Raw genomic sequence first — 61,316 nt, 5'->3', positions numbered from 1 at the left:
GGATTTTTGCTGTGGCAGCCCATTAACACAAGACAGGAAAACAAACCATGGAGGCAGCATGGCATCACAATATCTCTGCATCATTGTAGATTTGTGTTGCTTTGCTTGTTGTTCTGTTTTTCCTTTTTCGTGATTGAAGCCTTAGCTACACTTCAGATTAGTTATTTATTCTCTGTATGACTGCCAGTGGGCACATTGTGGGCAGTGGGAGCTAGGTAGTACTGGGCATAAGCAAGCAGTGAAGGCAGGCCAGAAAGTGCAGCATAACAGGCTGTATTGTGAAGCCTGTCTGTGACAGTGAAATAGTGCAGACAGAGCAGACAGGATGACATTCACTGTTTGCCTGGCAGAAGGCAAAGTGTGTGCAGTGGGCACTAGGCAGTGGGCATTATAATACCACGGAAAAATGTTAAATCGTTGTAGTAATCTTAACATCCCCGGTGACATATATCAATGATGTGAGGGAGAGGGAAAGGCAGAGCAGATGAAGTAACCTTAAATGTGTCCAAAATTGCGCACGAATGTGAATCGTGTCCCCTATTGTCTTAACGATTGAGATCGTCTGGCAGGAGAAGAAAATCGTGTTTGGCACGATTGTTTCGTTAAAAAATAGTTAAAAAATCGTTTTTTCCGATTAGTGTACACTAACCGGGAGTTAGTGCGCACTAACAGAAAATGATACAATTTGACACTTTTCAGGTCAGTTAAGGTCAGTTTAGGAATGAATATGTATTCCTATTGGCTGCCCTCTTATTTATTCATGTTACCAAGGTTCCCACTTACAATATATGGGGGATGGGAAATGGAAACAGTTGGTAGCTTGACAAAAAAAGTAATGTGATCAGTCAATGTGACTAGAACTTGTGCCCTAACCCTGATACCAGGGGTGTTGTGATCTTCCTGAATACAGTGACCTAACCCTGACACCAGGGGTGTTGTGATCTTCCTGTACACAGTGCCCTATCCCTATTAATACCAGGAGTATTGTGATCTTCCTGCACACAGTGCCCTAACCCTGATACCAGGGGTGTTGTGATCTTCCTGCACACAGTGCCCTATCCCTATTAATACCAGGAGTGTTGTGATCTTCCTGCACACAGTGCCCTATCCCTATTAATACCAGGAGTGTTGTGATCTTCCTGCATACAGTGCCCTAACCCTGACACCAGGGGTGTTGTGATCTTCCTGCATGCAGTGCCTTCTCCCGCCTGCATTACTAGTGAGAAGCTGGCTTCACAGACAGGGGGAAGCTTCCTGACCCTCACTCCTCCCCTCCCCATGTCCCAGCCAGTGAATGGTGTGTGGGTGAGGCTGAAACAGCTCCTTCCCTGCATTACTAGTGAGAGGCTGGCTTCACAGACAGGGGGGAGCTGCCTGACCCTCACTCCTCCCCTCCCCCATGTCCCAGCCAGTGAATGGTGTGTGGGTGAGTGGGGGGTGGGAGGATGATGAAGGCGGAGACAGCTCCCTTCCTGCATTATTAGTGAGAGGCTGGCCTCACAGATAGGGGGGAGCTGCCTGTCCCTCACTCCTCCCTTCCCACAAGTCCCAGCAAGTGAATGGTGTGTGGGTGAGGGGGGGGGGAGGAGGATGGTGAAGGGTGAGACAGCTCCCTCCCTGCATTACTAGTGAGAGGCTGGCTTCACAGACAGGGGGGAGCTTCCTGACCCTCACTCCTCCCCTCCCCCATGTCCCAGCTAGTGAATGGTGTGTGGGTGAGGGGGGGGAGGATGGTGAGGCTGAGACAGCTCCCTCCCTGCATTACTAGTGAGAGGCTGGCTTCACAGACAGGGGGGAGCTGCCTGACCCTCACTTCTCCGGGGTGTTGTGATCTTCCTGCACACAGTGCCCTATCCCTGATACCAGGGGTGTTGTGATCTTCCTGCACACAGTGCCTTATCCCTAATACCAGGGGTGTTGTGATCTTTCTGCACACAGTGCCCTATGCTTGATACCAGGAGTGTTGTGATCTTCCTGCACACAGTGCCCTATTCCTGATACCGGGGGTGTTGTGATCTTCCGGCATGCAGTGCCCTATCCCGGTTACCGCAGGTGTTGTCATCTTCTTGCACACATCCCGGTATCAGGAATAGGGCACTGTGTGCAGGAATATCACAACATCCCTGGTATTAGGGATAGGGCACTGTGTGCAGGAAGATCACAACACTCCTGGTATTAATAGAGATAGGGCACTGCATGCAGGAAGATCACAACACCCCTGGTATCAGGGATAGGGCACTGTGTGCAAGAAGATCACAACACCCCGGAGGAGTGAGGGTCAGGCAGCTCCCCCCTGTCTGTGAAGCCAGCCTCTCACTAGTAATGCAGGGAAGGAGCTGTCTCAGCCTTCACCATCCTCCCCCCCCCCCCCTCACCCACACACCATTCAATGGCTGGGACATGGGGGAGGGGAGGAGTGAGGGTCAGGCAGCTCCCCCCTGTCTGTGAAGCCAGCCTCTCACTAGTAATGCAGGGAAGGAGCTGTTTCAGCCTCACCATCCTCCCCCCCCCCCTCACCCACACACCATTCAATGCCTGGGACATGGGGGAGGGGAGGAGTGAGGGTCAGGAAACTCCCCCCTGTCTGTGAAGCCAGCCTCTCACTAGTAATGCAGGGAGGGAGCTGTCTCAGACTTCACCATCCTCCCACCCCCCACTCACCCACACACCATTCACTGGCTGGGACATGGGGGAGGGGAGGAGTGAGGGTCAGGCAGCTCCCCCCTGTCTGTGAAGCCAGCCTCTCACTAGTAATGCAGGCGGGATAGGGCACTGCATGCAGGAAGATCACAACACCCTTGGTATCAGGGTTAGGGCACTGTGTGCAGGAAGATCACAACACTCCTGGTATTAATAAGGATAGGGCACTGTGTGCAGGAAGATCACAACACCCATGGTGTCAGGGTTAGGGCACTGTGTGCAGGAAGATCACAACACCCCTGGTATCAGGGTTAGGGCACGGTGTGCAGGAAGATCACAACGCTCCTGGTTTTAATAGGGATAGGGCACTGTGTGCAGGAAGATCACAACACCCCTGGTATCAGGGTTAGGGCACTGTGTGCAGGAAGTTCACAACACTCCTGGTATTAATAGGGATAGGGCACGGTGTGCAGGAAGATCACAACACCCTTGGTGTCAGGGTTAGGGCACTGAGTGCAGGAAGATCACAACACCCCTGGTATCAGGGATAGGGCAATGAGTGCAGGAAGATCACAACACCCCTGGTGTCAGGGTTAGGGCACTGTGTGCAGGAAGATCACAACACCCCTGGTATCAGGGATAGGGCACTGAGTGCAGGAAGATCACAACACCCCTGGTATCAGGAATAGGGCACAAGTTCTAGTCATATTGACTGATCACATTACTTTTTTTGTCAACTACCAACAGTTTCCATTTCCCATCCCCCCAACCATCACCTCAGTTGGAACCTTGGTAACATCAATAGATAGACCTTTACTGACCTGGAAAGTGTCAATAATTTGTATCATTTTCTGTTAGTGTTCCTGAGTTTCCATTTCCATTTCCCATCCCCCCAACCATCACCTCAGTGGGAACCTTGGTAACATCAATAGATAAGAGGGCAGCCAGCCAATAGGAATACATATTCATTCCTAACTGACCTTTACTGACCTGGAAAGTGTCAATTTGTATCATTTTCTGTTAGTGCGCACTAACACGATTTAACGATTTAAGACGATATTAAAATTATCGGACGATAATTTTAATCGTTGAAAAACGATTCACATCCCTACTCCTCTTCTTGTGGCAGGGAGCCGCCCTCAATCATCTTCCTTCTTTGCGGCAGGGAGCCACTGACGTCAGGGCCTGCTCCTTCCCTTGCAGCATGGACGCCGCTCTCCAAGGTCCTGCCTCCTAGGTGCGCGGCTGTGCCTCTCTTCTTCATTTAAAGGGCCAGCGGAGGGCAGTCCTTTCTGGCCCCACCTGATGACGTTCCGGAGGCGTCTCCTCTTCAGCCCTATAAAGAGGGCCTTCCTTCAGTCTGTCTTCACCTTTGCAAGGAGCTGCCTGCTCCTGGATTCTCCGCTGTTCCAGCTCTTCGTCCAGGAGTCTCCGACGTCCATCCTCGCTTCTTCGAGGCACTCTGTTTCTTCATGGGAATTCCCTTGTCTACCTCTGTGGTTCCTGATCCTTTGTCTTTACCTTCGTTCCATGTCCTGGTCTCTCGTCGGTTCCTGTGTCCTTGTCTATCCTATCTTCAGTATTTTCCTGTCATCAGATGTCCTTGCCTTCGGTTGTTCCTAGTCCTGATGTCCCCAGTCCAGAAGTACTTGATGTTCCATGATTCGTGTTCCAGACATCCCTGATGTCCTCATCTCCAGAGGTTCCTGATGTCCAGATCTCCTAGATGTCCAGACGCCCTGGTGTCCAGAGGTACCCGGTGTCTTGTCGTACCCATTGTCCTATGTTCTAGTCCTGGTCCTGATGGTTCCGAGTTCCAAGTTCTGAGTTCTGATCCTGATGTTGTTCTCGTCGGCAGCAAAGCCTCCAGAAGATCCTTGCTTTTAATGTTCCGAGTTCCAAGTTCCGAGTCTTGAATCCTGAGTCTTTTATCCTGTTCCTGGTCTTCGGAGTACCTTGTGCCTGCTTCTGTCCTTGACCTAGATCCTGAGCCTTTGTCTTCGTCTAAGTATCTGGAGTCCTCATCTGAGTATCCGGAGTCCTCGTCTGAGCATCCTGTATCTCCATCTACATCTGAGCATCCTGCATCCTGCATCCTCATCCGAGTTCCAAATTCCTGCATCCTCGACCGAGTTCCAAATTCCAAGCATCCTCGTCTTGTCAGTTCCAGGTGTCCTCGTCTCATCCAACTGTCCTTGTCTCATTCAAGTTCCAAGTGTCCTCGTCTCGTCCAAGTATCCTCGTCTTGTTCAAGTCTTCAAGTCTTGTCCAAGTCTCTGAGTTCCTGTCTTGTTCCAAGTTCCAGTACCATCGCCTGTCCTTGACCGTCCTGTCGCATCTTCCGTTCCCAAGTGGCAGTTCCGAAAGGGCTATTGAGTGACCGGAGGGCTACCCCAAAGCCCAGCATTGTGTTGCTGGGTCTTCCAGTGCCTGCAGGTTCAGCAGAGGTCAGGACTCCAGTGGTCAGCCTGTCCGCCCATGCTTGGATGCGTCTTGCCTGCCTTGGCGCTTCCACGGAGCTCCTCTGCAGTCACGTCGTGGTCCAAGGGCACACCAATCTCCTTGGAATCAGGACCGCTCCCCAGCGCTCCCGCAACAGTTCCCAAAAAGCATCTATGCTCATCGGGGATCCCACACCTTGATATTCTTTGAAGAAAAAGAAACTGGAGGAGGTTAAGTCCACCATGCAGAGAGCATTGCATACAATCTTACTCAGACCAACTCTGGATGTCCCCTCAAAGACCACTTTCTGTGAGTTCCTCGACCTCTCCTCAGAGTGACATGAGGGTTTACTCTGATCTTTCAAGGGAGTCCCTCAGAAGACACAGTCAATTTCCTCTTCAAGAAGAACTGGTTCCCTGTGATAAATCTTACTGGGAACCACCTGCACCTTCTCACATTCGTCATCCTCCAGCCTCAGATATTGTTTGAGCAGCTATCCCAATCCAGATTCATAGACATTCGTTATCCATTATGCCTGCACAGCTACTCGTGGATAAGACACGGCCTCCCTTATCTCCAGGGTCCTAATCATCTCAGGCCATGCAGCAAATTACATCCATCACCACCAACCTATTTGCCTCATTGTATCTGAGCATATCCTCTCTGTCATTCCATTCTTACCCGTTGGAGCAGGACAAAACAGGGACATCTCCGCCAGCTTCAATTGGAAGTGTCAGTCCTATGTACTTTTCACCTCTGAGCCATCACAGCCCTTCTGCTCCAACAGCATATCACACTCTCCCCAGCTTCTCCTTGATCAGAAGGATCAGACCCCCATCCCTGGGTCAACCCTCAGACCCCCCAGAGCCCACATCTCCTCTGGAGGATCTCACTTACTACGGATTTGTTGAGAAGATGGGCAACATTTTGAAGGTTGAGGTGTGGAAAATTCCAAACCCCTGCACAGAGGTTTTTGGTATCCTTGAGATTTTAAGTATAACCTCTGAACCATTGGTGTTGCCATCTCATGAACTCCTGGACTCCATTTTACTGAAGTCTTGGGAGTCCCCACATTCCAATGTGCCAGTGTCCAGGAAACTAGACCTAAAGTTTCATCTACAAAAATCCAAGGGGTACAATGTGGTCTTATTTACCCCACACTTCCGTCATTGTGGAATCTGTAATGAAAAAGGTGAAGAAGTCAAAACTTCACTCAAACACGCTGCCTGGGAAGAATAATAAGGTTTTAGATGACTTCAGTTTTAAAGTCTTTCAAAGCTCCATGCTCATCTCCCGTATAGATCAGCATCAATATTTATATGAATGCCTCCAACAACTTAAATCACTTGTACACTCAGAAACTGGAGAACAGATTGCCCCTCAGCTTCTTCAAGATCTAGAAGAGGGCATCAGGCATGTCTTACGCTCAGTGTATAAGGCATTTGAAATAACATCTTGTATGTCAGGGACCTCAATCGCAGCTCGTCAGATAGCTTGGTTGAGAACAAGCACCATATGAGAGGATGTCCATGATAAGCTCGTGGACCTTCCATGCCTGGGAGACAACCTGTTTGAGGATAAGTTGAGAGAAACAGTTGTGCAAATAAAGTAAACAAAATATAGCGGTTCAATCACTGGTATTGTCAAATGTCCAGAAACCCCACTACAAATGGTACTTCTCAGTTTAAGAAAACATACTTTCAAAGAAAACCCTACAAGCAGTACTCTCAGTTCTAGCTATTGTGGTACCAAAAGCGTCATCCACCAGTGCAACCAAGAGGCCGTCAATGCGAACATAGGCCAACAGCAGCAACAGTTGACATCAAAGCCGTAACAGGGTTTATGAACCAAACCAATTCACAGTCCACCATTCCAGTTGGGGGCAGACTGACCTACGTTTATTCAGCATGGTGCCACATAAAATCGGACTGATGATTCCTTCAGATCATAAAGAAAGGTTATCTAGATTTTACCAAAAATTCTACCGTTCCTTATCTCACTCAATTGATGAGAGACTGCTCTCAGTTCTATTTTACAAGCGGAAGCAGTCTATTATGACAGAAAGCAATTTGATACTGCTGAAGCACCTCATCAATACAGGGGTAGATTTTCAGACCGCGCGAATAGGCGTACTTTTGCTGGCGCATCAGGCACAAGCAAAAGTACGCGGGATTTTAGTAGATACGCGCGGAGCCGCGCGTATCCGCTAAAATCCGGGATCGGCGCGCGCAAGGCTATGGATTCTGTATAGCCAGCGTGCGCCGAGCCGCGCAGCCTACCTCCGTTCCCTCCGAGGCCGCTCCGAAATCGGAGCGGCCTCGGAGGGAACTTTCTTTTGCCCTCCCCTCACCTTCCCCTCCCTTCCCCTACCTAACCCACCCGCCCGGCCCTGTCTAAACCCCATCCTTACCTTTGTCGGGCGCGCCAGCAGGCCGCTAGCGCGCCGGGACGCGACCTGGGGGCGGGTCCAGAGGGCGCGGCCAATCCCCCGGACCGCCCCGGGCCGTAACCATGCCCCCGGATCCGCCCCCGAAACGCTCCCGACACGCCCCCAAAACGGCGCTGCGCTCGGTCCTGCCCCCGACACGCCCCCCTCCGAAAACCCCGGGACTTACGCGAGTCCCGGGGCTCTGCGCGCGCCGGTAGGCCTATGTAAAATAGGCTCACCGGCGCGCAGGGCCCTGCTCGCCTAAATCCGCCCGGATTTGGGCGGATTTAGGCGAGCAGGGCTCTTAAAATCCGCCCCACAGGGTTTTACTCCCAATACTTCCTCATTCAGGGGGGCTTTGTCCCATCTTAGATCTCTGACCTCTCAACAGAGCTGTTTGAAGAGAAAAATTCAAATGACAACTCTAAAATCAATCTTGCCCTTCCTTCATCCAAATGATTGGATGTGCTCTCTAGATCTGAAGGACACATATGCACACATTCTCATCCATCTGGCATGGGGCCAAGACTTATGCACATAACCCCCACATTTTGCAAGGCTGACCATAGCAAGGCATCCCATGTTACCTGCATAACTTTACTACTGGTCCTGATAAGGCACAAATGGAGATTTTGAGCCAGAGGAATCTTGAACATTGAGGGAGGTGGGGAATATATAGAGAGAGACAGAGAGAAAGACAGTCTGACACTCTATATATCTCCCACTGTAAGAGGGGCACTTGCAACTCAGGGTGGGTTTGGGGGAGGGGGACGGTGTTACATTGGTCTGCCTAGGGCGCAAGGATCTGTAGACCCTTCTAATATTGTCTCCCCCCAAAACCCCACCCTGAGTTGAAAGTGACCCTCTTACAGTGGGGGATATATAGCGTGTCAGATTCTAAATCTCTCCCCCCACCTCCCAGTCACTTGTGAGTATGCGCGTAAAGGCTCCACACATACAGGCAGTAGGAATATTTTAAATGTGTGTACTTGCACACACAATATAAAATTGAGTGTATTTTTGCTCGCATGCCCAATACACGCATTTATGGGTGCATATGCACGCCTTTTAAAATTTACTTGAAAGTATTTAGTGGTGGCTGTGGCTCACCTCCAACAAACAGGTGTATGTGTATGAAAAATATGGCTTTAAAATATCTGGGACATTTTCTATGACAATGTATTTCTGAGAACCCAGTTCTGGCTAGTTTAACTGACTTTCCTGTTTACGCGCGAAAAAGGAGCCAACACCCCAGAGACTGTATTTAATTGGACTAAAAGTAACGAATCTTATTGGTAACCGGAAGAAGAAAATACACCCAGGAAGCTTGTCAAGGCATTCTTATTGGACACAATGTAAGGTTTAAAAAGCAGTGCACAGTGCAGTAACGCTGAGTAGGTTAGGATCTTACAAATTTGCTTGTACTGCTGCTACTCCGGAACAAATTACTTCCTCTTTTTTGCTCCTGTTTTGTCTTTTCATTAATAAAACTTGCTTTTTAGATTATCAACTGGCTGAAGCCTCATTAATCAGGTCTACATTTCTGGTGCCGTGACTCGGATTCTTCTGCAGCAACTTCAGATCCTCCTGACTAAACAGACTGGATGACAAACTCCAAGGGAACCCACAGCTCGGATAGGTAGTCAGCGGGGCACTGTCGCGAGCACTCAGATTCGAACGTCTAAGGGATGTCATCGCGAGGGGTTGCCCAGAACTCGGATAGACAGTCCACGGGGCGTCATCGCGAAGGGTAAGCTGCCTAATACCCTTGCACCAGCCATGCGTCCTGGGGGGGGGGGCATGGTGTCAGTTTTTAAAGTTTGTATACCTGAAGGGAGCTGGGTGTATTTTGAGTGGGCCCAGGACAGAGAATGAATGAACGGCGGGGGAGGGCAGCAAAAAAGCTAGCACCGGCCCTGGATTGATTGATAGTATCTTTGGACTGCGAAGCTCTACAAGTGCACCTGCGAAACACAATAGAATGCCTGGAAACACTAGGGTTTCTTATAAATTACGAACAATCAATTTTGAATCCAATGCAGGTCTTGCAGTTCATAGGAACAAGAATAGACACCAACCAATTCAGGATATTCCTCCCAAGAGACAGAGGGACATGCGTTCACAACCTTGTCTCACAGCAGTCTGCCGGAAAATATTAATCATTCTAGGCCATATGGCTGCAGTCATTCTGAAGGTTCCCCAACTCGTCTACATATGCGTTGACTACAGTGGAGCCTAAAAGCTCAGTGGTCACAGCTCTGACTGCCGTTTTCAGCAGGGAAATTTCTTGGTGGATGAACCTAGAAAGCATACATATCGGGTTGCCTCTTTGTCCACCCCCACCACCCATGGCTGGTGCAAGGGTATAAGGTGCCCTAGGTAAACCTTATCGCTTTGCATAATGCCCCCCTGCCCCATTCCACACACACAGTTAAGAGTTATGTGTTTATATTTTACATGAAAAATATCAAAGTACAATATTCTGAGGTAAATATCACTTACATTATATTTACATGCACTACTGTGATGCCAACCAGATGTGCGTCGGCTTAGACTCCATATGCGTCAACTTCGATACATGTGTCGGCTTCGGCGCCGACTGCGCCGTCATCAATGCTGAGTGCTCCGGCTTCTGTTGTAGATGCGCCGGCTTCGGTTGTAGATGTGCCGGCTTCAGTTGTTTGTACGTCGGCGTCGGTTTGTGCATCGACGCCGGATGCGTCGGTTTCAGCTGACGATGTGTCAGTTTTGGTGTTGGCGCTGGTACCTTCGGCGCGAAACTGGAGCATTTCGATGTGGAAGGCCTTGGCATCAACGAAAGAGTTGACTCCTTTCCGCCCTGCGCCAAGGGTACTGGGTGTGACTCTCGCCCCGTTATTGATCTCTTCTCATGGGGCTTTTTTAAATTACCCGAGGATCTCACCTCCTCTCCAGGCCTGGAGAGTCTGGTTTCTACGGAGGCCACGCTCTTCGTCGGTGGGGCTTGCTTCTTGACAGGCCCCGGCGATGAGTGTGCCTCTGATGGGACCTATGAGCCTCCTTCTCCCGATTTCAGGCTTTCGATTTTTTGGGCCCGTTGCTTTTGGGCCCTCGGCAACATGCATCCACAATGTGTGCATTCACCTTGGTTGTGGTCCAGACCCAGACAACGATAGCATAAATCATGTTCATCAGTAATGGACATGATTTTTCCACAATTACAGGGTTTGAAACCTGATTATCTGATCTGTTTTTTAGACATTTTCCTTTTTCAAGAAAAAACGCTGAGGAGAAAGGAAGCTCCACATGCGATCCCGCGCGCAGAAAAAACAGACTGAGGAGAATCTGTTACTTTCCTGCGTGGGAACTCACGCGCAGTCACAGAGGACAAAACTCTGTTTGGGGAATCTCCACCTCCTGGGACCTGAAGGACAGCTCCCTTGACAGCATGGCTAATTCAGCCCTGCTATCAACGGGAAAAAAATCTGACACATTGGAACCATAAAGCCATTGTTTGAGGCCTCATTTGTTGGATCCTAGGATCATGTGTTAGATGAAGATGAGGCATCCAAAAGAAATGTCTGATGAGAAAGCCAAGAGTTTCACTGCAGGAAGGGAAAGGGGCAAATAGATGATCACAAAGGGGAAGAGGGTTGTTTTTCCTTTTTTCCCACTGTCCAGCCAGAGATCTCCACTCCTTAGACTGCTGAACCTGGTCCAAGCTAACATCTTACCTGATCACATATGAACCCACAGACTTGGTGCCAGCATGGAAACCCCATGGTGCTAGTACCTTTTTTTTTGTAACCGTAGTTGGGTTATAAATGCTTCCACCTGTCTTTTCTCACCAATCCATCTCTCAACCTCTTGCCCATCCTAATCCTCCATCTTCCCTACCTCTCTCTTGCTATCTCCACCAAGCCTCCATCTTGCACCCTTTTAGACCACATCCCTTCCAAACACACATCCTTCCTTCTCTTATGATCTCATCCCCATCATCCACCTTCCCCATCCTCCCCAGCTTCCATATCAGGCCTCTTTCTGTCATATCCTTTTCTTCCCTTCCTCTTTTTAGAATGGCAGTCTGAGCAGCAGGGACACAGTGAGAAGATGCATGCTCACTATCCCCATAGCTTATGTTCATTCTACCTCTTCATCAGTAATGTTAATGTTGTGCCCGTCGGTCGCAGAAGACTGCGACCTTTGATGCTTACCTCTTTTTTTTCCCTGCACCAGCAATTCTGGGAAAGATGGCGACTTCTGCCTGCAGACGCCACCTTCCCCGGTGTCCCCGGGACGGCGTGGGCAATCCCTGAATTGGGGATTACCTAGGGTGCGTGCGCGCGCACGCCAGGCCCTTTCTTAAACACATCATGGCAGGAACCTCGTGGGTGACCCCTCCGCATGACGTCACCCACCAGTGTATTTAAGCCATCCAACCTATGCTTCCTACGAGTTAGCAAGGACTTCCTTCCTGCTGAATTCCACTACTTCGGAGACGCTTCGCCTCTCGCTACTTTGAACCTTGTTCCTGTGTTCCTGGACTTGAACACTATAGGTACCCGCTCCTCGGGGGCCATGTCGCGTTCCAGCTATCCGTGCCTCAGAGGGCCTATCTGCCTGGAGAACCCATCTCCTCCCGTTTGGAACACAGCTTCATTCAGCCTTGTGAGTACATTCTCTACTACCACCATCTTACTGACGGCACCTCTGGTGTATCCTGTGCTCTGGGCCACTACCGTGACTGCCGCAGCAAACCTCCTTCTACACTTCAGAATGAGTACTTGTATCTACCCAGCTCTACTGACCTCCTACACCTCTCCTATCATTGACCATGTAGATTCTCAGTGTACCCCGCACTGCGGGTCACTACCAGATCTACCCTACAAGGTGTGTCATCTGGAGGAGAAATTCCCTGGTGTACCCACTCCGCAGGCCACTACCAGGGATACTATCGCTTGGCAACATCACTACTCTGGACTGTGTTGTACTTCCCACTCTGTGGGCATTTCATCTACGTTGCAGTATAATAAAACCTCACTGCTCTCTGTGTCCTTCTGTGCTGAGGCCACGCCTATCGTAGTGATTCCCCACAGGGCTCCTCCCTGTGGGTGGAGTCGGCTCTCACTGCGATCCAGGGTTCACAACCATACCAAAATATAACAGATGGCTAACTCCATGGACCCGGCTCAGGTCTCAGCCCTGCAGGCCATCCCTGGCCTGGCCCAATGTATTGTTGAACAACAGAGGACCTTAGAGACATTGGCTAACACTTTTAATCAGTTGAATTCCCGACTGAACATTTTTGCTACATCTGACAAAGATGCTTCACTTCAAGTGGTTGCTGTACAAACTGCAATGCCTTTACCAGCCCCCACTCGCTTCTCAGGAGATTCCCTGTTGTGTAGGGGTTTTCTAAACCAGTGGTTCTCAACCTTTTTTCTATTGGGACACAGATGCCAGATAATGCTTATAGGCGGGACACACTGAACACTTGACCATCATGGGCTAAGTGTGAACATATACTTTGCATCCACAGGAACCTGCCCCTGCCCCCCCCACCCCCCATCCACAAACAATGAATGCAGAGCAGAACTAGGATATTTCAAATATAACTCGTTATATCAAAAAGATATTCTGATTCTGGTGCTATCTCAGTAGCAGAAACATAAACTCCCTTACAGCCAGGTGCATTCTAAAATACAAAACCCTGGGGGGGGGGGAAACACTCAGCACATGTGTAGCAAACCTTCCATACCACTGCAACATTAATTACAAGAACTCAAACAGCGTTAGCCCTTCCTATATAAAGGCAGCAGTGCAGCACCAATGCGTATTCTGTTGAGAATGATTGATACAAATCCCTACCTACTAGTAAAATACCTCAGTCACACATACAGATCTGACCTTCACCAAATACAGCATAAAAGACCACAAATTACAAATGTGGAGACAAAAACTGGAATGGAAACCTCCAGAAAGACACGCTGCATGCAGTGCAAAACTGGAGAGCATTCCTGAAACCCCCCCCCCCCCCCCCAATCCTCTTCCCTGTGCTCCCTCTCTTCCTTGCTTGACTCTCCCTCTCTGCCCAGCTACCCTGACCCCCTGTTTCCTATCCCTTCCTGCTCAGCAGCCCCCACCCTCCTTCTCTGTTCCACCTTCATCTTCCCAGCATCACCAATCTCCTTTCCCCCACCCTCACAGGGTGAAGAGATCATCTGCAGCATCACTCCCAGACTCAGGAAGAGATAAAGTTTGCATCCCATGAGGCCCAGAACAGCAGGAGCTGGCAATGTCTCACTCTGATCTGGGTGAAGGAGGAAACAGTCTCCCATTGGGCCAGAAAGAGAAGGAAGTGAGAGAAGCCTCCCATCAGGCCCAATGTAAGAAGACAACCAATTCCCACCCGGGCTGATAAGGAGGCAGCCATCTGCTGGCCCTGCGACACACCTCCCAGGACCTCGCAACACACCAGTATGTCCTGACACACCTGTTGAGAACCACTGTTCTAAACCAATGCTATATGCACTTCTCACTACAGCCATCTTACTTTCCTAATGCAGTAGCCAAGACTACGTATATCCTGCCTCTTTTAGATGGGAAAGCCCTGGCCTGGGCTTCACCTCTCTGGGAATGCAACGACCCAGTCTTCAGCTACTTGCCTGGTTTTCTTGCTCTCTTCAAATCAGTATTTGATGACCCTACTCGCAAGACATTCGTTGAATCATTGGAAAATAAAAAGTACAATAACCAGTATACAAAAGTCTCTCATTAAAACAGCAAAAAGGAACTATTGTAAGTTCATGAACCGAACATGAGAACTCTCTGAATAATGTATCAGTAATTCTAACTTAGTGAGACATTATACACTGGTACAAGGACTACAATAATTTGGCTTATGTCTGCTTCTTTGCTCTTCTGGTTGTAATCATCAGGTCAATCAGTCAAAACTTCAGGACATGCATAAAAAAGTTTTTTTAAGGAAAGTTAAAAGCCACAACTGGTCCCATGTTGTGTATTCATAGCAAGCAAAATGAAAAGGACAATCAATAGAAAACTCCAAAGCGTTTTTCTCACATCTGCTTTTTCTCATGTTTCAATATATGAATCTAAGGCACACTTATCTTGACAACTATGATTTTCCTAAGTTGAGGTGAAAAGCATGGAACATGATCCAGCCAAGTGGGATAAATAGCGTCCCCATAGAATCATACAGGACCACTTAAGCTCTCCTTCCAATGGCAATACTCTTTCCAGGTGTCCCGGAATCGCCCAAGACTTACAGATAAAGTTTACCAAAGTATTAGAATTATCTTTACCCTGAAAAAGAGGTAAACCTAAAAGGGCCTGCTGTGGGAGAACTCGCGCCTTATTCTTGCATAGTTGATGTATCCAGTCCTCAATCGAGGTCCAGAGCATTCAAATCACGGGACAATCCCACCACATGTGGAGAAAGCTACCAACGGCATGGCAACCTCTCCAGCACTGAGCCGAGACATTCACTGACATGCGATGTAAACGCAATGGATAATAATGCCATCTCAGCAGTAATTTCTATGAGTTCTCAATCATATGAGTCGCTATCAGAACCTTGCCAGTGTGTGAAAAAATCTTTTCCCATTGCTGCTGAGAAAAGGAGACATTCAGATCCGCTTCCCAGGCTACCACATAATTAGGCTTCATGAACTTCTCCTCCTTCCCCATCAGAGCATATATAATCGAAAGTAGTTTAGATGTTTGATTCGCATTTTGACATAGAAGCTCAAATTCAGATTTCCCCTGTTGAAAATGCCATTGAAGCTGATTAGTCTGAGCAAAATGACGTAATTGTAAAAACAAAAAAATATCTGAGCTCTGTAAAGCATATTTAATTTGTAAATCGGGGAATGAAAGGAGTCCCTGTGGTCCCCAAATATGGCGCCAGAATCTAATCCCATGCGTGTCCCATTTTCAAAAAACAGGATTCTCATACCCCGGTGTGAAATTACTATTAGCATATAGATAAGTGCTATATTGATACTCTTGGGTACCCAAAAATACATATTTCCTGGCTTCCCAGAGCTTTAAAGGTAATAGCATGGTCGGCGGTAATATAGCACCAGGCTGAGTAAGCCAAGTCTTCTTGGGCTGCCAGAGGAGACTAGACAGCGGGATATGGTTCATGAGCTGCTGGCTGAAAATAACCCATAGTTTCTGTGGATTGTTCCTATGCCAGTCCACTAGCATTTTGAATCTGGCTGCCAGGAAATATCTCTCCAAGTTATGAACTCCCAATCTCCCTTTTGGCTTAGATTTAATAGAGGATTTTGCGCACTATTCTAGGTCTCTTACCACCCCAAATACATAGCAATAGCCTCGTTTGCCATTTCATTAAGTGCTGTTTGGGAATATCAATCAGAAGTGTTTGAAATAGACAGATCAGTTTGGGTAGTTCTGTCATTTTCACCACAGCAATTCTGCCAAACCAGGATATTCTATACCGATTCCATTCCTCTAAGTCCCTAGTAATTTTAGCCCACAGCGTATCAGTTTAATAGAAATAGGTCCTGAGTTGCATTGATATGCACTCCTAAATATTTTAATTTGTTGTTAGCCCAGTGAAATCGGAATCTCGCCTTCAGTGCAGTCTCCATAGCGGGGGGAATATTGACATTAAGAAGCTCCGATTTCTCCCAGTTAATGCGGAAGCCTGATACCTTGCTAAAGGCTTCAAGGGCCTGTGATAACAGCATAAGGGAGGTCTCAGGTTCAGTGACCACAATCAAAATATCGTCGGCAAATAGCAACAACTTCGAGGAAAGATTTCCCACTTCTATACCTCGTATCTCAGGGTGCTGCCATAATATGGTTTGCGAAGGGTTCCAACAAAATTGCAAAGAGGAGAGGTGATAATGGGCAGCCTTGCCTTGTTCCTCTCCGTACTGAGAAAGTGGGTGAGTATCCCTCGTTTATCTTAATGCAAGCTAAGGGGTTAGTATATAGCTGTTGTAGCCATTGAATGAAATTATCCCCAAACTGTAACAGTTTCAAACCTAGCATGCTCATCGAGCAGGCAGTCCTGCTCGACTCTAATCCACTATCCTACCTACTCAAGTTAAACGGCATTTATCCTGTAACTCAGCAGATATCATTTCACAGCCCAATGCTCTCCCTTAACTAGCTCCTCAAGCTGTGAGCCCTCTACCTAAAACCCAACAGCTCCTTAATCTTCCGTGTTCATTACTTGATGGCAATTTAATAATAATTTTTAACTGCTCTGAAGTTATTTATTTCTATACTGAAATTATTTATCTACTCGATTTAATTGTTAATTTAATTTGTACTGAAGTTATTTTTTTATCTACTTGATTTAATTGTTCCTTGTTTTAAATTGTAAATCGTAAATGTTCTTTGTATCGCCACCAAGCGACTGTTCTGTTTTCAATGTAAACCGGTGTGATCTGTATTCCATACAGGAACGTCGGTATAGAAGAAATCAAAATAAATAAATAATGCAAACAGGTAGGGCCAGTGCACCATGTTGAAGGCTTTCTCGGCATCAACCGAGAGAGCCAACATTGGTATCTTGTGGTTTTTAACCCACCAGATCATATCCAAGATTTTATGGACATTATCACGAGCCTGACGCCCCGGAATGAAACCCGCCTGATCTGGGTGAATAATTTGAGCAATAAAACTATTCAGGCGATTCACTAAAATTTTGGCTAGGATTTTTAGATCTATGTTAATTAGGGAGATTGGCCGGTAAGATCCACACACTGTGGGATCCCTGCCCGGTTTAGCAATAATTGTTATTCTTGCTGTATTAACAGAAGTGGAAAGTGGAGTCCCCTCTTTCAATGATTGAAAAAATTTTCCCAGTATCGGAGCAAGATGTGTAACGAATTGTTGATAAAATCACCCTGTGTAGCCATCTAGTTCCGGTGATTTTCCAGGTTTTAGTGCTTTTTGTTAACATGGTGCCCACAGAATTTTTGATCTTCACTATAGTGGACTGATCTTGTCTTTGCTTTAACACTTGGGCTAGGACTTTCCCGGCCTTAATACCCACCTCAAAATATTTTTGTTGTGATCTTTCAAGCTGGTACGCGATAGCCACAGTGTCCAAAGAATCTATACGCGTACAAATAGCGTCTAGATCAGCAGTGGATCCCTGAGGGGACACTGCCATTTTATGTATTCTCTCTAAGGTTTTAAGTTGAAGCAATAACTGGGCTTGTTCTGCCACTCCTTGTTTTTTTAGGAATGATGCTTATGCTATAAACTTAGCCCTTAGGATAGCCTTCAAACAATCCCATACCATCACTGGGTTAACCTCCCCATTATCATTTATTGCAAAGTAGTCCTGAATGTCATTCTCGACCTGGGATACAAAACTCGGGTCCTCCAAAAGCGAATCATTGAGCGTCCCAAATCTAGTTCCCTTATCAAAATCTTGGATCTGTAAGTTAAACTATATGGGGGCGTGGTCTGACCACAAAATAGCTTCTATATCAACCTCCTGAACCCTTGACAATAATCCCCCACTACCCATGAACATGTCGATCCTTGAATAACTGCCATGTGGGGGAGAAAAAAAAAAGTATAATTCCTGGACTTTGGGAAGCACGATCTCCATTTATCGAGAACTCCTAGATCGCGCATTAAGAGTTTGAGTTCCTTTCTAGCCACTTTAGGGTCTGAGCTAGCGCCTGTGGAGGTGTCTATTCTAGGGTTGAGTGTTAGGTTAAAATCCCCTCCCATGAGCAGGCTACCTTCTATTCTGGAAGAAAGAGTTTGATTTAAATATATATATATATATATATAACTCAGCTTCGTGAGAAGTAGGCCCATAGATAGATATCAGAGAAAAAAGTCCCGTCCCCCCCACACACACAGATATTTTAAGCAATAGCAGCCATCCAGTGGGGTCTGCATAAAGATCCTTGAACTCAAAGTGGAGATCTTTATGTATCATAATCCCTACCCCAGAGAATTTGGATGTGACAGTGGCCGCTGCCCAGTATTGTGGGGAAATTTAGGATGGCTCATCAGGCCCAGGTAACATTTCCTCAGATAGGTATCTTGTAAGAATTCCACATCTACCTGCGAGCGATCTAACTCTTTAAACAGCAGCCTCCGTTTTCTCAGGATGTTAAGCCCCTTTGCATTAAGAAAAAAATTTTTTAACGTAGCCATTAGCAAAAATCCGCCCTTGGCCCTTCCAGCTAAATACTGGACTTCTCACCATAGGCATACAGCTCCCCATAGTATGCAAAATCACCTTCAACAGATCAGTGTTCCCTTACCCTCCTCCCCCCCTCCCAACATAACCAGAAGCATGAACTTCATGCTCCAAAAAGACATGGAGGAAGTCTCTTGTCTCTCCTCATGGCACCACTCACAGGCACTAACTTTCAAACATCAAAGACCTGCCATTCTTGCAACCAACAAGAACAAGCGATCCAGAGATAGTAACTTTGTAACACAGAGGAAGTTCAGACTGTTCTGTTAGTGGTCTAGTTTTCCTTGTAAAGGAGCTAAGCTTCATTTAAAATACTGTACAGAAGAACAAACATCATTCAGTCACTCCAGAGCCTCACTCTGATCACCGCCATCAGGATTCCTCTGAAGCCTCCAACAGCCCTTGGGAACGTGTTGCCAGCAGGGTTGCTGGATGATTGCATTCACTATGTTGTTTCATTCCCTATTCACTGATGGAGGGACATCAATGCTGATTCCTGCCTACTTTAATATCCTGATAGCCTCCATCACAGTCTTAGCTCAGTGGGTATTTCCCTGTATCATAAAAGATATTCCCCCAGGAAAAAGCCACCGATAGCGTATGTTAGCCTCTGTTAGCTTAACAGTAACACAGTGAAAATCCTGTCGTCTTCTCAGGATGGCTGAAGAAAGATCCGCAAATATGGCAATTTCGTGGCCTTCCCAAAGCCCTGTACGCTGATGGCATGCTATGTTGTAGATTCTCTCTTTAAGGGCATATGAGTGATAACACACTACTATGTCACGCGGCTTGTTTGCTATCCTAGGCCCCAGAGTTCCGTGTGCCCGATCAATTGTAATAATAGGAGTAGCTGTCTCAGCTGCAGCATCCTTATGTTTAAAGGAAAAAAGAGGAAGTTTTTTCCACCAAAGCAGCACAGTCAGTAAAATCCTCGGACTCAGGCACCCCATGAATTCTAATGTTGCTTCGCCTACTACGATTTTCAATGTCCTCTATTTTATCTGTTAGCGTGCAGCAGGTTTCTTGCAGTTCGTGGCAGTTTTTCTGCAGGCTAGTCCATCCCTCACCCTGGGTGTCAAGCCGGAGTTCAGCTTCATCCACCCACAGTCCTAGTTCCGCTGTTTCTTCCCACATTTCTGCTATTAGATCAGTTACTTCTGACTTATAGGTTTTAATGTCCTGTCTTAATTCTATGAACCACCCTCTCATCTCCGTTCGGGTGGGGTATTCGCTGCTCAAAGTAGCTTGATCGCCATTACCTTCGTCACTCTCTGCAATCAGGTCCTCCGGCGCCATATTGGATTTCCTGGAGTCAGAGTAGTTGCCACCTCAGGTAAAGGAGAACTTTCATAGGTCAGAAGCTTTGCGCTTAGTCATCCCCTGTTCATCTGGGCACTAAAGAAGTGACTTTGGATCCATAAAACATTTCTAAAGATGATAGAAGGCACGGTACAGCCCGGGGTGCTCGAGGTGCAGTAAAATCAAGCTGCTCGCATGAGGAATGACATCACTTCCTCCCTTGTGTCACAGGTTTTAACTGGAAAATCCAGAAGTGTTTGCATTTATTGAGAGGTGCCTTGATACCACCTCGCCATGGTGATTGGACTATTTTGGAAAAGATCTTACAATCAGCGGTCAGTAAACGTATGCTGAAAAAAAAAAATCAATGCAATGAGCACCTATTGGTGTGTGAATATCTTTATTGTACATCTGCCACCATGTTCCCGTAGCGGGACTTTAACTGGTCTTACTGTAGGGCTGATATAGTGCTCTTGTGATAAAATCTATCATGTACAATACATTGAAGGAATTAAGTCTGTGTGTTGACGACAGCAAACAATATATCCCATGGTGGGATGTTGCCAATTGAGACCATTACTTATAAGTTCACATATATTACATGGGGAACATGGAGAATGGCCCAGAGCAAGGATCTGTGATTCTGGAATGGTAGAGAAAAGCAACTTTTACTACTCAATCACGGATATTACGGGGCCGATGCAATAATGTTTGCGGAAAGCGGGCACTGTCAGCGCCCACTTTAATACATGCATGGCACCCGCAAGGGGGGCACCATGCAATATGTAAATTAAGGGGTCACACTAGGAAGGAGGCGCTAAGCGTTTACACAACCTTAGCGCCTCCTTGCTAACGTGAGCCGTCGTGGCTGCCAGTTGTGAAAACCGACACCAGTAAACTCGGCCTCTGTTTTCATAACCTGCCTGTCTGCCAGTAATGAAAATGGCCACCGAGTTTCAGATTTAGTGTGATCTGTGACCTTGTTAAAAGGTTTGTGGCATTGTGTGTCTTCTGTCATGGGCTGGTAATAAGGGCATCTGTGCCTGGGCCCGTAAACTCTCCAAAAAAAAACAAACCAAAAACCCACATACGACATGGAAGGTGACAGGTAGCTCTGGCCTAATTTACTAGAGGCAGTGGCAGCACTGGAAGACTCGCCCGATGCAAATGTGACCTTCGTGCAAGCCTGTGCTTCCGCTGAGTGGCCATCCCGATTTAGCTAAGGGTAAATGTGATTTTTGAGAGTCTTATTGGTCACAGTGGAATTTTGAGTCCTTGACCACCTTAATTTCCCCCTTAAATTTATTTATGATTTCTTGTAATTCATGTAGTGAAAACTCAAATGGCTCCTATACCATATGCTGTTTTCTTTCAGTGTATCTCCTCTATGGTGGTCGTTGTGTACTCAATAACAAGGATCATTAAATACAGCTTACAAATGTTTTTTCACGTTTGCATTTTCATATGAGCCAATGATCAGAGGTGAATTTTAAAAGCCCAATGCAGCATTAATTAGGGGATGTGGGAAGACATTGGGCTCACACTCACAGAATGAATTTTAAAAGGCACAGAGATATGTGCATCTCTCCTGCAGCACACACATCTTGAAGTTTTTGTTTTTTTTTAAAGGGGCAGGGCATAAGTGGTTCAGGGTATGAAATGTGTGCATAAATACTTACACAACATGGTGCACACTGTGGTCCCCTGCCGCATAAAACTTTTAATGTTTTTAGTTTACACAGCAGTAGTAAAGAAAATAAGGCAGATCTACAGCATTTTAAGGGGTAGGGCTAACTGGAGGAACTAAGGCTATCAACTTGGAGGGGGGGGGTGGAGGACTTCTTACAAATGGGTGAACTGGGGTCAAACTGATAAAAAAAAAAAAACTTGGCATGGTGGCACCGTGCACCCCTTTTAAAATCCCCCAATTTATATGGTAGAAGTGGGATTTGTGACACACCCACTTAAAATTTGGGGCACGTGCAGCAGCCAGGCTATTTTATAACATGCGCGCATACGTTATAAAGTGGCCAAGTCCCTTGGCATAGGCTGACATATGCATACCAATGTGCGCTCATGCACTGGGTTAAGAGATATGGTCCCTGTATCAAGAAATTTGCTCTGTCCGTTATTAAGCCAGCATACTTGCATTTTGAAGTGCATTTTCTAACATTGGAGAAATTACTTACCTGATAATTTTGTTTTCCTTAGTGTAGACAGATGGACTCGGGACCAATAGGGTATAGTGTACTCCTGATAGCAGTTGGAGACTGATAGAATTCAATCTGACATCAGCCCTAGTACATATACCCCTGCAGGAAGTGCAGCTCTTCAGTATTCTCCGCGAAAAGCATTGTGGATATATGTGTGACTGACAAATTTGAATAACTTGATTAACTTCATAACTTGAAGAACTTGATTAACTTGAGTTGGTTGAATTGGCTGTAGCTGGAAACCACAAGTGTCCTCAACTGGAAAAGGTCAACACCTGGTAGGATGGGTGTCCTAGATGGCTTAACCTTGAGTCACTCGAGGATTCCATGAGTAACAGCAGCCATGGATAGGATGCTGAGTCCATCTGTCTACACTAAAGGAAAATGAAATTATCAGGTATGTAATTTCTCCATTTCCAAGCATGTAGCAAATGGACTCAGGACCAATAGGATGTACAAAAGCTACTCCTGAACTGGGTGTGAGGCTGTCTGTGACCCACTTACTAGTGCCCTTGCAAATGCTGTGTCCTCCTGAGCCTGAACATACAGGCAGTAAAACCTAGAGAAGATATGGATGGAGGACCATGTCGCCACCCTGCAAAATGTCGGCGGGTGACAACATCTTGGTTTTTGCCCAGGACACTGCCTGGGCTCTAGCAGAATGGGCCTTGATTTGTAGAGGCAGCAGTTTGCCTGCTTCCACGTAGGCCGCCTTGATGACTAGTTTGATCCAGCGGGCGACGGTTGCTCACGAGGCCACTTCCCCTTGCCTCTTTCCACTGTGAAGGACGAATAGGTGGTCCGTTTTTCGTATGGGATCAGACCTTTCCAGGTATCTGGATAGGAGTCTGCCGATGTTGAGGTGGCGTAGACTTCGAGCCTCTTCCGAATTCTTATGTTCATCTGGCGATGGTAGCGAGATGATTTGGTTGATATGGAAGTGGGACACCACTTTCGGTAGAAACGACGGAACTGTGTGTAACTGGATGGTTGCTGGGGTGAGTTAGGAACGGCTCCCGGCAGGACAGTGCTTGTAGCTGGGATATATGACGGGCTGAACAAACTGCCACCAGGAAGGCTGTCTTCAATGTTAGTAGTCTAGAGACAGGCCGTTGAGAGGCTTGAAAGAGACTCCTGCTAAGAAATCCAGGACCAGGTTGAGATTCCAAAGAGGTACCGGCCACTTTAAAGGTGGTCGCATGTGCTTGACTCCTTTCAGGAAGCGTGAAACATCCAGGTGAGAGGCTATATTATTGCCCTCACGCTTGGATCCTTAGCATGACAATGTGGCCACCTGTAGCTTGATGGAGTTGAGGGACAATCCCTTCTGTAGGCAGTTCTCGTGGGTCCTTGCCCCAGGCTTCAAATATTCTCCAAATCCTTATGTATGTTAGAGATACAGAGAACTTGTGCGCTGGGAGTAGGATGTCAATTACAGCTGCCACGTATCTGCTCTCTCAGGCAAGCCCTCTCAATGGCCAGACCTTAAGAAAGAACCGAGCTGGATCCTTGTGAAGGATTGGCCTTTGCTGGAGCAGGTCAGCCCCTGCCAGTAATCTTTACATGTCTGCATACCATGGTCTTCTTGGCCAGTCCGGGGCCACAAGAAGTACTGGTCCCCTGTGTAGCCTAATCTTGTGAATGATTGCACCTATTAGAGGTCATGGCGGGAAGGCGTACAACAGAGTCTCCTGTGGCCAGGTCTGCACCAGCGTGTCGATCCCCGAGGACTGAAGTTCCCGCCTGCGACTGAAGTAACTGGATACTTGGGCATTGGACCGGTTTGCCAGAAGGTCCATGGTTGGTGTTCCAACGGTTCAGTATCATTTCGAACACTGCAGTCGACAGCTTCCATTCTCCTGGGTCTAGACTTTCTCTGCTAGCTAGTCTGTCATGATGTCTTACCCGGCGATGTGGACGGCCGAGATCTCCTGGAGGTTACCTTCCCCCACGGCATTAGGGGGTCTATTTCCAGAGCCACCTGTTGGCTTCTGGTTCCTCCCTGACGGTTGATGTAGGCCACTGTTGTGGCATTGTCCGACATGACTGACCGCTTTGTTTCGGAGTCTGTGACCAAACCATTAGCAGGCTAGTCTGACTGCCCAGGCTTCTAGGCTATTGACATTCCATCCCGACTCTTCTGCGTTCCACTGCCCTTGGGCAGTTAGTTCTTCGCAGTGTGCACCCCATCCTCATAGACTGGCATCTGTGGTGAGCAGGATCCAGGCTGGTGAGGATAGTCTTGTTCCCTGGCTCAGGTGGTCGTCTTGTAGCCACCATCGTAGTTGGGTCCGAACTCTGCCCAGGAGTTGTAGACGTACGGAGTAGTTCTGAGACAGTGGATTCTATCGCGATAGGAGAAAGCGCTGTAGGGATCTCATGTGAGCTCATGTCCATGGTACTACCGCCAGAGTGGATGCCATGAGCCCGAGGACTCATAGGTAATCCCACACTGTAGGGCGAGGTTCGCTCAGCAGGGTTTGCAACTGGTTTCTCAGTTTTGATCTCCTTGTCAGTGTTAGGATGGCCTTGTCTTTGGAGTCGAAGTGGACACCTAAGTATTCTAGAGACTGTGAGGGTTTGTTTGTGTTGACCACCCATCCGAGGCTCTCCAGTAGAGTTTTGACTCTGTTGGTTGCCTGGTGGCTTTCCTCTGGGGATTTCGCCCTGATCAGCCAATCGTCTAGGTAAGGGTGTACGAGGATCCCTTCCTATCTCAGCATTGCTGCCACCACGACTTCGATCTTGGTGAACGTCCGGGGTGCTGTGGCTAGGCCGAAGGGTAGCACCTGGAACTGGTAGTGACTGTCCAGGATTTTGAAGCATAGGAAGCGCTGATGATCTTGATGGATCGGAATGTGGAGGCATGCTTCCGACAGATCCAGGGATGTGAGAAACTCTCCCAGTTGTATCGCCCTTATTACAGAGCATAGGGTTTCCATGCGGAAGCGGGGAATCCACAGGTGGCGGTTGACAGACTTGAGGTCCAGGATGGGCCTGAACGTACCCCTCTTTCATGGAGACGATAAAATAAATGGAATAATGTCCAGTATTTATTTGGTGTGGGGGCACTGGGGTTATGGCCTCTAGGGCCAGTAGTCTGCTCAGAGTAGCCTCCACTGCCACCCTCTTGTAGGGGTCATGGCAGGGGGATTCCACAAACTTGTCTGGAGGGGTTCGGAGGAAATCAAGGTAGTACCCCTCTCGAATGATGTTTAGGACCCATTTGTCCAAAGTTCTCGACCCATCTTTGGTAGAATAGGGCAAGTCTGCCCCTTATGGTTCTTCCTTTGGACAGGTCGGCTGATTCTCATTGTGGGGTGTGGCTGGGACCTGGACTCGAGCTGGTTCCCCTTTTGTTGTGCCTGTTCCAAAAGGACTGGTTCCTGCCTGTAGGACGAGGTGCTTGATAAGTGTTTCTGTATGGATTGAAGCGCTGTGAACCTCTGCCCCGGGAGGATTGGGGGAAGGGTCGCTGGTTTCTCTTATTCCTGTCCTCTGGTAGCCACAGCAGTGGGGACTCGTCCCATTTGTCAGCCAGTTTCTCTAGTTTGCTGCCAAACAGGAAGGATCCCTTGAAGGGCATCCTTGTGAGTCTTGTTTTGGAGGACGCGTCAGCCGACCAGCTTCGGAGCCAGAGTTGCCTCCTGGTTGCCACAGCTGATGACACTCCTTCTAGCTGCGGTGTGCACCAGGTTGGAAGCAGCATCCGCGAGGAATGATACTGCTGGTCCATGGCTTCCCCAGGGGTGTTGCTCCTGGTCTGTGATAGGCAGGCATGTGTTACTACAGTGCAGCAGGAGGCTATCTGTAGGGACATTGCGGCGACGTCAAAGGACTGTTTAAGGATGGATTCCAGACGTCTGTCTTGAGCATCTTTGAGTGTCGCGCCTCCTTCCACTGGGATAGTAGTACGCTTCGGGACCGCGCAGACCATGGCATCCACCTTTGGGCATGTCAGAAGTTCTTTGGCTACCGGGTCCAGAGGGTACATGGCTGTCATAGCCCATCCCCCTTTGAACGAAGACTCTGGAGCAATCCATTCCAGGTCAATTAGCTGTTGGACGGCTTGTAACAGAGGGAAATGGTGGGAGGTCTGACGGAGTCCCTCTAGCAGGGGATTTGTCTTAGGCTCCCCGAGGCACTTGTGCTCGGGCTAACAAGCTCCTTCAGGCTGCGGGTGACCAGGTCTAGAAGCTCGTCCTTGGTAAAGAAGTGTCTCATGTTCCCGTGAGGCTCTGTCCCCGGTGGGGGGAGTTCCCCCTCCTCCAGGGGCTCTGATTCCTCCTCCGAGATGTCCTTGTCCCCGTATGTGGGGCTTCCAGGTGGTGGATTCACTTCCCTGGGCCTAGAGGGGCCCGGAGCATAGGAGGTCCTCTGGTGAAGGCTGTGGCCGTGATATCGGAGGCTCCGTCTGCATGTGAACAAAGGTGTGCAGGCCTTTGAAAAATTCCACCCAGGAGATGGATGCTGGGTCCAAGCTAAGGGGTGCTGTGTCCCTGGGGGGCCCCATTTGAGGGGGTGTCCTGCTGTGAATTGCTAGGTCCGGAGTACTTAATGAGGAGCTAGCACTCAGGCCTGGATGGGACTGGCCCTGGGCTTGATCGCCCAGGGCCTCCTCGCACTGGATACACAGGGCATCTGCCTCTTTGTATTGTGCGGCTCTGATGTGGCATGCTGGGCAGAGGCCCTGAACCTTGAGCTCCTTTTCCGGCGGTGCCATGGATATAGGTGCGTAAAATCTATTTTGCACTCCGGTGCGTCGAATATATGCACGTGGAATGATGTGCGCACAAGTCACAGTTATGCACCCAGCCCAGTAAGTGCGATTTGCGCGCGTAACCTGTGCGTATGGTACTTGAGCGTGTAACGTTGTGTGCACAAGGAGTGTTGAGCACACAGCTCGCCTTATGCGCACTGATTGAGACAGCGGACAGGGCAGCGAACAGGGCCAAAATGGCGACTGTGATCATGTGGGCAATATGATGACCACCTCGGAGGGTCTCTACGTGGGAGAGCTCTTGGATCTAACTGGGGTCTAGCCCTGCTAGGGCGGATGAACCCAGTGGCACTGGTCCCGGCTGGCAACCTGTGCGACTCCTCGAGCTTTGGAAACCGAAGATTTCTACCTTACCTTCCGGGTTTCGTTCCGGGCGGTCTCCGGCTGCAGGGGGAGAGGGCAAATACCTTCACCGCCGCACTCGAGGTTGCACCTGCTACCTCTCAGCCACGCCTGAAATCGGGGGCTAGATTCCCGAAGGTCAGCCACTGGACCGAGGCTCACCTCCAAGGGACCATGGAAATCACCTCGGGAATTCTCAACTGGAGAGGGACCCGAGGGTGTCACTGCAGGAGAGCAAGGCTTGCTGTTGAGGTAAGTTTTCTTCTTATTTTGGGTTTTTCTCAGTTAAATTTTGCTCTAACACTGTGAGAGTGTACAGGTAGTCCCTAACTGCTATGGAGACGGAAAATACCGAAGAGCTGCACTTCCTGCAGGGGTATATGTACTAGGGCTGTCAGATTGAAATCTGATCTGTCTCCAACTGCTATCAGGAGTACACTATACCCCATTGGTTCTGAGTCCATCTGCTACACGCTAGGAAATTGAATGTTTTTCACTACGTCTGCATACACAAGATATTCAGGTGGGAGCATAAGAAATTGCCATGCTGGGTCAGACTAAGGGTCCATCAAGCCCAGCATCCTGTTTCCAACAGAGGCCAAAACCAGACCACAAGAACCTGGCAATTACCCAAACACTAAGAAGATCCCATGCTACTGATGCAAATTAATAGCAGAGGCTATTCCCTAAGTAAACCTGATTAATAGCCATTAATGGACTTCTCCTCCAAGAACTTATCCAAACCTTTTTTGAACCCAGCTACACTAACCACATATTCTGGCAACAAATTCCAGAGCTTTATTGTGGTTGAGTGAAAAAGAATTTTCTCTGATTAGTCTTAAATGTGTTACTTGCTAACTTCATGGAATGCCCCCTAGTCCTTCTATTATTCGAAAGTGTAAATAACCGAGCCACATCTACTCGATCAAGACCTCTCATGATCTTAAAGACCTCTATCATATCCCCCCTCAGCCATCTCTTCTCCAAGCTGAACAGCCCTAACTTTTCAGCCTTTTCTCATAGGGGAGCTGTTCCATCCCCTTTATCATTTTGGTTGCCCTTCTCTGTACCTTCTCCATCGCAACTATATCTTTTTTGAGATAAGGCGACCAGAATTGTACACAGTATTCAAGGTGCGGTCTCACCATGGAGCGATACAGAGGCATTTTGACATTTTCTGTTCTATTAACCATTCCCTTCCTAATAATTCTTAACTTTCTATTTGCTTTTTTGACTGCTGCAGCACACTGAGCCGACGATTTTAAAGTATTATCCACTATGATGCCTAGATCTTTTTCCTGGGTGGTAGTTCCTAATATGGAACCTAACATTGTCTAACTACAGCAAGGGTTATTTTTCCCCATATGCAACACCTTGCACTTGTCCACATTAAATTTCAACTGCCATTTGGATGCCCAATCTTCCAGTCTTGCAAGGTCCTCCTATAATGTTTCACAGTCTGCTTGTGATTTAACTACTCTGAATAATTTTGTATCATCCGCAAATGTGATAACCTCACTCATATTCCTTTCCAAATCATTTATATATATATTGAAAAGCACCGGTTCAAGTACAGATCCCTGAGGCACTCCACTGTTTACCTTTTTCCACTGAGAAAATTGACCATTTAATCCTACTCTGTTTCCTGTCTTTTAACCAGTTGTAATCCACGAAAGGACATCGCCTCCTATCCCATGACTTTTTAGTTTTTGTAGAAGCCTCTCATGAGGGACTTTGTCAAACGCCTTCTGAAAATCCAAATACACTACATCTACCGGTTCACCTTTATCCACATGTTTATTAACCCCTTCAAAAAAATGAAGCAGATTTGTTAGGCAAGACTTCCCTTGGGTAAATCCATGTTGACTGTGTCCCATTAAATCATGTCTTTCTATATGCTCTATGATTTTGATCTTGAGAATAGTTTCTACTATTTTTTCCGGCACTGAAGCCAGGTCACTGGTGTAAACATAAGTGTTTACACCAGAGGAAGACATTACACGAAACGCTGCAGTGTTGGGCTAGACTGCTCCATTGCTGACGCATCCAATTTCACAACCTTGGGCTTAGATTATTATAGGCAAACATGATAAAATGAGAAAAATCAGTCTTGAGAGAATACTCTGGTCCTCTTATTGATGGTCCTTTATGTTGTTCTTGCCATGAATACAGAATATGGGACCACTTGTGGTTTTTAATTTGCATTAAAAAATGTAAAAAATTAACCTTTAAAGGAATGTCCTGAAGTTTCAACTTATTGACCTGATGATTACAACCATAAGAGCACAGAAGCGGACATAAGCCAAATAATCCATTATTGCAGTCCTTGTGCCAATGTATGATGGTTCACTAAGTACTGTTATATTATTCAGAGAGAGTTTTCATGTTTGATTCATGAACTTACAATAGCTCCTTTTGCTGTTTTGAAGAGAGATTTTTGTATACAGTTTTCAAAATAGTGCCATTTTGGTTCCAAGCATTAATCTCTCTGCAACTTTGGGCCAGCCCGATAGCTCAGTGGCAGCACCTGGGTTAAACTACTGGGTCAAGTCTCCAGCTTCTTGGGTCAGGCAGAGAAAGGGAGGCTGCATTCACAACCCTTGAGGAAGCAGTAGTCCAAGTCATTATGTCCTGGTGACACCTAGAGGCCAGACATAGGCTGAATGCTTATAGGGTGCTGAAGGGAACTACAGTTTCTGACCCCTGGCCAAGAACTGTCACAGCAAAAGCTAGTCCTAAGGCAGGAGGGGATAACAAAACAAAACAAGAGGGAAAAAATTTACCAAGTCATTGGTAATGAAGGTTCATACCGTAGTTCTGTAAAGAACAGAGGGCAGTTTCAATTCAGCTGGAAGCCAAAACACAAACAAACACCCCACACACACAAGACCAGAAGAAAACTTCTGGGACAGAAAAATAAATTGTCTGCCACATCAGTGAAGGAAAAAAAGCCATTACAGGGAAAAAAAAGCCATTACAGGGAAAAAAAGCCATTACAGGGAAAAAAAATGATAATGCAATCAAAATTCTCAGTTTGCTACATTTAAAGAGCAAACTTTTATAGCATTTTTTAAAATACATTACCTGCACAATTTTCTGTTGAATTTTGTTTGAGTTAAATGTTAGGAGGAGATGCAGGATATGGCCAACAGCATTTGTAGGCATGTTTACCAGAAAACCTTTTTTCTGAGAGGAGACAATTGCACCTGGCTGAAAGGGAAGCAACCTGTGAACTGATTTACACTGAATAGGCAAACATTAAGAAAATATGGGAAATTCCATAAATAAAATTAACAAAAAACTGTTGTGAACACTTGAATTCCATTATGTTTAGATCAATTATGAAATCAAACATTTAAGTGATTTGACTTCACAAAGCAAACCTGAACAAGTCCACAGTTTTTAGCAATATTAACATTTAAAAAAAACCCCACAAGACAAATGTTAGATCTCGATTTTATTAAATACAAAGAACATAACAGAATAAAGTACACCGTCTGTGTGTATTATATATATATATATTTGTCCATTTTAAGGTGATCTGACATAAGGCTGCATTACTTTGTTCTAAACCATTACGTATACAACACGCATCTGTTTACTGCATAGCAGTTCAACACCCCACAGACCAGTCCCCAAATCAAAGCATTAAACAGAAGCGTATGCTATATAGAAATCATGGCATCAAAGACAAGAAAACAGGTGCTGGGCTGGACCAGTGACCGTCCTGCATGCCAACTCCCCAGTTTGGGTTTTTCACACCCCAAGTTAGCTGGGGCTGCTGCTAAGGAAGAGTTCACAAGCGCCAGGGTGGCAGGTGAGAGGAGGGAGTCATGTGATTGTTAAGGGAGACATTTGCTGAATGGATTTAGAAGTCATGACGTAGGGTTATTGAAGAAGCCCTGGTGCTGCAATGACCAGACTTAGGAAGGAAGGTCTATTAAAATGGGGCAGGAGATCTCTGGGTAGTTCTGAATGAAGGCTTATGGTACCAAATCCCAGCACTGGTTCCAACTGAGCTGGAAGTCAAACAGAAAGGGCTTACTGGGCTAGACACCACACAAAAAAACAAAAAATAACCCTCTGCATTGCCATCTTACAGTGAGAACTACTGCTTAGCACATCACGTATTTGTTTTTATTTCGCCAATAAGCAGCTCAGTCTTTAGATGTCACATTGCAAAACGCAAGATGACCGATTATGTTCCCCAATGAGCTGCCTGACCTTTCAGAAACAGATACTGTGAATCAGTGTGGCTAATCCATTATAAGATTACACTTTTTTTTGGGGGGGGGGGGGGGGGAGATATTTTTATTCATAATGTAATAATTAGAGTAACTTTTGACAAATAGTGCAAGTAAAGATGCTCTTTGGATCACATTTAAAAAACTCTAAACAAAATCTGAAGAATATCAAAATATATATTGCAAGTATACACTCTATTAGGTAATAGATTTAAATAATTTAATATAAGTTTGACACCTGTTTAACTTGAGCAGACATTATTAAAAAGGGACATCTATCTACCCTCTTCATAGATTTCTTAAAAGTTCTTCAGCTTAATCTTGCATGATCAACTAAAAGGACTTCAAACTCTAAGCTTGAGCTCTAGCACTAGAGAGTTATACAGCAGTTGACACTCTTACTGGCCCCACCACTTGTGTTACTGGAATATCCATAAGAAACTGCCCAGCGGTGCTTTTAGAACTTCCTGAAAGCAACATACCACAAGTTTCAGGATTTTATGTACACAGAAATGAAGGCTGCCTTTGTGGAACACCCATTGCTGTAAAAGGAAACATTTACTCCATTAGCAGCATAAGACCGGCTAGAGAAGTACTTCCAATCTACAGTGGCTTCTCTTGCTATCTCACGGTGCCCGCCGTATTGATGCGCTTACTTGCGGTCGCTGGCACCAGGTTACCACTCGTGCTGTTTGTGACATTTGTTGACAAGCCATTCCCCACAGAATCATCAACTTTGTTCTCCAGTTTCCCCAAACGCTGCAAAATATCATCCAGTAGGACTGCTATTGTTCTCTTCAAGTCGGCTGAAGGGAGAAACAGAAGAGACTTTAGTACACAGAATCCTGTTACCTTTATACAAAAGTAATATTCACATTTACCACTGACAGTAGTAGCAGGCAACACAAGAACGTTCAAAATGCTGTAAAAAAAAATCAGTAAAGGCTGGCTGCATACAAGAGGACAAACATCTGTGGGTAAAAGGTCTTTCATAAGAAAAGTACAGTTCACTTTTCTCACACTTTAGAAGTTAGACTAGAACTTGCTGAAGCTAACAATACAGCAAGAGAGAAAGACAATCTGCTCTTGATGAAACATGAGCTGGTTCAGCAAAGATCTAAAACAGGGGATGACAACCTCCAGCATGTCTGCCAAACTGTAGCACCTGAAAAAAAATTTGGCTGTGTACCCTAACCCCTGATGCTCAGGGCCAGAGAGCCTAACGAGGGACTGACCTAGCCCTGAGCTAGGTCAGTAGCCCATGCCCCACTTTGAGCAAAATAGATATGCTCTGGTAGAAGGAACATTTCCAGAGCCCGTATGCCAGATGGTTTCAGTATCTCCTTAAAGAGCAACCTTTACAACCACACAGAGAAGGAAGAAAGGTGGACAGACGTTGTATGAGAAAACCCTTCACCTACTCTGCCCCTCTCTCCCTCCCCTCCATGCCAACATCGTACAAGTAGATGTTGCTTTTCTTTTGGAAAGCTTCACAAAAACAAGACTGATCCATGATCTAAGATACTTCTATAATGAAAGGAGGAGCAGCCTAGTGGTTAGAGCAAGGGGCTGAAAATGAGGGAAGCCAAGGCTGAAATCCCACCACCTCTCCTTGTGACCTATGGCAAGTCACTTCCCTCTACATTGCCTTAGGGCCCTATTTACCAAGTGTTGCCATTTAAATGTCTCCAACGTTTCCCTGCACAAGAAGTGATCCTCTTGCAACAGAAAGGAGGCTCCAGAACGAGGGTTCATGGGATGAGGGTGAAAGGGGATTCATGAGTAATCTTAAGACATCTTTCTTTACAGAGAGGGTTGAGGATGCAGTGGAAGTGGTGGAGACAAACAATATCTGAGGAGGTCACGTGATGTGGTGAACGGGATCGGACGCGTCTGATTCTGCTCCGGTCGGCTTATCTCCCTCCCGCCTCCATCCACCCGCAGCTGTACCTTGAAAAGCCTCACTGTCTTCCCAGGGCTGTTGGTTTATGTCGATTACATCGTTTATGTCCAGATCGCCGGCTCCCATGCCTCCGAAGCGGGACAAGGAGAAACTCAAGGGGCCTGAACCTAAAATGGCGGCCGGACACACTGAGACGGAGAAAAGTGGTGAGCCCCAGTTAATCCTCCCGACCTCTCCGACTGTGGCGGAAATTAAAGACGTGGTACTGGCAGCCTTGGACAGTAAATTGTCCGGAATAGCTGATCAGCTTGGAGCGCTGAGGGAGGTGATTTCTGATTATGCCCCGCGTCTGTCCCAAGTGGAAAATAGAACTTCAACCCTCGAGGATGATGTAGTGGCGCTGCAGGGGAGGGTAACTAACCTCGAGCGCTTATTACAGGATCAAACTGAAAAAACGGAGGACCTTGAAAATAGAGCACGCCGCTCCAATATTCGCTGCTTAGGTTTTCCTGAAGCCATTGAAGATAATCAGCTGCGCACCGTGCTCCTAAAATGGCTGCCCGAGGTTCTGGGCCTCACAGAGTTAGCAGGTGTGCTAGAAATTGAACGGGCACACCGCATTGGTATCAAGGGTCCAGACCAGGCGAGACCGAGAGTTGTGATTATGAAAATCCTGAACTACCATCATAAAAACCTCATCATGCAAGCCGCTAGGAAAAGCGGCCCTTTACAGCTTCAAGGAACAAGTGTAAGGTTGGCACCGGATTACTCAGCTAAAGTGGCTGCTCTACGTCGCTCCTACGGCCCTGTGTGTAGCAAACTAATTGAAAAGAACATTCGTTTTTCCATGCAATTTCCAGCTAAGCTCCGGATTAATCATAATGGGAAGTGGATTACTTATGCTACCGTGCTGGAAGCAACTAAGTTTTTGGACGCTTTAAACACATGATAGTATGATTTTCTGGACTCTGGGTGAGGCTAAGATTTCTAGGGAGGCGGGAGGGGGCTCTGAGCCGCTGATCACTCATGTATGACCTGTTTACCAGATCTTTTTAGTCTGGTAGGGCTTATTCTTGTGGGGTGGGGGGTGGGAAGGGAATGTGGCAAAGCACTGATATTTGTGGGACTGTTTGTGTGTACCTGTTTACTGAGTGGTACTGATCTTGTTTCATATCGTTATTATGCTACTGGGGTAGGGTTTGGTAGTTGTGGGGAGAAGCCAGGCTGGGGGGCTTTTCCCTCCTCGTTCTTTGCTATTGAAATTCTTTACCAACCCTAGATCTCATGGGGAGTAAATGCAGGTTGATTTCGTGGAACGTGGATGGGCTGGGTACTCCGATTAAGAGGAAGAAAATTCTCCAACATTTGCAAAGGCTACAGGTGGGAATAGCATGTTTGCAAGAAACACACCTCACGGACATAGAAAGTAAGAAACTATGTCAAAGTTGGGCAACTGCTTGTTTTTTCTCTGCTGCCAAAAGGAAGAAGGGTGGAGTTGCAGTGCTCATTAATAAAAATGTTCCCTTTACCTTAATACAAGAGGTTAAGGACCCCGAGGGACGTTATGTAATAGTTATTGGTCTTCTGGCGGGAAAACCGGTGACTGTTTGTAACGTGTACGCACCAAATACCCCTGACAGAGGGTTCACTTCTTCCCTGCTCAGTACCTTGCTATCTCATATGCAGGGTGAGCTCCTTTTGGCTGGGGACTTTAACAGTGTTTTACAAGCTAGTCTGGATAAATCACATACCCCTAAAAGTTATAAAGTGTCCATGGATTGTGGGGTGGGAGCTTTCTGTAAACAATTAGATCTCCTTGATATATGGCGTTTATTACACCCAAGTGAGAGGGAGTATACACATGTTTCTCGTGCACATTATACTCTATCTCGGATTGACTATATCCTGATTTCTAAACCGCTTTTTAGTAGAGTGGATAAGGCGGGCATAGAATCCATTGTGATTGCGGATCATGCCCCAGTGTGGGTAGATCTCTGGCTGTCGACTTCTCTGGTGGGCAAGAAATCCTGGCGTTTCCCCGGGTCTTTAGGTACTGATAAGGGTTTCCATGCCTTCTTGAGGGGAAAATGGGAAGAATATGCTGCTAACAATGCCCAACATTCCGATAATCCCTCCTTGTACTGGGAAACGAGTAAAGCGGTAATGCGTGGGGAAGTGATAGCGTACTCTATTGCCCAACGGAAAAAATTAAACGCCACTATCTTACGTCTGGATGCTCAGCTACAGGCGGCTCAGCATACGCTAGCGAGTTCTCCCATGCCAGCCCATAAAGTAGCTTATAAGGCATGTCTTAATGCCTTGAATGCGCATCTACATTTGAGGGCGCAGAAATCTCTGACGGCCTCAGACCAATTCTTTTTCCGTTATGGAAATAAATCCAGTAAATTACTGGCGAGATTGGTTGCCATCAAGCGGAGGAAAACCTTTATTGGTAGCCTCAAAAATGCGGGGGGCTCTCATGTTTCCGCAAGCCCGGAGATATGTCAGGTGTTACGAGATTTCTACGAAGGGCTTTATAGCGAAGATAGGAAGGGGGGTAAGGCGGAGGAGGAGGCCTTTTTTCGTAATTTACAACTTCCCCAAGTTCCCGCGGAGAAGAGGGAATTTCTCAGTAGGCCAATAACCGAAGGGGAGGTGCAGGGGGTGATTCACACGAGCAAAAATCATAAATCACCGGGCCCCGATGGTTTAACGGCTGAATATTACAAAATTTTGTGTCCTTCTATCTCCAAATCATTAGCGTCCTTTTTTAATAATGCCTGGGATATTAACCATTTCCCATCCCAGTTTAATACAGCGTTTATCACTGTTCTTCCCAAACCTGGGAAGGACCCCTACCAAGCCGCTTCCTACAGGCCCATATCACTTTTGAATTGTGACCTGAAATTATATGCACGAATAGTAGCCCAGCGGTTAAACTCTGTAATTCCTATAATAATCTCACCATATCAGGCGGGCTTTGTCAGCGGACGACATGCTGGGGCGCATGTTATTAGACTCCTATCTGCCATAGAGTCGTCCCATCACCTACGTATTGAATCTATGGCAGTGGGATTCGATTCTGAGAAGGCATTCGACAGAGTGTCTTGGGACTATATGTTCTCTGTACTTCAGAGATTTGGTTTTCCTACCCGGATCATACAGGCCATCTCTGTTTTATACCTGCAGCCCAAATCGCATATCGTGGCGAATGATCATATCTCTGAAGCTTTTTGTGTTCATCGAGGGGTGCGCCAAGGCTGTCCCTTGTCCCCGCTGTTATATATCCTGTCCCTTGATCCCCTTCTGAGGAAATTGGCGGAGTCCCCGGAAATTCAAGGTCTTCATTACAAAACGGGTAACTTTAAAGTGGCTGCCTTCGCTGATGACATGCTAGTTTTTCTTTGTAATCCCACTGTCTCTTTAGCACATGTCTTGCATACCCAAGCTGCCTTCGGTTGTTTTGCCGGGCTTAAAGTAAATATTGACAAGTCAGAAGCCTTGGACATATTGGGGACCCTACAAGGTCACTGGCCGGGTAACTTCCCGTTGAAATGGGTTCAAGCCTCTCTAAAATATCTGGGGGTGTATATTCCTTCCTCTCCTAGTAAATTGTATGCTCTGAACGTTCTGCCCTTAAAGCAGAAAATGCTTAAAAAACTGGACATATGGCGAGGTTTACCGCTCTCCCTCTCAGGGAAAATCCTGTTATTGAAAATGATGGAAATTTCTAAATGGCTGTATTTGTTTCATATGCTGCCAGTCTGGCTTGAGAAGCGAGATCTTTATGATATAAATAGGGGTTTACGGGCTTATCTGTGGAATGGGAAACGAGCAAGAATCCCTTTGGACGTTCTTATGTTACCAAAACTGCAAGGCGGTCTTAATTGTCCAAACCTGGGCAGATATAATCAAGCCTGTTTGCTACGACATATTAAAGATTGGGTCTGCAACTCTTCTTCCCACTCTCCAATGGATCATTACAGGGCGTGGCTTGCACCTCATGCGCCAGGAGCTGTTCTTCAACTTCCGGACTCTCTTCTTCCTACCTACATAACAAGGAGCGTGGTGGTCCGTCCCTTTCGACGAATGTGGAGACTCATTAGTAAAACCCTACACATTACTGGAGGGGTAACGACGAACTTACCCATTAGAGGCTGTCAATTGTTCCCACCTGGCATGACTCAACTTATTTTTCAACAATGGTCTGCGAAGGGCCTCTTGTTTCTGCAGCAACTCTTTATAGTGAAAGACGATGCCTACCAGATCCGTAGCTTTCAGGAGTTGGCTACTTGTTTTGATTTGCCGCCCAGTGACTTTTATGGATATTTACAACTGCGCCATTTTTTGGTTACTGATCTTCGGGACACTTTACACCTCTCTCAGGGTCAAGCTGTCCTGGACCTCTTGTTGGGAACTGACAGGAAGCGTTCAACCTGCTCACAATATTATTCTGCGCTGGGAGCTTGGGTACCGCGGACTTTGCAGGAAGGGGTGGTGAGCAAATGGAATAAGGTCTTACCTCAGGTGGTCGCTCTTGAAGACATTAAAACTTGTTTTAAAAGAATACCTAGAATAGTCACCAATGCCAATCTACGGGATCAGACATTTAAATTTATTCATCAAGCCTTTTATTCACAACAACAGGCTTTTCACATGGGGCTTACCTCAGACAGGACTTGTACTCGCTGTAAGTTGCCTTGCCCGGACTTTTACCACTGTTTCTGGTCTTGTGCTGTTTTGCAACGGTTTTGGATGTCATTAAGAGACCTAGTGCAACTTTTGTGGGGGACTGTTTTCCCGCTAGAGCCCTCTTTATGGCTGTTAGGCTTGTTCACAGTATCACCCTGTGCGTTAGCGGATCATCAAGTTTATCTATTTGAGAAGATTATCCTTATAGCCAGAGACTCTGTTCTGCTGCAATGGTTGAACCCCGCCCCCCAGCTTCTTTCCGTTTGGAGGACCAGATTCCATAAGCTAATGCATATGGAACTTGTGATTGCCAAAAGTACATCTGTGTCTCAATACAAGAAAACCCTGCAAGTTTGGCAAGACTATATACATACCTTGCAGCCGGAGGATGTTTCCACACTGCCAACATAAGTTGATGTCCCATGGTCCTATCTACACTAGCCGTGGGGAGGGTACTTCTCCTTGCTTATATCACCTTGTTTGGAGACAAGATAGAGTCCAGAGAGCCTGGGTCCCTTGCCGGCTCTGACCTTCTGCGTTTCATGAGACTTGGATAGTAATTACCCCAAGTGTAGAACTCTGATGGACCACCTTATGTCTGGACCTGTATTTTTCCTTGCCTTGGAACTTTTGTGCTTGTTCAATTTGTACGATTTTTTTTTTTTTTTCATGGTGTAGCATCGTGCTTTGCAAGGGAGGGTGGGTGGGGGGGGGGGGGGGGAAGGGGGGGGGAGGAGGGCAGTTCATTTCAGTTAACACTGAGTTATGTTAAAAATTCAGACAACTGGCTAAATAATGCTCCATCTACTACATGTTATCAAGCTGTTACCGTTTCTTAGTATCTGTAGAGTGGATGTGAGTTTCTTCTGTGCGATTTGTTGTATATGCCTATTGTCTAACAAACATATTCACACAAAAAAAAACAATATCTGAACTCAAAGCATGGGATAAAAAACAAAGGATCTCAGGGTGCTGGGAATTGTAAAGCTAAATTAGTTGGGCAGACTAATGTTTCAGGTCTTCCATTAGCCACCTATTTCTGTAGACTCTCAGGTAATCCACAGTCAATGGTTGTGACTTTCAGTACCATTTGCAGCAGCCCCTGACCTAGTCCAATAAAAACCAGAAGTAGCCATACAGGGCACAGACAGCCCATGTACAATCTTCTCTTCCCCCTTCCCATGTGACAGGGATGGGCTTTGCAAGAGGGGAGGCAGTGTTCCTTCCCCCCCCCCCCCGCCCCCAAAGCTACCCTGCAGCTTGAGTGCCAAAATACTTCAACTGTAAAGCAAGTCAGAATCAGAATCCTGTTTAGATAAAAGCACTATCAAATTTATACCCAAATCACTACAATTTATAGCTTAACTGTGCATGGAGTGAAAAATGCTCTCTCCAATGTGTTTTAAACCTGCTGCCACATAGTACTAGGTCTAGAGGGCACTCCCTGAATTTATTCAACAGTGTAATTAACACTTCCCCCATCAACTGTTCCAGCCCGCACAGTTTTATAAACTTCTATATACCCCATCAGTCATCTCTTCAAGCTGACAAGCCCTAGCCTGTTCAGCCTTTCATAAGGAATAAATTCATCTATTTTCTTGCTCTCCTCTGTACCATTTCTAGTTCTTCCTTATATTTTTTTTGAGATGGCGAGGATCAGAACTGCAGACAATACTCAAGATGCAGGCGCACCGTACATCAATAAAAGGTAATGTGATATTCTCTAACATTCAGTTTTGTATTTTTTTGGCAGCTGTTACTACTACAAACTGAGTTGAGGATGTCAATGAATTGCCCCCAATGGCTGTAAGGTCCTTTTCCTGGGTGCTGACTCCTAATATGGAACCCAGCATTGTGTACACAGACAATTAAATTCTCCCTGCATGCATCATTTTGAACTTGTTCACATTAAACATGTTCTCTGCTATTCAGATGCCCATGTCCCCCAGTCTTACAAGGTCCTCCTGCAATTTTAGTCTGCTCACCTTTTAATTACTTTGAATAGCTTTTTCTCCTCTGCAAATCTGATTAGTTCATCTCATTGCTCCCTTTTCTAGATCATTAATTAAATAATGGAGTCAAGCACTTGTTCTAAATCATGGGAAGAGAACACACAACCTATTTATTCACGAGCCATTCTTACTGTGCTGAAACATCGTGCATTTTAGAAAGTAAACAAAAGAAAATTAGTTAGTATGTGACCACAAAAGTATATCCTAATATTCTTCACAAAAATATTGCCTTTGTAAGAAGAAACAATGTCATGATTCTCCCGTTTGCACAGCTTGGTATGTTACAAAGTTACAGTTTAGAAACAGCTTCGGCTTGGTTCCATTTTCTTGCATCATAAGAGGGTGAGGTGCACTTAGGAATACAAACTCAGAAGTGCCCTATATGCCACCACTTCCAGCAGCAGGACAGGACAGGGAATGGGAGGAGTCTAGAGGAAGAGCTTCCTTTAAGCTGTTCCCCATTTCGGTCAGATTCTTAAGCGATCAGTATCGTGGACCGATCCAAGCACAGAGGCCTAAATACCATTTCTTGCAGGCAATCTCTGCAGCTCCAGCACCAGACTTGCCTACATGCTTAACCAATCCATTTCTATAACCTGACAAGTGTCCCATGAAAAAAATAAACTCACTCTCTCAGGCACTTTGCTAATGAGAGTTTCAAGCTCGGGGTTCATATCAAGACAAAAAGAGTGAAAAAAAAAACATGAGGAACATAATTAGCAGATAAACATGATAAAGTGTGCCTTCCAAGACTGAGCCTCTTACTTTCACAAGTACAGGCAAGAAACTGATCGTGCCTTCAGGATAAATGGGAGTTGTCCAAAGAATGAACTCTCTCAACATGAACTACTTTATTCCAAAAATCACTGAAGCCGAACCTATCTGCTTAGCCTCTTTAAGCTGCCGACCAGGGGCTTGACCTGGCAATTTTGCGACAGCCTAATTCACCTATTGGAAGTGTCCGCCCTCTGTGTAGATAAATTGTCTGAGACAAATCCCTCCCCTCTCCCCACTGAGTTAAAAAGTGCATTTTTTTAACTCCTGGTACATTGGCATCCTACTTGCCTACTGCATCAAGAGTTAATGTTCTTTTTTTTTTTTAGCACATGCATTAAGGAACTTTGTACTGGATTTCATCTCAGTCTTAATGCAGGGCTTATTGGCCCCTTAGATCAGTAGCTCCTTTCAACTGTGGTCTTATTCAGGCTATTGCTATGAGACAGAGATCAACTGTTACAGCTTAAGAGTAACACTTCTGTACTTGGAGAACCTTAGGTGGCTGATCTCTGCTCTGGGGGACCTGAAAGAGATGTCCATCATTTAAATGTCACAAAATGTCGCAAAATTGCCAGGTCAAGCCCCTTGTCGGCAGCTAAAGAGCCTAAGCAGATAGGTTCGGCAGGGCCTGCCATGGCAGGAGAGGTCTGGAGGCAGAGAGCTTGTGTGCTTGTATGCGAGTGGGTCAAAGAGAGAAGAGTATGTGAGTGTGTGTGTGTGTGGGGGTGTGAGAGAGAGAGGGGAAACTGTGTGAGGGTGTGTTGTGAGTAAGAAGGAGGAAGCCTGTGGGAATGAGAGTGTGTGTTAGAGAGAAGATCGCACCTGCCAAATGTGCGCTTCTCAGGGCCGTGAGCAGGTTGGGTGCTGCTTGTAGCCCACCGAACCTCCACTCCTCTTTGCCGCCGCTCAGAGCCCCACATGGCTGATCTAGTCTTCGGTGCCCCCTAATGGTTGGTGCCCTAGGTGCAGGCCTAGTTTGCCTCATAGGAGGCACTGGCGCTGGTAACATTTGCAGTGTTACCTTTTCATAGGTAGGGTTGTTACTTTTTGAGTGCTGGCATTTAGTGCTGTTGTCATGGGATGCCTTGAGGGGATTGGCATACACCCCCACAGGAAGACCGCAGGGTTGGCTTAGCCAGCTCCCACTCATTGAACCCTTGGGCTCTGGGGACCAGTAAGGCTTAGCTGGACAAGGTGGGACAGGCTGGACGTTGTATGCAGAGACAGAACCACCCCAAAACAAGGAAAGTCACATAGCTGTAGGATCAAACTGCTTTTCACTTACTCAAATAGGAAAAAAAAGGTGGGGGGGGAGGGAAGAGAGGCTGCTTATTGCAAGAAGAATTTTGTTCACTCATTACCTCCTTACTGTCCCTCTCGAGTTTTGCTTTGTGGGGAGGGGGGGAAGATAGAAATGAAAACCAGACTCCTTTCTCAAAAAAAGTGTGCGGCTCCTGCCCTGGAGAACCAAAATAACAGAAGCAGGCCTACATCCAAGCTCCACTATCTGGCCACAGCAGAGAAGCCAAAGTAGCTGAGAAATAAATACAAACAGCAAGACAGAAGAAGTGCCAGAAACCTGCAGGCTGCACTATCAGTACAGGTAACATCAGGCTGCAGCAGCCCATCTGTAATTATTATTTACAAACCACAAAAAGATCCTGCATGGTGCTCAGTGGAGCGAACACTACAAATAGTTATAAATAAAAATCAAAATGTATAAGAATAAAAAGCTAGAACGACATGCATCTCACCATAGCCTGCCATCGAGCCTCCGTGCCCACCATTCACTGCGCTTTTATTCTCCTCCGCCAGAGCTTTCACATATCGTTTGCTCAAGTCCAGTATCTGCACACGCAGCTCGGCGCTGCTCTCATGCCTCGGATGCTGGAAAGTGTAGCGCAGTAACATCAGGCCCCAGATAAAGCCGAATACAAGCAACAGTAAGCTCAGTTTCTGGGACACAGTTTTCCGTGAAAAAGTTAACATTTTACTTGTAAGGCAAAAAAAAAACCCCAAAACACCTTAACAATCCCAGTGTTCTGCGGTCTGTGGAAGAGCCTTGCAGGCTCAGCAGAGCACAACCAGCAGAGGAGCTTCAGGGAAAGTAAATCACCTCCGGAGGGCTCACCTCACTGAACATTCTCCCAAAACTGGTCCGCCTGGGGATTCTGTAAACAAAAGAAAAACAAAGAAAAGTAAGAAAAGAAAAAACTAACTATACACACACAATGCAGAATTTGTATACAATTCCCCACCTGCGCAGCTTTTTTTTTTCTATTTTTTGTGCACAGAACAGCCGTAGAAGCAGCCGCCTGGCTGCAAAACGAAGTAAGCAAGCAATTGGGTCTTCGCTCACCCCAAGAGGCTTTTCTGTCCCTCCTCCGGTGGCATAAAAACGTGCCGGCTGCAGCTTTTCTGCTCGGCTGCCACCATTAAACCCGCCATGCACTCATTGTTCCTGCGCTTCTCCGACCTTATCTGACCCATAATCACTGCCATAGCCCCCTAACTTCTGCCGCTGCACGCACCAGCAGAGATTCCCTCTCCCAAGCTGAAGCACAGGCAACCAGCAGCTGCCTTTCAGAGTTTTGTTTTTTTTAAACTGTCCCGGTGCCTCTCCTGTTTTGCAGCCCAGGACAGTGGCGACATCAGGGCTGGCAAGTTTAAAGGGGCAGCATCCTCAAATAATAGACAACTGAGGTGGAGAAGGGTTGATCCTAGAGGATTGGGAGAAAGCTGCTTGGGAGAAGAGAGTACTGGGGAAAGAATGCTGGCCAGGGGGAATGAACCTAGGGCGGAAGGTTGGAGGGAAGAGGGGTATTGAGCAAGTGTAGAGCGAGTTGGAGAGGTTAAACGTGGGATGAAGGAGAGTGCTGGTGTTTAGCCTTGTGGGTTTGAAAGAGGAATAAAGTTAAGCTTGGATTGTGGAGAAGTAATAGGGGAAGAAGATAGGGGGAAAGAGAGAGCTGGGTGGAATGAAGCTTAGAGGGAAGGGTTGGGCATTATGACGTACTTTTATAGTACTCCTAGGGAAGTCCTGAAAAAAATAAAATAAAAATGTTAAAATTCTGCATTTGAAATGGTAAATTTTCATCTGTATTGCATTTTAAATGAATTATTCTTCAAAGAGATTGATGGTGTTATTTTGATAAATCGATGCATAGTTTACAAATAGTGTGCACAAATCCCCCGGGATTAATATTTCTATCTTAATGTAAATTTGAAGTGATAAATCGTTAGGGAAAACAGTTTCTGTAAAGGAAGTTAACAAAGTTATGTCAGACTTCATGATATTATTTAGCAACTTAGAAGTTACATCCTCTTTCAGAATGTAGCAAGGAGAAACCAGGCCTTAACAGTTTGTTGGCAAAAATATTTATTCAGGATGATTCGAATAGGGGGAGAAAAAAAACCCCCCAAAAAAACCACACCCCACAACTGAAGCCCTTGCAAACAATAGCTTTCACTCATTATCCTTGAATACTGTTATGAATAATTCTTAGATATTAATACGTGATAAACATTTCTGAATGTGGGTATCCTGCACAGGGCAGCAGTTATAATCCTGAACACCTTACTGGGCAGACCGGATGATCTTTACTTATCATTTACTAGGTAAGATCTGTCATCTAGTTTGACTTCTTACTCAGCACCTCCACCATTTATTTCTTGCTTCTAACCATGAAACTTGACAGTTTACAAGTGACAAAGGAAGGGCGGGGGAGAAACAGTTACTCCAGAGAATGCCTTTCTATGAAAATCAACCACAGGCAGCAGTCACATCTCCCACACACTGAACAGTGAAACTAAAAAGCTATATTTACAAGTTAGCGCAACTTCACACAAGCTGGCAGAGTCCTAGCGTGCCATCATCCATCTTGCTGTGCTCCTTTCTTTCCTCAGTCCTTATATTCGGCTGCACCACTGGCAATTCAGCTCCTGCCTCTAAAGCAGAGAGGAACTAGCCCAGGCACAGAGGGTCACACCTGGTCCAGTTTTCAGGACATCCCAGTGAATGCTGGACAGGCATACCTTTGGCCAGAGAAACAGGTTGAAGGGGGTGGAAAGATATTTAGAACAAAATTGGTGCCAGTTAAATTTTTTTTTTTTTTTTTTTTTTTTTTTTAATCTTTTAGCAATTTAGCCCTATGTTTTGTTTCTTTTTATTTTACCAAGGCAATATGACCTGCCTTGATGGCAGGTTGTGCACCTCAGCTATTGGATTGGCCTCACTCTCTAGAGCATAGTTTTAAATGCTGTGTAGGAGGTTTTTATTCAAGTCCTGACCCCAATTCCTGTTCCTTAGGTTAGAAGATGCTAAGAATGGGTAGAGGTGGGAAGGAGGAAGTCCATAAGAACATAATGTATGAATTGTCATACTGGGTCAGACTCAGGGCATATCAAGCCCAGCACCTGGTTTCCTACAATGGTCAATCCAGGTCACAAGTACCTTGGCAGGATCCCAAAAGGTCAATAGATTCTATCCCATTATCACCCAGGGATAAGCAGTGGCCAACCCCTAAATCTGCCTGGTAAATAAGTTTATGGACTTCTCCAGAAACACATCCAATCATAGTTTAAACCCAGCTATGTTAACTGCCTTAACCACATCCTCCAGCATAGAACTCCAAAGTTTAATTGTGCACAGAGTGAAAAAATTCTCTCAGATTTCTTCTCAATATAACTATATCTTTGAGATGCAGCACTCAGAAATTCACACAGCACTCCAGGTGCAGCCTCACCATGGAGCAATGAGGAGGCATGATATTCTGTTTTATTCTCCATGCCTTTACTAACATTTGTTTGTTTTTTTAAAACTGCCATCATACACTGAGCTGAGGATTTCCAAGTATCGTCCACTATGATGTCCAGATCCTTTTCCTGGGTGATAATTCTTAATATGGAACCTAACTTGAAAGCCGGTATATAAGATTGAATAAATAAACAACATGTCACTACAGTATGGGCATCACTTTGCACTTGTCCACTTTAAATTTCATAATTTGCAGTCTACCAGCCTCACAAGCTCCTCCTGCTTTTTTTTCACAATCCATTTCTGATGTAACAACTTGGAATAATTTTGTCATCAAAAAAATGTGATCACCTCACTCTGTTCCCTTCCCAGATCATTTATAAATATATTAAAAGCACTGGTCCCAGAACAGATCCCTGAGACACTCCACTATTTATCTTTTTCCACTGAGAAAACTGACCATTTAGTTCTACTCTGTTTCCTATCTAACCAGTTTTTGCAATCTACAATAGGACATTGCATCCCATAACTTTTTAATTTTCTCAGGAGTCTCTCCTGGGACACTTTGTCATACACCTTATGAAAATCCAAATAAGTTATATCCACGAGTTCACCATTATCCATGTTTATTAACCCCCTTCAAAAAATGTAGCAGATTGGTGAAGCAAGATTTCCCTTACACAAATCCATGCTGGCTGTGTCCTTTTAAATCATGTCTTTCTATACAATCTGGGGTAGATTTTATAAAAGTACGCCGGATTCGAAATCGGAGCGGCCTCGGAGGGAACTTTCCTTCCACCCCTTCCCGCACCTTCCCCTCCCCCCCCCCCACCTTTGTTTTAAAAGTTACGCCTGCCAGAGGCCTCCGGGCCAGAACCACGCCCGCGGCCCCATCCCCGAACAACACGCCGCCGCGACACCCCCCCCCCCCACACCCCGACACGCCCGCCCCCCCAGGAAAGCCCCGGGACTTACGCGCGTCCCAGGGCTCACACTCTGTGTGCACAAGGGAAACTTGGGGCAGGTTTTCGGGGGGTACGCATGTATCTTACGCACGTACCCCTTTGAAAATCTGCCCCTCTGTGCTTTTGTTTTTTTTAGAATAGTTTCCATGATTTTTCCCGGCACTGAAGTCAGACTCACCAGTCTATAGTTTCCAAGATAGCCTCTGAAGCCATTTTTAAAGATTAGGGTTATACTGGCCATTCTCCAAAGTACAATGGACGATGTCAATGAAAGGTTACAAAACTACTTATAATAGATCTGCAATTGTATTTCTGAGTTCTTTCAGGACTTTGGGGCATATACCATCTGGTCCAGGCGATTTGCTACTCTTTAGTTTGTTAATCTGCCCGATTATATCTTCCAGCTTCACTGAGATGTGTTTCTGTTCTTCTGAATCATCACAATTTCTGATACGGGCATCTCCCCAACATCTTCAGCAAACACTGAAGCAAAGAATTCATTTAGTCTTTCCGTGATAGCCTTATCTTTCCTAAGTGTCCCTTTAACATCTTAATAGCAGAATTTGTTGGCTGGCTCACAGGCACATTATTTGCTGAATTGCAAAGGGATCCATGATCTATTTCTCTCACACACTGAGTAACCAAAAAGACCAAAAAGGAAACAGATTAAAAACAGGAGAAATTTTTGGTAACCATAAATGAAGGTTCATGGCACCTCAGCCTAGCCCAATCATCAAGGGCCCCAAGCATGGCTGAGGCAGGTTCCAAATGGTTGGGAAGCCTAAAGAGCAGGAAAAGAATGGCTGGTTTCGTCAAAGTGAAAAAAAAAAAACCAGTTAAAGTTAGGGGTAGGCTTTACTGCAGATTTAGGGCTGTTCAGCTTGGAGAAGAGATGGCAAAGATGGACATGATAGGGTGAAATTGGTCCTTACCTGCTAGCTTCCTTTCCTTTAGTCCTGGCAGACCAGGCCAAATGAACAGGGTTTCTCCTCCTACCAGCAGATAGAGGCAGAGGACCAATCCTTTTGCCGCCTCTCTATATAACACGGTCTCGGAGGAGGCATCAATAGTCTACTGCCCAAGCTGAATATGCATTTGTTCTCGCTACATCCAAGTACCAGCATATCCTCGTTTCCCGAATATGCATTCTATTTGTCTTTGCTCACTCCCCAGAGTGGCTGTTAAGTACTTTATTTCATTGTAATTGTGGTCTGGCAAAAAAGAAAGCATTGAGAAAAAGAAAAAGAGATCTGAGCCTTAATGTCACTTCTCTTCCTCTTATTTTCTACAGCATAGGGAGTAATTACCCTTCCTGCTCCTTATCTCTTAATATCTTTCCATCTTTTATACTTTCTGTAAAAGCAAGAGAAAGAAAAAGAAAAAAATTCCTCATTGGGCAGGTTCTGGACTGATCTGCCAGGACTAAAGAAAAGGAAAATTAAAAGGTAAGGACCAATTTCACCCTATCATGTCCTGCAGACCAGTTCAATGGGGACGTACTTAAGCTGTACTCATCCCTGGCAGAGAGTGTCCCAGAGCTGCCTGCATCCCACCCCCCGTGAACACCACTTCCTTCTGTTCCTGCAAAAATTTAGCCTATAGTATTTAGTGAAGGAATACAGCGGGGTCCAAGTAGCTACTTTGCAGATATCTAGCAGCAAAACTGCCCTGGTTTCTGCCCATGACATCATTTGGGCCCAGTGGAGTGTGCCTTGGGCCCCTCCAGCACTTTCTTCCCTTTAAACATGTAAGTGGATGCTATTGCTCCTTAATCCATTTTGCGACCGAGGCCTTTGACACTGCCTCCCCTTTGTGTGGCCCTGCATACAGCACAAACAAAAAAATCTACCCAACCTTCTGAAGTAGTTGGTGGCCTCCAGACAGTTAAGAAGGATCCTGCCGACATCCAGACCTTTCATGTTTACCTTCTTGCTTGTGCTCCCTTCAAGCCTGGCAGCACCACTTCCTAATTAACATGAAGACGCAATATCACTTTGGGTAAGAATGAACGAAGAGACTGCTCCAATTGAGACCTTCTCTCTGGAGAACGACAAATACGGATCCCTGCATGATAGAGCGCACACCTCAGAGATTCTTCTAGCTGAACATATTGCTACCAGAAACGGCATTTTTAGTGTAAGGTCCTTTATTAACACCTGTTTGAATGGCTCAAAGGGCAGCTGCATGAACGCTCTCAGCTCCAGGTTTAGGTTCCATGCTGGTACCCAGTTTCTCCTAGGACGACATACTCATTCTATGCCTTTAATAATGTAGAGATTACTTGTCTGGAGGACACTTTTTTCTGCAATCTCTGCCTTTCAAACAGCCAAGCCATAAGTGAGAAGTGATTTGGATCTTCCATGTACACTGGGCCCTGAATTTTATTGGCTCCACTATGCTGCGCCTGAGAAGGTCTGCATACCAAGGCTGCCTTGGCCAATCCGGGGCCACCAATACTACTGTTCCTGGGTGACTGGCAATCTCCCAGACGACCCTGGCCACCATATGTACAATAGCACTCCTTGCGGCCAGGACTGTGCTAAGGCATCCATTCCCTTGGCTAGGCCGCTTCTTGACTTGCTGAAGAACTGGGTGTGTGTTTTCTTTTTATAATTAATTCTTTATTAGCAGACTTATCACAACATCAGTTGTGTAAAAATCACATTCCAGAACATGGAATAAAGACAAGTAATACAATTGAAAGAAGTCATGCCCTATGTTAGAAGCACAAAACAAAACTGAAAATCAACAAACAGCATACCAAGTACTTCACATAGACTACATTATTCAACCTTACACCCCCACCCCCAACCATCCTGCCTCCCTACACTCCACTGGAAACCCGAAGAGACCGACAATCTCAATCCTCACTGCCCCCCCCCCCCCCCCCCCAAATACTCTCAATGTAGCTGTCCACTGTATGCTTGAGAATCTTTCTACTGTACATAAGGTTGCCAAACCTTCTCAAAACGGTGTAGCATATAAGTTTTCCCAAATAGTATATCTTCCCAAGCCAAGATAATACAGTTCCTAAAGTGGGCACAGTATGCTGTCGTCACACCATGGCAATTTCACATCGAGTGGTGATCAGGATGAAGAACACCAAGCACTGCTGGAACTCATCCCCTACCTCAGCCACACTTTGGGATCCTTAGGGACAGAGATGCCAAGGATTTCATGCACCAAATCCAGAATGTCATCCCACAACCTACCCACCTCCGCACACTCGCGCCACATATGATAAAAAGGAGCCCACAGAGCCACATCTCCTCCAACATTAATTCCTTAAATGAGGAAACATTCTGAAGAACTGTTCTGTCTTTGTATTCTTGTGGGTCACCATCAAGTCCCAACTGGGATGTCCCCATCTGATGGAAGGCAAAATCTGCCAGCTCTTGGCAACTTAAGAAATCTGCTTGCACCTTCTCAGATCCTGCTATACGAGTTGCAAAGTTGTCTTGCAGGTACTTCTCTGCCCACTGCGTCAGCAATTGGGCTTCTGCTTGCTCTTTGGGCCTCCTTGCTTGCTCACATATGCCACTGTCTTGGGAAAAAAAAACAAAAACACTTTACTGCTTTCCCTAGGAGTATTTCCTGAAACTCCAGCAGCGCCAGCCATATTGCCCTTGTCTCCAGGGCATTCATTGACCACCTTGTCTCCTCTGGGAACCGGACACCTTGTGCTGTGTGTGTTCCACAATGCACTCCCCCATCCTTTCCTGCTGGCATCTGTGGAAACCGTGATCCACTGGGGAGTCTCCAGGTTGGTCCTGGACAGCCACCAGTCTAGGCTGCCTCTTGACTTGTTTAAAAGAAGGGAGCTGCTCAAAGTATCCCTGTTTCAGCGACCACCTGAAAAGAAGACTCTTGTAGTGGTCTCATATGAACTCCCACCAGCGGTTGCTGCCATAGAACCCAGAAGGTGTAAATATGTCCAAGCTGTCTGGCTTTAGCCCTTCAGAAATGATCTGATCTGATGCTGCGGCTTGTGAATCCTCTGCTGCAGCAGAAATACCTTGCCTATTCTTGTGTCAAATTGAGCTCCCAAATGCACCAATTCCTGAGATGGCTGCTTGTGGTTTTTGGCTTGGTTCAATATCCAGCCTAAGTTCTGTTACACCTGTACCACCCTCTTGAGTTGCTTGCACCCTCCTCCTGGACTGAACTGACTCTTATCAACCAATCATCCTAGTATGGAGGAACACTGCTACTATCAACATCACCTTTGTGAAAGTTCTGGGAGCTGTTGCACACCCAAATGATAGTGCCTTGAAGGAAAATGACATCCTTCTACCACCATCCTCAGAAACTGTCGATGGCTTTGCCTGATTGGTATGTGCAGGCTTGCTTCTGTGAGATCTAAAGGGGAAAGGTATTCACCTTTGCGGACTGCAGCAATTACCATCCTCAGCGACTCCATCTGAAAATAGAGAATATTCAAGGACATGTTTACTCCTTTTATTTCTTGTGCCTTCTTTGGCACAATAAAATATATCCAGTATTTTCCTCTTCCTCACTCCTGTACAATGGCATCCAACTGTAGCAACCTGTGTACCATCCTCCAGACCTCTTTTTTCCTTTGAACCCCTGCACGGGGATCTGACATAGCTTTCACGTATTGGGGCTTTCAGTTAAAATGCATAACCTTGGTGAACTACCTCTAGTACCCATTTGTCGCCTGTAATACCAGCCCACTCCCCCCCACTGATGGGATGGAGGAGTGGCTTCCGCAATTGTCAGAAGGCCCCGCTCTGAACTTACCCTCGTCGCTTCCCTGCCTACTACCTCAAAGGACTACAACCCCCCCCCGACCCTGGCCTATACTGTCTGACCTCCCTCAGACGAGGTTTAAAGCCAGGGTCCCTAGCTATAGGCTTCTTGTCTTCCAGCAGTCTCTGCGGCTTTGACTCCCCAAACTCCATCATTGTGGCCAGATGTTCACTAAATAACAAACAGTTTTCCTTTGAAGGGCAGTGTGGTCATCCTTGCTTTGGAGACTGAATCTGCCGACCAATTTCTTAGTCATAGCAACCACCTCAAGATAACTGCCGAGGCTGCCTTAGAAGAGATCTTTAAGATGTCAGAGTGTCTGCCAAAAAGGCTGCTCCCGATTCCATGAGTATCTGTTCTGGGCCTCCCTGGTCCTGCCCTTGCTGCATAGCTCTCACAAATTGCTGCTTGCAGGGCTAAGCTAGCCATATCGAAGGATCTCTTTGTCCAGTTTACTATCCTGTGGGTCTCTCAGGGCTGCATCTCCTTCCACAGGAATTATGGTTCTTCTTGTCAATGCTGCTATAGCAATAGCCACCTGAGATGTTCTAAAGAGTTTCTCTCCTCCTTGTACAAGATACAGACTTTCAGTGGTTCTAAAATGTTTTAGTGCCAACTCCAGAGTGTCCCACTCCACTGCCAGATCTTGCATGGCAGAGTGCAGCATGAATGCTTTCACTGGCTTCTTACTACTTGTAAGGATTGGGTTACCCTTGTGCAGATCCTCTTTTAGCTGCCCCTCTTCCAACTGCAAAGCCTTAGAGACTTTAGAAATAAGAGCACTAGACAGCAGGAGATTAAACAGCCTAACCACTGAGTCCTCAGACTTCCTACTCTTCCAACTCCTCTTCTGATTCCCCAGCGGAAAAGATATCCTTCCCTAAGGGGCTGGTGTCATGAGACTGGGGGGGGGGGACATGAACACTCTCCCCTCCGGTTCCCGTGCTCTCTTCTCGTCTTTGTTTGGCCACTCTGCTGCCCTTTTAATTGTAAATAGGCCTTGTGCTTCTTTTTAAATGACGTGCACTGAAAATTCTGGGCTCCTCATCCTCGACCCTTCCAAATCTGGTGACCTCTGGTCTTCCTGCCCTGGCTCCCGTACAGGAGATGATCTTTGCAAGCCTGATGTTCCTGGGGTCCTTTGCACCAGCGGTACTGAGGAGCTGGGACCCGGGGCTAAGACAAGAACGTTCTCCTTGTTCTTGGGGGGGGGGTATTATGCTACCTTCCCCCCCCAATCACAGTTTTCACAAAAGGAACCTGTAATACTCGGCATGCGCCGTGGCCCCCACTGCCTGCACTTCCTCCTATTCTCCAAACCTGGTCTCCAAGGGGGAGGGAAAACCTGGGCCGAATCCTCCATTATGCACCACTACTCCACATGCTGGGAAATACTAAGGCAGACACTCTGATTGCCCCAGGAGTAGGGAAGAGCGGATACTGCTGGCTGTCCCTGCAACCAATCTCCTGACTTAGCCCCAGCCTACCAGAGAGGACCACTACCCATTTCCCGGGCAGTTAAACTCAGAGGCCCTTTTTTTTTTTCCTACCAGACCTTCTGTCTACCATCTGCTGGAAGCAGAGGATTATTGATGCCTCCTCCAACAGGACTGCATTGTATAGAGAAGCAAGGTGAAGGCAAAAGGATTGGTCCTGTGCCTCTATCTGCTGGTAGGAGGAAAAACCCCAGTGATCTTGGCTGTTCTGCAGGGTGTGAAAGAAAGGTCTATAAAATGAATGAATGAAATTGTTTACTCCTTAAAAAAAAAAATACAAAGACTATGGGGCACTCTATGAAGTTTGTAAGTGGCACTAAAAAACATTGGAGAAAGTTCTTTTGCACTCAATGCACAATTAAGTTCTGGAATTCATTACCAGAGCATGTGGTCAAGGCAGTTAGCTTAGCTAGGTGGGTTTAAAAAACGGTTAGGACATGTTCGTGGAAAAGTCAATAAACTGTTATCAACCATGTAGACTTAAGAAATAGCCATTATTCATTACTGCGTGACAGCAGCATGGGATCTATTGACCGTATGGGGTCTTGCTAGATACTTGAGATTGGGATTTGCCACTGTTGGAAACAGGATGCTGGGCTTGATGGGCCCTCATTCTGACCCAGTATGGCAAATTCTTATGTTCTTGGCCACCAGACTCAAACCCGAATCAAAATCAATGCTGAAAAGGAAGCACTTATCTTTGGGGATACAGCCCATCTACCTACAGAAAACAAAATTGTGTAGTTTGCAACAAACTAATCTATTCTGTGCAAATTATCTACATTACCTATAGGTCACAACAATTCAGCAAGCACATCCAGTTTACTAATACCCAACATTTTGTGGTGCATATGGTAAAACCATTGTGCTAGGACATTATTTATTACAAGAACGAAACTAGTCCCCGTTAGCCTGCTACCCCCAGCAACGGGTCAACACTCAGTGCTTGGAAGCAAAAACTGAAGCGGCTACTACGTCTTTCCTCCCCCCCCCCAGCATGACGAAACGAGTTCGTTCTCTTCCCGTCTTCAGGGCGGCGAAGAGGCTTCGCAACGAGGGCAAATCCCTTCCCGACAAGCCAAGGACAGACCGAGGACTGGGGGGGGGGGGGGGCGGGTATCGAACGGGAGACAGGCGACTCTCTGGAACAGCCTGGATGCAGGGAAGTGGAAAGGGCGGAAACGACACACGACCGCTTACCAGCGATCCGGGCCCTAGAAGGCAAAGGAGCAATCCCTTCTCCGTCCAAGGGATCCCGAGCAGCCGCCTGCACGGCTCCCAACGCAGTCACTTCACGCACGCGCGCACTCACATGCGCCAGCACCGAATGGGCTCCTGCTGCCCCTGCGCCGCGACATTTCCTACCAGCAGCAGAGCAAAGCTAAACCCCACCCTGCTGTCAAGATGTAAACCCAAGCCTGATTGGCCGTCCCTTATCACCGCTGGCAGATCTATTCCTGATTGGCCGGCGGTCTTTCGTGGCTCCACCGGGGGGTGGGCTCCTTGTACTCTGCAGCGTCGTGACTGACTGCGCGAGTAAGTGGGAGGGGGTGAGCTAAGAGGGGAAATGAGAGAGGACTACAAAATCAGCACCAGTGATCATCAAACAATATGGTTTAATATCACTAAAAGAATAGGGAAAAGAACCACAAAGACCCGAGTTTTACAATTCAAAAACACAGACTTTGAGGAAATGGGGAAGTACCTAGAGGAAGAACTAAATGGATGGGAGAATGAGAGAGATGTGGATCAGCAGTGGATCAATCTAAAAGGAGCAATCACCAAGGCAACTACTCTTTATGTTAGAAATGTAAAGAAAAGCAAAAGGAAAATGAAACCTATCTGGTTCTCAAACGAGGTGGCTGACAAAATTAAAGCTAAAAGAACAGCATTCAAAAAATATAAAAGATCCCAAAGGGAGGAGCACAAAGAAGAATATTTGATTCAACTGAGGGAGACGAAGAAATTAATCAAGTTGGCAAAAAGTCAAGCGGAAGAGAGGATTGCCAAGGAGATAAAAAATGGTGACAAAACATTTTTCAGATACATCAGCGAAAAGAGAAAAGTCCATAGTGGTATAGTGAAATTGAAAGGTGGAAATGATCAATGTGTGGAGAGAGACGAAGAAATGGCAGAAATATTAAATGAATACTTCAGCTCTGTATTCACTAAAGAAGACCCTGGAGAAGGACCATTTCTACACAAGAAGCTGGAGGGTAGTGGAATAGATGAAAATCATTTTACAGTAGAAAATGTATGGGAAGAGCTAAAGAATCTGAAAGTGGACAAAGCCATGGGGCCTGATGGGATTCATCCAAGGATTCTGAGGGAGCTCAGAGATGTGCTGGCGGGTCCGCTGTGTGACCTGTTCAATAGATCCCTAGAAACGGGAGTGGTGCCGAGTGATTGGAGAAGAGCGGTGGTGGTCCCGCTTCACAAGAGTGGGAACAGAGAAGAGGCTGGTAACTACAGACCGGTTAGCCTCACTTCGGTGGTGGGAAAAGTAATGGAGTCACTGTTGAAAGAGAGAATAGTGAAATATCTACAGTCCGGAGAATTGATGGACCAGAGGCAGCATGGATTCACCAGGGGAAGATCCTGTCAGACAAATATGATTGACTTTTTCGACTGGGTAACCAAGGAATTGGATCAAGGAAGAGCGCTAGATGTCATCTACTTGGATTTCAGCAAAGCTTTTGATACGGTTCCGCACAGGAGACTGGTGAATAAAACAAAAAGCTTGGGAGTGAGTGCCGAAGTGGTGACCTGGATTGCAAACTGGTTGACGGACAGAAGACAATGCGTGATGGTAAATGGAACTTTCTCTGAAGAGAGAGCGGTTTTAAGTGGTGTACCGCAAGGATCGGTGTTGGGACCGGTCCTGTTCAATATCTTTGTGAGCGACATTGCGGACGGGATAGAAGGTAAGGTTTGTCTTTTTGCGGACGACACTAAGATCTGCAACAGAGTGGACACGCCGGAAGGAGTGGAGAGAATGAGACGGGATTTAAGGAAGCTGGAAGAGTGGTCGAAGATATGGCAGCTGAAATTCAATGCCAAGAAGTGCAAAGTCATGCATTTGGGGAGTGGAAATCCGAATGAACTGTATTCGATGGGGGGGGAAAGGCTGATGTGCACGGAGCAGGAGAGAGACCTTGGGGTGATAGTGTCTAATGATATGAAGTCGGCGAAACAATGCGACAAGGCGATTGCAAAAGCCAGAAGAATGCTGGGATGCATAGAGAGAGGAATATCGAGTAAGAAAAGGGAAGTGATAATCCCCTTGTACAGGTCCTTGGTGAGGCCTCACCTGGAGTACTGTGTTCAGTTCTGGAGACCGTATCTACAAAGAGACAAGGACAAGTTGGAGGCGGTACAGAGAAGGGCGACCAGGAAGGTGGAGGGTCTTCATCGGTTGACATACGAGGAGAGATTGAAGAATCTAAATATGTACACCCTGGAGGAAAGGAGGAGCAGGGGTGATATGATTCAAACTTTCAGATACTTGAAAAACTTTAACGATCCAAAGACAATGACAAACCTTTTCCAACAGAAAAAAATCAGCAGAACCAGAGGTCACGAGCTGAGGCTCCAAGGAGGAAGACTAAGAACCAATGTCAGGAAGAATTTCTTCACGGAGAGAGTGGTGGATGCCTGGAATGCCCTTCCGGAGGAAGTGGTGAAGTCCAAAACTGTGAAGCACTTCAAAGGGGCATGGGATAAATATTGTGGATCCATCAGGTCCAGAGGACGCATATAAAGAGCAGGTAGTAAAATACTGCACGGAGCGGCAGTAGCCACAGAGGCATTCACGGAGCGGGATGCCAGTGGCCAGTGGTAGGTGTCCACCTTCATGGAGCGGAAGGATGTAGGGCTGTCATCTCCCAATTAAATAAAAAACAAAAACAAAAAACAAAACAGGGATGGGATCCATCAGGTCTAGAGGACACATATAAAGAGCAGGTAGTAAAATACTGCACGGAGCGGCAGTAGCCACAGAGGCATTCACGGAGCGGGATGCCAGTGGCCAGTGGTAGGTGTCCATATAAAGAGCAGGTAGTAAAATACTGCACAGAGCGGCAGTAGCCACAGAGGCATTCACGGAGCGGGATGCCAGTGGCCAGTGGTAGGTGTCCACCTTCACGGAGCGGAAGGATGGAGGGCTGTCATCTCCCAATTAAATAAATAATAAAAAAACCCAGGGATGGGATCCATCAGTTCTAGAGGACGCATATAAAGAGCAGGTAGTAAAACACTGCATGGAGCGGCAGTAGCCACAGAGGCATTAACGGAGCGGGATGCCAGTGGCCGGTGGTAGGTGTCCACCTTCACAGAGTAGAAGGATGAAGGGCATCCATCTCCCAATTAAAAAAAGAAAAGAAAAAAAGAAAAAAAAACAGGGATGGGTTCATGGGCTTATAGGTATTACCAATTATTAGGCTTTTCAATATTTGATGATAGTTAATGTGACTTTCAAGGCATTCTTCACTTTCGGTGCATGTCCGGCATGACTCCTTGCTTCAATGACAGGGGAAAAGAAAAACTGATACTTCACACATTTCCAGCATTGCCCTCTGCTTCATGGCAGAGAGCTATGCTGCCGCTTACCCAACTAATCAAACTTAATATTTCACTTGGAAGCAGCTCCAGCACTGCTCTCTACATTAATGGTGGGGGTGAAAAGGGAATTAGAACATAAGGTTACTAAGAGCCAAGAGAAACAGTTAAGTATGAGAACAAATGTGTGAAGCTTGCTGGGCAGACTGGATGGACCGGTTGGTCTTCTTCTGCCGTCATTTCTATGTTTCTATGTTTCTATGTTTCTATGAAAGGACTGGAACAGATAAATGTGAAATGGCTGTTTACCCTTTCGTGTAACACAAGGATTAGGGGGCACTCCATGAAGTTAGAGATAGTACATTTAAAACAAATCAGAGAAAATTATTTTTCACTCAATGCACAATTAAGGTCTGGAATTTGTTGCCAGAGGATGCTGTTAAGGCACAGCTAGTGTAGCTAGGCTTAAAAAAGGGATGGATACGTTCTTGGAGGAGGAATCCATAAACTGCTATTAATCAATAAGGAATAGTCACTGTTGCTGGCATTAGTGGCATGGGACTGATTTAATGTTTGGGTATTTGCCAGGTACTTGTGACTTGGATTGGCCATTGTTGGAGATGGGATATTGGGCTTGATGGATCCTTGGTCTGACCCAGTATGGCAATTTCTTTTGTTCTTATGCTCTAAGCAATAGCTCCTCTGCCAGAGATATGGCTTCAGGACCAGCCCCAACTGAGAAAAAATGTCTGGGAAGTGGAGGTATTAATTGTAGTAGTAGTGTTACTGGCCAGCAGGGGGAAAGGAGAGAGAGAGAGAGAGGAAGGGATTTATTATCAAATGACCAATTGGTGGTTGACTGGATGGAAGAGTGAAAGAGAGGGAGGGAGGGATTATTTTTTCCCCATGATCAAGTGGTGGCTGGCTGGGAGGGGAAGGAAGTATTTTTTTCATTTTCTGAGAACAATACAATTGGCTGGCTGGGAAAGGAGAGAGGAAGCTGCTTTATTTAAAAAAACATAATTATTAAACTGGCTACTGTCTTAAAATGACCCAGACCAGAGGCAGTGTTGACTGGGGAGATTAAAGACCAGGTCAGGGAGGAGTATATCCTCCCTCTCTTTAATTTTCTGAGGGCCTGTCCCCCTCATCATTGTTGCAGCTGCTTCATATAAATTAAGGAAGAGGGCTGATTCCTGGCCTACAAAAAGTTAAAGAACACTGTTCTAATGCACGTGTGTTGGGCGGAGGGAAGGGGGAGCAGGTTTCAGCTGCTTTCTAGGGTGCAGGTAGTTATGGGTTTGGCATTAAATGCTCTACAGAAGAACCAGTCTTCTACTTGCTTCCTGAAATGAGAGTAGTCAAGCAATTGGTAGAGCTCTTCAGGGAGAGAGTTCAGTAGGGTGTCTGGTCTTTTGATTTCTTTTGTCAATGGAAAATGCTATGGAAACTCTAAGCAAGAACCTTACTGGTTTGGAAAGCATGTAGAAAGATAGCCTCTCTTACACATGATGTTATGATTTCATCTGCCGCACAGCCTCATCGTACTCTGATTCTGACTATGACGACTCCCCACCTGCAGATGCCTCCAGTGAGCTATGTTCCAAGCCACCAGAGCCAACTACTCACTGGCCACCTGACTCAGCATATGGTGCAACCTCTTCTCCACCAGGGCTCCTCAGCGAGCTACACTTCCAGCTTTGCCAAGCTCCGCCTTGCTGCCTGCACAACACCCAAGCTCCAGCCCCATTTAACCCTGCCTTGCCAGAACCTAGACACAGTTTCATGGAGTCACCTGACCTGGCTGCTGTCTCTTTACTCTATGCCTTGTGGACTTTGGGCCTTCTTGCTCCTTCCCTTTTGGCTTCTGGGCTTTCTTGCTCCTTGCCTTGTGGCCTTTGGGCCTTCTTGCTTCTGTTGCCTTACCCTGTGGCTTACTGGCCTTCTTGCTTTGTGGCCTATCTATGCCTTACCTTATCTTGTGACCTTCAGGCCTTCGGTCTCCTTAGGCTTTGTTCTGTAACCTAATCAGTTCTTACTTTACCTAGTGCCCTCCAGGGCCTCTTGCCTAGTGGCCTATGGGCCTCCTATAATGCTGCCTTCAGGCCTCTATGTTCTCTGATTACTGTTGTCCAGTCCAGTTCTCTCTACACCTGCACACAGCTCCAGTTCAGCATCCAGTCCTGCCTGTACCTGCATTCAATTCCAGCCCCCATGAACTACCATGTTGTTCAGCTGCCACAGCCAAGTCCTAATGGCCCCCAGAACCCAAGGGCTCAACCTGTGGCGGAGGTGGATGGCTAGGCAGAAGACCAACCTCGTTCCAGCCCTGTGGTCTTGCCCTACTCCAGAGTCAGTCTCTCCTGATTCCAGCTTTCGTGACACACAAATAGGTCAAGCTCCTCTTAAGAAGCCTTGAAAATAATGTCAGGGTTTTGAATTTGGTTCTGTGGAGGACTGGTACCCAGTGTAGTATGTGAAGGATAGGTGTGAAATGGTCTTGTAGCTTGCAGTCTTTTATCAGATGTGCAGTGGAGTTTTGTAATAGCTAGAGCCTGTAGAGCACCTTATCTGTTTGACTAGGGTGGCCAATGTTTCTACAGACCTGGACTGGACACTTGAGAGGGAGGAGGGGGTTCCCTCATTTGCATAATTTGCTCCCAATGCCCTTAAACCTGGATTCATATTAAGTACCCTCCAGTTCCTGCTATTCATGCTCCTTACACATTCTCTCTCCCCCCCCACCACCCCCTCCTTTCTCTCTCATTTAGACATGGCCTCCTCATACAAAATTCACTTGCACCCAGTGACAAGTCAGAAACTGAGTACAAGTCTGCCGCAGCATCGATTCACCCTGCATCTTTACACCCTGCCAGCTCCAATAATTTCACTGACAGACATGAACTCCCAGTCCCGGTCTGCACCTCCGGCCATTGGCTGCATGGTACCATGGCTGATTGGCTGATGCATCTGCCCCTCACCCAAGTGAAGTGAAATGATTGGCAGGAATGCTTGAGTGATTAGTGTCTTCCTCCTTTGGCCACTTTCATGGGGTGGGTTGGAGTCTGCCATTCATCCCCGCTCCTTCTAAATGGTTAGGCATGGTCCCGGTAGCGGACCAGACATTACAGTGACCTTTGTAACTGGACACTGTACAATTCATTTATAAACCAGACTGTCCGGTCCAGAACCAGGCAGTTGGCCACCCTATGTTCGATCCTTGTATAGTATGTTAGAGTAATCCATTCATGGAGGAAAAACTACAAATGTGGTGCCCAAGGCTGTTGTTCTCCATAGAGGGGTTATTTTCAAAGACTGTGAATTTAAAAGTACCCTCAACTGAAATGATCTAATACATTTAAACAAAAATATAATTCTGAGTTTCAGTAACTATAATATGAGGAAAGGCTGAAGAGGTTAGGGCTGTTCAGCTTGGAGAAGAGACGGCTGAGGGGGGATATGATAGAGGTCTTTAAGATCATAAGAGGTCTTGAATGAGTAGATGTGACTCGGTTATTTACACTTTCGAATAATAGAAGGACTAGGGGGCATTTCATGAAGTTAGCAGGTAGCACATTTAAGACTAATCGGAGAAAATTATTTTTCACTCAACGCACAATAAAGCTCTGGAATTTGTTGCCAGAGGATGTGGTTAGTGCAGTTAGTGTATCTGGGTTCAAAAAAGGTTTGGATAAGTTCTTGGAGGAGAAGTCCATTAATGGCTATTAATCAATTATACTTAGGGGTAGATTTTCAAAAACGGCGCGTTCGTGTACTTTTGTTGGCGCTCCAGG

The 61,316-nt window shown here is 46.4% G+C and overlaps 1 protein-coding gene across 5 annotated transcripts; it reads right to left on the bottom strand.

Annotated features, from left to right (window-relative positions):
- Window positions 1-30,790: 30,790 nt before the first annotated feature.
- Window positions 30,791-54,379, bottom strand: CCDC126 (coiled-coil domain containing 126). 5 transcript variants are annotated; one of them, XM_029589096.1, is made up of 6 exons: window positions 54,166-54,379; window positions 51,080-51,119; window positions 43,110-43,149; window positions 42,733-42,865; window positions 32,251-32,400; window positions 30,791-31,369 (listed from the first exon to the last, which is right to left on the bottom strand). In XM_029589096.1, the coding sequence occupies exons 3-6, from the start codon at window positions 43,119-43,121 to the stop codon at window positions 31,239-31,241; spliced, it is 426 nt and encodes a 141-aa protein (XP_029444956.1). In that variant the 5' UTR covers window positions 43,122-43,149; window positions 51,080-51,119; window positions 54,166-54,379; the 3' UTR covers window positions 30,791-31,238. The 5 variants fall into 5 exon arrangements, with proteins under 5 accessions (XP_029444956.1, XP_029444955.1, XP_029444954.1 ...); XM_029589095.1 differs by lacking the exon at window positions 51,080-51,119 and adding an exon at window positions 43,995-44,018; XM_029589094.1 differs by lacking the exon at window positions 51,080-51,119.
- Window positions 54,380-61,316: the final 6,937 nt, after the last annotated feature.

This window comes from Rhinatrema bivittatum, chromosome 2 (assembly GCF_901001135.1).
Source record: "Rhinatrema bivittatum chromosome 2, aRhiBiv1.1, whole genome shotgun sequence".
Lineage (NCBI taxonomy): Eukaryota > Metazoa > Chordata > Amphibia > Gymnophiona > Rhinatrematidae > Rhinatrema > Rhinatrema bivittatum.
The sequence above is the reverse complement of the archived record's forward strand: the minus strand, read 5'-3'. Positions and strand labels throughout refer to the sequence as shown.

Bases quoted from the DNA above. Each gene is read 5' to 3' on its own strand.
- CCDC126 (XM_029589093.1), bottom strand. From the start codon at position 42,967: ATGTTAACTTTTTCACGGAAAACTGTGTCCCAGAAACTGAGCTTACTG. The intron at 32,401-42,732 runs GTGAGATGCATG...TTCTCCCTTCAG, and splicing joins AGGCTCGATGGCAGGCTATG to CCGACTTGAAGAGAACAATA. The intron at 31,370-32,250 runs GTAAGCGCATCA...TTTGACTTCCAG, and splicing joins CCTGGTGCCAGCGACCGCAA to CTCAGTTGGAACCAGTGCTG.